The sequence below is a fragment of the Tuber melanosporum genome (assembly GCF_000151645.1).
Source record: "Tuber melanosporum whole genome shotgun sequence assembly, scaffold_16, strain Mel28".
Taxonomy (NCBI): Eukaryota; Fungi; Ascomycota; class Pezizomycetes; order Pezizales; family Tuberaceae; genus Tuber; species Tuber melanosporum.
The window spans coordinates 969,811-1,039,858 of NW_003298819.1; the positions used below are offsets into that span (position 1 = coordinate 969,811).

At 44.2% G+C, this 70,048-nt stretch overlaps 9 protein-coding genes; 4 read left to right on the forward strand and 5 right to left on the reverse strand.

The window, feature by feature from the left end:
• Positions 1–16,630: 16,630 nt before the first annotated feature.
• Positions 16,631–18,500, reverse strand: GSTUM_00004939001 (uncharacterized protein). XM_002836767.2 has 5 exons: positions 18,131–18,500; positions 17,729–18,034; positions 17,321–17,659; positions 16,869–17,258; positions 16,631–16,757 (listed from the first exon to the last, which is right to left on the reverse strand). Exons 1-5 carry the CDS (start codon positions 18,219–18,221, stop codon positions 16,687–16,689), a joined length of 1,197 nt encoding a protein of 398 aa, XP_002836813.1. The 5' UTR covers positions 18,222–18,500; the 3' UTR covers positions 16,631–16,686.
• Positions 18,501–21,152: 2,652 nt separating this feature from the next.
• GSTUM_00004940001 (uncharacterized protein) lies at positions 21,153–25,267 on the reverse strand. XM_002836768.2 has 5 exons: positions 24,478–25,267; positions 24,183–24,294; positions 24,031–24,123; positions 23,707–23,933; positions 21,153–23,603 (listed from the first exon to the last, which is right to left on the reverse strand). Exons 1-5 carry the CDS (start codon positions 24,843–24,845, stop codon positions 22,025–22,027), a joined length of 2,379 nt encoding a protein of 792 aa, XP_002836814.1. The 5' UTR covers positions 24,846–25,267; the 3' UTR covers positions 21,153–22,024.
• A 993-nt stretch (positions 25,268–26,260) lies between these two features.
• GSTUM_00004941001 (mitochondrial 37S ribosomal protein RSM25) lies at positions 26,261–27,118 on the reverse strand (the record flags this gene model as incomplete). Its single annotated transcript, XM_002836769.1, has 2 exons — positions 26,261–26,654; positions 26,742–27,118. 2 exons carry the CDS (start codon positions 27,116–27,118, stop codon positions 26,261–26,263), a joined length of 771 nt encoding a protein of 256 aa, XP_002836815.1.
• A 420-nt stretch (positions 27,119–27,538) lies between these two features.
• Positions 27,539–29,485, forward strand: GSTUM_00004942001 (uncharacterized protein; the record flags this gene model as incomplete). XM_002836770.2 has 1 exon in its annotated part: positions 27,539–29,485. The coding sequence occupies exon 1, from the start codon at positions 27,650–27,652 to the stop codon at positions 29,483–29,485; it is 1,836 nt and encodes a 611-aa protein (XP_002836816.1). The 5' UTR covers positions 27,539–27,649.
• A 23-nt stretch (positions 29,486–29,508) lies between these two features.
• On the reverse strand, positions 29,509–30,146 carry GSTUM_00004943001 (uncharacterized protein). XM_002836771.2 has 2 exons: positions 30,051–30,146; positions 29,509–29,992 (listed from the first exon to the last, which is right to left on the reverse strand). Exons 1-2 carry the CDS (start codon positions 30,112–30,114, stop codon positions 29,694–29,696), a joined length of 363 nt encoding a protein of 120 aa, XP_002836817.1. The 5' UTR covers positions 30,115–30,146; the 3' UTR covers positions 29,509–29,693.
• A 287-nt stretch (positions 30,147–30,433) lies between these two features.
• GSTUM_00004944001 (uncharacterized protein) lies at positions 30,434–31,207 on the forward strand. XM_002836772.2 has 5 exons: positions 30,434–30,531; positions 30,570–30,577; positions 30,671–30,786; positions 30,836–30,917; positions 31,007–31,207. Exons 1-5 carry the CDS (start codon positions 30,471–30,473, stop codon positions 31,025–31,027), a joined length of 288 nt encoding a protein of 95 aa, XP_002836818.1. The 5' UTR covers positions 30,434–30,470; the 3' UTR covers positions 31,028–31,207.
• A 123-nt stretch (positions 31,208–31,330) lies between these two features.
• GSTUM_00004945001 (uncharacterized protein) lies at positions 31,331–34,014 on the reverse strand (the record flags this gene model as incomplete). XM_002836773.2 has 6 exons in its annotated part: positions 33,868–34,014; positions 33,549–33,794; positions 32,770–33,462; positions 32,545–32,719; positions 31,932–32,492; positions 31,331–31,867 (listed from the first exon to the last, which is right to left on the reverse strand). Exons 2-6 carry the CDS (start codon positions 33,572–33,574, stop codon positions 31,331–31,333), a joined length of 1,992 nt encoding a protein of 663 aa, XP_002836819.1. The 5' UTR covers positions 33,575–33,794; positions 33,868–34,014.
• An 8-nt stretch (positions 34,015–34,022) lies between these two features.
• GSTUM_00004946001 (uncharacterized protein) lies at positions 34,023–35,481 on the forward strand (the record flags this gene model as incomplete). XM_002836774.2 has 4 exons in its annotated part: positions 34,023–34,280; positions 34,339–34,418; positions 34,487–34,871; positions 34,925–35,481. The coding sequence occupies 4 exons, from the start codon at positions 34,023–34,025 to the stop codon at positions 35,198–35,200; spliced, it is 999 nt and encodes a 332-aa protein (XP_002836820.1). The 3' UTR covers positions 35,201–35,481.
• A 243-nt stretch (positions 35,482–35,724) lies between these two features.
• On the forward strand, positions 35,725–38,360 carry GSTUM_00004947001 (uncharacterized protein). XM_002836775.2 has 8 exons: positions 35,725–36,063; positions 36,124–36,210; positions 36,267–36,360; positions 36,420–36,479; positions 36,531–36,660; positions 36,778–36,910; positions 36,969–37,069; positions 37,121–38,360. Exons 1-8 carry the CDS (start codon positions 35,822–35,824, stop codon positions 37,975–37,977), a joined length of 1,704 nt encoding a protein of 567 aa, XP_002836821.1. The 5' UTR covers positions 35,725–35,821; the 3' UTR covers positions 37,978–38,360.
• Positions 38,361–70,048: the final 31,688 nt, after the last annotated feature.

Sequence of the window (70,048 nt, forward strand, 5' to 3'; positions counted from 1 at the left end):
CATCCTACCAGGTGATATGGTCATGGTATATGGTAACATGTTCATTACCAAGGTCAGACGCAGCAAGAAATTGCAACCCCGGTGGCGAGGACCCTTCAAAGTCTTATCTTTTGATGAGCATACAGAAAACTACACAGTCCAGATAGATGGACGCATGTACCGCCGCAATACCGCGGTCTTCCATGCCTCTGCTGTCAAGCGATTCCACCCAAATGAGGACTCCAAGTTCCCTGGAAGAACCCACTCTCAACCTGCACCTATCATCATTGAGAAGAAAGATGAATGGGAATTTGAAGAAATCCGAGACCACCGCCTTTGGCATGGAAATGATCAGTTCTTAGTCAAATGGAATGGATACCCGACATATGAGAACAGCTGGGAACCACTAGAAGGACTAGAATACGCTATGGATATGGTAAACGAATGGTGGAAGGACACCATGCCAAACAAATCTCTCCCCCCAACAATCAATTATCTCACCATGTGCTGGGCACCTACAGTGCCAGAAACTGAGCATTGGCATGCAGAACTCGAAGCTAGAGATGGATTTTGGACACTATACTTTGAATCGGAATTCGAAAGTAGCGATGATGAAAATCATGCTATGGAACAGGTTCTCGACAACCTTATCTGATCCCGATCACCATCTGAATACCATAACGATGTCAAACTATGTGGAACTCAATGTGAGGCTGCGACAACAGATAGTTGGACTGTTGTTGAACCGCAATGTTATCCAACTTAAAGACTACTTCGAAATCCTCTGGATAGACTACTGTCCTGATTGCGATCACGCTTGGATTGATGTACAGCGTGAATCTGATATTTGTGACTACTGTGATCTACCTTTCTTTAAGTCTAAATGTTTTCTTAGCATTTCTTCTTGCCCCTGGTGCGACACCTATGATGAAGAGTTTTTAGCGGAAACTGAAGCCTTTAGTTTCTCAGACTCCGCTTTTGATGATTATTAGGTTTTGTTTATTTAAATAGTTGTTTTGTTTTAGGGAATGTAACCGGTACGGGTACTCGGTTATTGGTTTTGTTTTATGTTTTGTTTTAAGTATCGCTTTGATAGTTGGTTTGTTTTAAGTATCGTTTGATACTTGGTTTTGTTTCATGTTTTGTTTTAAGTATCACTTTGATACTTGGTTTGTTTTAAGTATCATTTGATACTTGGTTTTGTTTTATGTTTTGTTTTAAGTATCGCTTTGATACTTGGTTTGTTTTAAGTATCGTTTGATACTTGGTTTTGTTTTATGTTTTGTTTTAAGTATCTCTTTGATACTTGGTTTGTTTTAAGTATCCTTTGATACTTGGCTTTGTTTTATGTTTTGTTTTAAGTATCACTTTGATACTTAAGGAGTTTTACCAAAGTGTATCGATTGATACCTTTGATTAGTTTCGTTCAAGCTAGACATGAACAGATTTGTGTATTTAAAGACCGCCTGTTTCTACGATAGAAAAGGCAGACTTCGACAGACAGTATTTCAATATACTTGGTTGAACGGTTACTTCTTTGTTCCCCAGTACACCCTCGAAGCCTCCTTTAGTTCTCAGCTCTCGCCTCGTCTCTACTAGACCAGGCCACCTGCCAATTATTGTATCTATTACCGATAACGTGATTAGCACCCTGCGAACACGTTACATTTGAGGTCTTTTCTTTCTCCCCTAAACTTTGCTGGGAGGTGGGGTTTAAACTTTGGAGGTTCAAATACTGCATGTACTTCCTCTTCTTCAGGCTGAGCCCGAGATTTTCCTCCTCCAGAGGTCCCTCCTCCTGTACTAGCCATGTCTGATTTGCTAATGGATTTGGAGTTGATTGGAGGTTCAAAGGAAGGCTTCTTTGATGGAATAGAAGGGAATTCTCCTGGAGGTTGTGTGTCTTCCATGTTTGCAGGTTCTCCTGGCTCCTTAGCAGAGCGCCGGGGTTGTTTCTTTCTTGTAAGGTCTTGTCGTGGGCTTTGCTTCCCACTCCTGGTCATCAAAGACTCTATGTTGCATTTATGACAAAGCCGAATGTGCCATGATTCTGCCGCTTCTCTCTGCTAGCGTTCTGAGGTGAATATAGATAGGTTGATCAGGCCTCAATCCAGGGACAGGTTCTTAACCACTTGCTGAAGTTAAAAAAATGTAACGTGTTTGCAAGGTGCTAATCACGTTATCAGTAATAGGTACGATAGTTGGCAGGTGGCCTGCTCTACCAGAGAGGAGGCGAGAGCTGAGAACTAAAGGAGGCTTCAAAGGCATACTAAGGAACAAAGAAGTAACCGTTCAACCAAGTATATTGAAATACTTTCTGTCGAAGTCTGCCTTTTCTATCATAGAAACAGGCGGTCTTTAAATACACAAATCTGTTCATGTCTAGCATGAACGAAACTAATCCAAGGTATCAATTGATACACTGTGGTAAAACTAATAAAGTATCAAAGCGATACTTGAAACAAAACATAAAGCAAAACTAAGTATCAAAGTGATACTTAAAATATAACACAAAACAAAACTAAGTATCAAACGATACTTAAAACAAACCAAGTTTCAAAGCGATACTTAAAACATAACACAAAACAAAACTAGTAACCGAGTACCCATACCCGTTACAATAGACCTTCTGGCAACATCTACCTAGCAGCAGACAATGCCTCCTGGCATGGTGGTGAGGAAAACAGAACATTGCTGTTTTCCTCTCTGTGGTTATCAAAAATTGCCTTGGCCACCCAACTCACCAGATCTCAATCCTATTGAAAACACTTGGGCTCTGCTCAAAAGAGCCCTCAGAAATCGATTCTCTAGGTTGGATAGGAGGCCTCACAGTGCTGCTGAATTATTTCAGGCAGCAAAGGAGGAATTGGATTTAATTTCCCAAGAGAAGTTGGATGAGTAGATAGATAGGAGGCCTGAGAGAATACAGGCTGTACTAGATGCAGAGGGTGGTCATACAAAGTGGTAATAATATTTTCTTAAGACTTATTAGTTCTATTCATATACTTTTCTTAACTGAGTTGTTTGAATTTTTTTTCAATTTTCCATAGAAAGGTGTTGTGGTTGTGTGGTTACACCGCCAGGGTATGAAGATTTTACGGACACAACTGTACATGCGTCCATCCATCTGGACAGTATAGTTTTCTGTATGCTTGTCAAACGATCAGACCGTGAAGGGTCCTCGCCATCGGGGTTGTAGTTTTTTGCTACGTCCAACATTGGTAATAAACATATTTCTATGTACCATGAGCATATCACCTAGTGGAATAGGAACATACTTATACTGTCGCTTTGGAGCAGTAGTGGTGCTCGGGAATTGGGCAGCTTTAACAGCTTAGAAGGTATCATTCCGAATAGCTTGATGGCGATTTAGCTGGTCATCGGAGGTGGAGACTAACAAATTCTTGAATAGGGTTGTAGGTAGGAGAGGGTATTGGTGACCGAAGATTACCTTATATGGAAACATTCCCAAGATGTCTGAATATCGGGCGTTAATATATGTGGCGAGCTCAATGAGGACTGGTTCTTAGTTGGTCTGTCATTCATTGATCATGTTCCTAATTCTGGTCTTAACTTCGCGGATCTTCTGTTCTGCTTGGCCATTAGTCTTATGATGTCCAGCAGCAGCCATGATATGGTCGATTCCAATGGAAGTTAAGGTTTGTTTCCAGAATCTGGTAGTGAAGCATGGATAAACATCACAGAGAGATAAAGGGTATCCATAGGGGGTAAATAGATATCGCTGAATATTATTCCAGGTGTCTTTAGAGGAATCGGTGATCTTCATTGGTATGAGCCATGTGTATCCAGATTTTTTATTTACCGCTACTAGGATAGCATCATATTGGATGAACTTGTTGAATGGTTCTGCTAAATCGATAGTATAGGATTCGAATATTTTGCAAGGTAACTGAAGGGTCTATGCTTTCCCTTCAGGGAGTTGTCCTCATTCCTTATTTGCCTGACAGAGTTCATATTGTTTGACGAAATTGTGTAAGTGCTTTCATATTTCAGGCCAATAAACATATTCTGAGGCATATTGGAGGTTGCGGTCCGCACTATAGTGTCCTTTCTTGTAGATTTCGGTAATGACATTCCCTAATGGTCATTCCATTGAACCTATGGCCTCTCAGGATATATAGGTAATGTTCACGATAACGGGTGCTAGTATAGACCATTCTATTAGATATATTGTAGGGGGTGTGATTTTCATGTCTGGAGCTATCCATATCTTTGAAGTAGATCAGGTCATGGCAATATCCTGCTATCATTTGGCTTCGGAAAGAGGAGGTTAATTCTTCTGTAGTTGATCTAATATCTCGTCCATCCTCAATGAGAGATCCTCTTGTTGGTTCCATATGGGCTTCCTCTTCTTCAAAGGTTTCATAGAGCTGTCGGCCATCCTCGGGAATTGTGAGAGGCAGGACAGAAACAATGGTTTCATTGTTGTATACTCGTAAAGGTCTACCATACAGCAGTCATGAATCGATTATGGGAGGAGAGGATAGTGGTGCTGACTACGGATGGTATAGGTAAGATATTGCATCTACATAGGCTACTGCTTGTTCGAGTTCTTCCAGACCTTGGTGTTGCCTTGGGGCAGGGTTAAGATTAAGGAGAGGTTGGGTTGATCCATTATTAACTTCATCCATCACCTCTTCTGCTCCTTCTGCAGTGTTGAAACTGGTGTTTTTGGAATCATCAGCAGACATATAGTATGGCCGGTGGTATCTGTTGCCGAATTTAATTTCAGGCTAGTGAAAGGGGCAGGTATCGAGACAACAGTGGGACCAGTAGAGTCTGCTTTGTTCAAGCTCATGAGGAGGTGTACTGCGCAGGGTGCAATCATCTTTCCACTCATCATCAATGTCTTTTCCTTATTCTGTTCCGGCAGCTCTGTACAAAGTATAAGAGAAAGGATTGAAGGAAGGGGCAGTACTGGCAGTAGCCAACGATGGTTCTTGTTCATAGGAGGTGTCATCAGGACTATCTTCGCTTTGTCTTATATGGTCATAAACAAGAGAAGGGTCTGTGAGTTCTTGGTTCTCGTATAGGCAGAAGAGAGCAACAGCTAAATAGTTCGTTCTTCCAGGGGTGTAGATGATTTTTGCATCATATTTGCTGATTTCTCCTATCTATAGTGATCTTCTCCTTCCAGGAACCTTTTCCATTTTAAGGTTAGTGAGAGGTTGGTGGTCGGTAATAATGGTGAAGGTATTGCCCATCAGGATGTGGTTGAAAGCAGCAAGAGCATCAATCACTACAAGGGCTTCTTTGTCTGTGGTACCATAGTTCATCTGTGAATTAGTGAACTTTCTGCTGTGTAATGCCGCCGGTCTTGCCATTTCATAACAGGCTCCTTGTCCAACCCATGCTCCAACTCCAATATCCGATGGGTCAGTAATCAGCCATATCGGGTCTAGTTTACTGTAGTCCATTGGTCATATGATATTGGCATTCTTAATCAATTCCTTGATATTGGTAAAGGCTTGGTCATGAGTGTGGGTCCAGACAAATTCCGCATTGCAAGTAAGGTCTGTAAGCGGTGCTGTTATAGTGGCGTGGTGTGGTAGGAACTGGGAAATATAGTTGACTAGTCCTAAGAATCGCATGAGTTCCTTTTGATTTTGGGGTATTGTCTATTCTGTTAAACAGAATATTTTTCTGGTGGCCACATGTATTCCTTCATTATCTATCACATGTCCCAGGATAGTGAGCTTATCAGCAAACAGGATTGATTTGTTTCTGCTAGCGTAGAACTTAGCTTCCCTTAACCTGGTACAAACCAAACCTATATGATCGGCATGTTCCGTTTCAGAGTTTGAGAAAATGAGGATATCGTCAATGTAAAGCTATACAAAATGGTGGAGGTATTCGCTTAGGAGGTTTTCCATAATTCACATAAAGGTGGTGGGGGCATTCATATCACCTTGTAACATAACTTGGCTGATAAAACTTCCGAAGGGTATTTTGAAACTGTTATAACGTTCACTTTCTAGATCTAACCATGTCTGGAAGTAGGCATCGCTTAGGTCAATCTTGCTTCGGAATCTAACCCGTCCAACTGTATTCAGGATTTGAGTTTAGTTTGGAATAGCAGAGCTGTCCATAACTGTGTTGTCATTTCGTAGTTTAAGGTCAACCAGGGGGTGAATGCTTTTTCTGTCTACTTTGGGTTGGACAAACATAGGTGTGGCACCTGGTACTTCTACTTGGTAGATGACTCCTCTTCTTTGTTGTTGGTTTATTCAGTCACATAGTGGGTTTTTGTATGCGTCAGGGATTGAGTAGGTAGGTTGGTTCTTAAGATTAGAAGGCTCTCGAAGGTGGATGAGGTGGTTTACTTCCCTTATAGGCGGTAGTTCTTCGAGAATCTGATCAGGGAAAACATCAGAGTACCCATCCAATAGTTGTTGGGCAGTTGCTTTACAGACTGCGGCTCAGTACTCTCCGCTTATTAGTTTGCATGAGACTCTAATCTTCTAATCCGGAAAATCGATTGTTAATTGCCCACATCTGATTATAGCTTTGTGGCGATTCAGGAATGGCATCCCTATCAAGGTATTGTATTTGACTAGGTTTCCAACTAGCATCTCCTGGGGGGGTCGGATGGCAGAACCTAGTCGGATAGTTGTGCTACAGGTTTTATGGCTTGTGGATCATGATCTCTTTACAGCTATATTGACTGGTATGGGCTGGTTCAGGTCTCGAGTTGGGAGTCCATAGACAGAGACAAAAGCATTGCTGATCATGTCTCTTCCAATTGCGCCAGTGTTGAATAAAACTCTAGCCTTCTTGCCATTGATAAGAATAGTACCTTCTAGGGTGGTGTGTACTTTGAACATAGCAGGAGGTTGGATACTGTTACATTCCACATTGATATACCCAATATGGATTTCCTCATATGCGCTAGGTTAGGCATCATCACTATCACTTTCAATGTTATTGGCCGATGCCTCTTGTTTAATCACCTTTCCTTTTCCCTTCTTCATAGAGCAGTTCTTTGCTATGTGTCCTGCTTTTCTGCGTTCAAAGCATTCTCCTTTCTGTCATCTCGATTCTTTGGAGGACTTGGTTTTCTTCTTGAAAGCCCGTGGGGTATCTTCTTCAGAATTGTTGGAGGACTTATGTCATAGTTGCCTATTACTGCTAGAGGATGTCTGTATCTTGTATGCCTTAGTTTTATGGAGGATGGCGTCCTTTCATTCTGTCCTTGCAATTATTATTGCAATATCATCATCATCTTCCTTGAGTGGTTCTACCTCTCGCCAGAGGGTAGGAAGCATGTCATCATAGAATCGTCACTTAAGGATATAGTTAGAGATGCTTCCTTTCTTCCTTCGGTCCTTATACATCATCAGATCTGTAGCTACATTGTGATTCTCTTTACATGTGTTCCATTGACTTAGTAGAGCTGGTTGAATTTGTTGTATAGGAGGTCGTTGGTGATAGAAGATTGGAATCAGGCTTTCAGGTAATTGAGAACAGTTGATCCTCTTAATCTTACATTTCCGCCATATTCTTTGTAGCATTGGTGGTATGCGTCGATTGCCTTGCCTTCGTAGAATGATCCAATGAATAGCCCGGTTGTAGGGTATTCCACATCTTTTCCTTGCAAGAGAAGATAGTGTGTGAGTTCAGTCGCCCATTGATCAAAAGCTTCAGGTTTGAGGTCTTTTTCTTCTCCTGTAAACTTCACTGGGAGGTGGAGTTTGAACTTAGGGGGTTTAAATACTGCGGGCACTTCCTCTTCTTCAGGTCAAGCCCAAGATTTTCCTCCTCCAGAAGGCCCTCCTCCTGTACTAGCCATATCTGATTTGCTACTAGATTCTGGGTCAATAAGAGGTTCAAAGTAAGACTTCTTTGCTGGAGTGAAAGTGAATTCTCCTGCATGTTGTGTGTCTTCCATGTTTGCAGGTTCTCCCAGCTTCTTAGCAGAGTGCCGGGATTGTTTCTTTCTCGTAAGATCTTGCCATAAGATTTGCTTCCCACTCCTGGTCGTTAATGACTCTATGTTGGTTTTGAGACAAAGCCGAATTTGCCCTGATTCTGCCGCTTCTCTCCACTAGCATTCTGAGGTGGATATCGATAGGTTGATCAGGCCTAAATCTGGGAACAGGTTCTTAACCACTTGCTGAGGTTAAAAAAATGTAACGTGTTTAAAAGATACTAGTCACATTATCAGTAAATGGTATAATAGTTGGCAGGTAGCCTGCTCTACCAGAGAGAAGGTAAGAGCTGAAAACTAAAGAAGATTTCGAAGGTGTACTGAGGAACAAAGATGTAACAGTTCATCCAAGTATATTGAAATACTCTCTGTCGAAGTCTGCCTTTTCTATCGTGGAATCAGGCAGTCTTTAAATACAAAAATCTGTTCATGTCTATTATGAATGAAACTAATCAAAGGTATCAATCGATACACTTTGGTAAAACTAATTAAGTATCAAAACGATACTTAAAACAAAACATAAAACAAAAACCAAGTATCAAATGATACTTAAAATAAACCAAGTATCAAAGCGATACTTAAAACAAAACATAAAACAAAACCAAGTATCAAAGCGATACTTAAAACAAAACATAAAACAAAACCAATAACAGAGTACCTGTACCGGTTACAATAGAAGACAAAAGGTCTTGTACTATCGGCAATGTAGGCATAGTCCTAGAGCTATCATGAGACCAAGAAGAAGAAGAGTGTCACGAATATGGCTTGGTGAGGAAAACGTTTTCACATGACACATGGTTACAAGTCACAGGTATGTTATTGTTTCACACATATGACTCATTCGAGTCATATGATTTGTTATGTGCGGGATTTGTGATCCTTTCACACTTGGCTCAAATATGAGTCATGGGAGTGCACCTAGCGAGTATGCCTTGTGAGTGTGCCTTAAGGGTAGGCCTGATGCATACAATTTATGTTTTGCACATGACCTCGTTATGAGGTCATGGGTTTTGAGCATGTGACAATTTTGGTCACATGATTAGTTTATTATAATTTGATTTTGCACATATGACCACTTTGGGTCACATGACTATGGGCGGGAAGAACACTAAATAAGGAGGCCGATGCGGCTGAGGAGGATAAGTTCTTCACGCTTTGTTCTAAGTACTTTTCCTACTTATTATTTTAATGAATATAAAATACCTTTACGATCTTTATCTTTATTGCAACATTATCGTTACGCCAAGAAAAGTTCTTTACGAAGAAGAGTTAGAGAAAGCTTACGATAGGCATTCCCGATAGAAGACAGAGGTCTTGTACTATCGGTAACGTAGGCAAAGGCCTAGCACTATTGTAAGACAAAGAAGAGAAGAAAAAAAGAGAAGTATCATTCCCCATCGCCAAGACCTAACCATCCAAGGAGGGATCGTTACAATGAGGGGAAGTATCGTTCCCTGTCGCCAAGAACTGACTATCCGAAGAGGGATCATTACAATGAAGAGCATATGGAAGTATTAAAGAAAGTAGTACAAAAGTAGATATGTTTAGTTAATTCAGAATTTAACCTTGTTTTACAATATAATTAGTTAATTATAACTTAATAATATCATAACAGTATACTAAAATTAGTTTAATACTACTATAATTTCATTTTTAAGTAATATCAAGACATATATTTTTCCCTTTACAAGAGCTTTTATAGCTCATATTCAAATAATCAACCTAAAGTAAAATGATTTAAAGTTCTACAACTTCTTCAACTATTTAACTAATTCAAAAAATGTTTCTAGAAGTACTTCTGCTATTTATCCTTTATAGTATCTAGATTTTTATTTTCAATATCGTATTTTACTTATTAAGGCTACACAATTTTCAATAATATTATTATTTCATCATAGTTCCTTCCACGTTAGAATATTGAATTCGTGCTAGATAAGGGGCTCTGGGCTTTATGTGTGGACTAACAATACAAGGGACCCGCGAGTGTTTGATTCCAGTCTGCGATATCTACATCCTCGCCTACCCACTCAGTGCACCTTTCGCGAAAACTATATCCGCTTTTGCCGTGAGAGACCTAGCACAGAACGCACGTCCGGGCCGGCCTGAAACGCGCTCGGCGCTGAAGAAAACTCACCCCGAGCACCTGTTCGCCTACCTTGAATCATGGTTGAGTGGGAGGTTGTGTTCACAGTAAGCCCATCCCATTACACCACCCGCCAGTTATCGTACATCCCTCCTATCGGAACATGGTTCGCAGAACATATGCTAGAAAAAACCCCGGCGACACGTGCCACTGGCTGCTGCCGAAAGCTGTTACCACATATCGAAATATCACAGAACAAAAAGCTTCAGGGCCATATCAGGGGGTTGGGAGAATAAATTCCTTGACCCCGTGTGAAGCTGCATACAGCCTGGTGGAAGTTATGCCAAGAGGATTTTCCTACCCTGTCCACTTCTTTAGAAAACTGCGAAAGAAAAAAGCAGGGAGAATAAGATCGCCGCAGATCAAGCGCAAAATATGAGGCTAGTGATAAAAGAGTTATAAGAAAGACAGATAATGAGGATACCGGTACTAGAAAAGAGACCAGGAGATATGTAATCTACATCGCCTAGAACTAACACTAGTGACGGAGCAAAATTCGGTAAAGTATACAAAACGAACCGAATTCAAGGAAACGCTCGAAAAACGGAAAGAAGTCAGCAGCACCACCAAGAAAGTAATCGAACAATTCACAATCACTCAAAAATCCACAACCCTCTGACCAACCAGTACTCTGCGGCAAGGTATAAAATTGGAAGTCAAATGCCCGACACTCTAGGCCCCAAAGCCTTCTCCATAGCCCCCAAGGCATGACGCTACATAACCTCCGCCTCTGCCCACTTTTCCACAATTGGGCTATCGACACCTAGTAGGATGTCTGCGTAAGGTGACTCCAGCGCCATATCTCTACCCGCGAGTGCAACTTGATGTTTCGTGTCACCTCCCTCTTGCTTCGTTTGGCTATCCAGCCTGCCACGCGCAGTTGCAATGTCCGGTGAGGTACCTGAATCACCCGGCAAGAGTGTCATCTCACTCGCTTCCGTTGTATGTCGATGCGTAATTTCTACTCCATCGCTCGTTCTCTAATTCCGCAGAAACAGGACCAAATCACTGATACTCTGTAAGGTACCCGGATGGTCTCCCCCAAGAGCCTTTTCTCCACCGCCAATGCACGCCGATGCATAATCCCCGCTTCGTTGTGCTTTCTCTGGCAATTCAGTGTGTTGCCCAGATTACTGACACTTCGTAAGGTATCTGGATGGTCTCCCCAAAGAACCTTTTCTCTGCCCGCCAATGCACGTCGAAACATAATCTCCGCTTAGTCGTACTTTCTCTGCCCATACAGCGCCCCTCCCAGCTCATTGACACTAAACAAGGTATCCGGATGGTCCCCCCCAAGAGCCTTCTCTCTACCCGCCAATGCACGCCGATGTATAATCTCCGCTTCGTTGTACTTTCTCTGGCAATTCAGTGTGTCGCCCAGATCACCGACACTCCGTAAGGTATCTGGATGGTCTCCCCCGAGAGCCTTTTCTCTACCCGCCAAAGCACGTCGAAACATAATCTCCGCTTTGTCGTACTTTCCCTGCCCATACAGCACCCCTCCCAGCTCATTGATACTAAGTAAGGTATCCGGATGGTCTTCGCCCAGAGCCTTCTCTCTATCCGCTAATATATGCCAATGCATAATCTCCCCTTCATCGTACTTTTTCTGATCATGCAGCGCCACGCCCAATCCAGTGACCTTCTGTAATTTATCCTGATTGTCTCCCCCAAGCATCTTTTTTCCGGCGGCCAATGCACGCCGATACATAACTTCTAATTTATTGTGAATCCCCTTGCCTATTTGGATGTGCGGGTGCTCAGGCCCCAGTCCTCCCCTATTCCTATGATTGAACAGAACTCGTGACTTGAGATGAACTCGTCGAAGCGGAAGTCAATTTCCCAGTCTATTTTTTGGGTCACCGTTGACCCGTACCGCTCAAGCACAGCAGACCTTGGGCGCGATTGGAAGGTACCCTCGTCTCAATTTCAATCTGGGGCAAATCTTTACCCCCGGTGACTGCACGTGGGGCACTAGCTGTTAACATCAGACTCCCAAACAATCCCTATAAGGGCTGTACTTACTCGGTTCCTCCACCTGATCTACCCCTCGTCTTGTTCTATCCGCCCTCTTGCTCTTTTCCTCGCGGCAGCCTCTTCGGTCCCCGTTGATATACTTTCACTTGACCTGCAGGTCTTGTCGGGCTAAATCCACCAAATGTCAAATCTTGGCGGGATATTCCTTAACAGCGAGGACCAAACCTGCGGTATGATAATTAAATAAAAATTCGCGATACGCCGAATATAGCTGATAGCTAGTGTTAGAGTTCTAGGACGGAGCTCAATGGACATGCAATCGGCAGCGCTCGACACGCCAGAGTGAGGCTGAGAGTTGAGAAGTGGTTTGAGACAACAAGGGGCACCTAAATTTATCCTCCCGATAGGGTAACTTGTTGGCAACCGACTTCTGGTCATCTGTCTTCTGACGAACGAGAAGACATAAGTCAGACTAAAGCATACTGAAGTACGATAATGAATAATCGAATACTTCACAATTGCAGACAAGAAAGTTTGAACTGTCCCCCCGGCATTCTCATGCGACGAAGGAGTCTTAGAGTTTAGAATTTCAACGCACTCCGTCACGATGTAACGCACAAACCAGTATGATATGCCTATCCTACCGCCCGTCACATTTCTAGAGGGCGGACTCGCAAAATATCAGGTAACTTAATCTTGTCTACCGGTAGTATCTCCCATTCGGATTGGTTCCAACGCAAGCTGCGGCACTCTTGGTATAGTCGAACAAAATGCCCCGACTCATGATGCCCGGCCGGCAAAACGTGGGGGGAGATGCCCTAGGCGTTCTGGAGAAATGGGTATCCACTGACCCTCGGTGCGCATACCGTATTCCTGTTATTTTTGGGTGGGTGGTTCAGGAGATTTACCGTATGATACTACGAGTACAGTACTGTACGAGGGGGGGGAAGAAAGTAATGCGACACCCGTGCAACACAAATTCCCGTACTGAAACAATATCAACAACATATAGTACTACCATTTTCCACAACCACATTCAATAAATAAAATAAGTAAAGGAGATAAAATTAAAAAATGCTTAGTATTTCCTTAAAGTAAAATAAAAAGAAAATCATAAATCAATAATGAGTTTGGTGCCATTTTCTTCTAATAACCTCTCTGACCTGCTTTGGCATACTTCTGCAAAGATCCATAAACCTTCCATCAGGAATAGCTTTCCATGCTTCCTCCACAGCTCTGATTAGCTCTTCCTTGCTTGCAACTCTTCCATACCTTTTCCCCAAGTAAGTTTCCATATCTCTCCAAATATTTTCAATTAAGTTCAGGTCTGGTGACTGTGGTGGCCAGGGCAATATATCCACCCCATTCCTTTTTCTATACTTTGTAGAATATCTGTGATTAAACCAGTAGTTAGATTATATTCTTAAGTAAGTATTTCTATATCAAAAAACAGAAAATACAATAATGATAAGGAGGTAGAACCTACCCTTTATGCCCTGGTGCACTATCTTCAACAACCCTAGTCCAACCAAATCTCTCACAACACTCATGCCAGAAAGGAATTAAAACTGGATCCAGAATATACCCAGTATACTCATAAGAATCCACTTTAACCTTTCCTGGTACTACCACTAGCTTTAACCTTAAATCCTGTAATGATCCCTCCTTGGATGGTTAGTTCTTAGCGATAGGGAATGATACTTCTCTTCTCTTTCTTCTTCTTTCTTCGTCTTACGATAGCGCTAGGCCTCTGCCTATGTTACCGATAGTACAAGACCTCTGTCTTCTATCAGGAACGCCTATCATAAGCTTTCTCTAACTCTTCTTCGTGAAGAACTTTCCTTGGCATAACAATAATGCTACAGTAAAGATAAAGATCATAAAGGTATTTTATATTCGTTAAAGTAATAAGTAGGAAAAGTACTTAGAACAAAGCGTGAAGAACCTATCCTCCTCTGCCGCATTGGCCTCCTTATATAGTGTTCTTCCTGTCTGTAGTCATGTGACCCAAAGTGGTCACATGTGCGAAATCAAATCATAACAAACTAGTCATGTGACCGAAATTATCACATACTCAAAACCTATGACCTCATAACGAAGTCATGTGCAAAACTCATGAACCAATCATAATACAATAAACAAGTCATATGGCTCAACTGAGTCATATACATGAAATCCATGACCTCATAACGAGGTCATGTGCAAAACATAAATCATATGCGCCAGGCCTACCCGCAAGGCACACTCACAAGGTATACTCGCTAGGCACACTCCCATGACTCATATTTGAGCCATGTACGAAAGCATCACAAAAACCACACATAACAAATCATATGACTCGAATGAGTCATATGTGTGAAACAATAACATACCTGTAGCTCATAACTATGTGTCACATGAAAACCTTTTCCTCGCCAAGCCATATTCGTGACAAATCCCCACAAAAGGCTCCCCATACCATAACTGTCTCCCTTCCTGACTCCCAGACCTCATCAATGCAATCCTGATCATATTCCTCAAAAGGTTCTCTTATCACCCATCCTCTCTGCCCAAATCCAGCTGTAGAGAATGAGGTTTCATCAGTCCATATGATTCTGGACCAGTCTCTTAGTTTCCAAGCTCTTTTTCTCATACACCAACCAAATCTAATTGGTATATTTTTAGGGCGCAATCCCCATCTAAAATATCTTTTAATTATGTAAACACTTGAATCTTCATTAAAGTACTTACTTCTTGCGTGGTTTTCTTTTATTTAAATTAAGACTCTTAGCTGCCTTCCTAATTGTCCTGGATGATGCCTTTAATCCCTTCTCTTCTTTAATATCCTCCCAAGAGAATCTTCTATTTCTTTTATTTTCTTTAATAAATGACTTTAGATCAAGTAGATCAGACTCCTGGAAGATTGGAGGTCTTCCTGTTTGCTGGTAGCTGGAAGGACTACCAGTTTCCCGATACCGTTGATAGATGTGAGCACAGGTACTATGGTGAACTTTAAGGCCTATTTTTTCCTCCAATTCAGCAGCTATCTTTCTGAAAGACCACTCCGCTATTTCTCGGAGAGCAATAATACGGATCCAGTCATCACGCATGGTTTCCCACTCGACACGCTGTTGCTTCTTCATCAACAATCGCCGCCACTCAAGATTTTGTAGACTAATTGCTAAATCATTTAATTTTATTATTATTTCAACTTTATATACATATTCATTTAATTAAACTACTTACGCTCACTTCTGCGGGTTCCCTTTACCCTCATAGTGCTTTTCTGAAATGGTTTGGCAGGTGGTGGGGGATATAGTGAGTATTGTAGTGATGGGGGTTGGGAGTAGAGTTGCGATCTTGTGGGAAGTGGTTGCTACTGTGTCGCACTACTTTTCCCCCCCCCTCGTACAGTAGACTACTCGAGTACAGTATGACAACCACCACCCATCTCCAAGACAATAATGCGCGGACCACTCCCTGCAACCTGCGCGACAAAGCTTATTTCAAGCCTCACCCAAAAACTCCGGCACCCAACCCTCCCAACGCACACCCACAATCCACCATGCCATAGGGACATACTGTACTAGTACTCGAGTACGGTACTATACATCCCACCAATCACCACCACTCCTCTATCCGTCAAACGAACGAAGAGACGAAATGGCAGCTCCATCCACCACCCGCCCTCACTACCTCCACTCCCAACCCCGCCAACGAGTCTTCTCGATCCCCCGCCCGCCAGAACCCTCCTCAACAGTAACCGACACGCGATCAAGCCCGATACTGGTACAGTACACCGTTATTTAAAGCTAGCCGCGGAAAACTTCACATTCCTAAAAACATCCCTACTATGATACTCGTACCTCCTCCTCCTCCTCCACTGGCTATTACAACAAGTTACCAACACACACTCCACCCTCCGCCCCAGGACATTAATTTTTCTCACAGCGGAAATACCCCCTCGAAGCCGCCGCCCGCCCTCACAGAAGGGGCGACATAACCCGGAGCATGCAGGCCTCTGGCAAGTGGGAAACCATTGGGTTGCTATCAAAGTGCACGGGAGTACTCCACCCGACCGAGGCGAACTCGCCCGTTCTCATTGTTGGTGGCGGACGTGGGGCTTTTGTCGATGAGATGGAATTATACTTCTATTTTGTGGGTAGCGAGTTTCTACTTTCCCTTTTCTTTTCCCCCTACGAAAGCAGGGGGGTGAGTGGGCTAACTAATTCATTGGTAGTCGAAGTTTCGCGGTTAATCATGTTAAGTAAATCAACAGGGAGCTTATTGAGGTGGTGGATACCAAGCAAACTCGCGCTCCCGGGAGGATAGATTGGTCGTCGAGGGCCAAGAAGAAATGGAAGGAGAAGAGAGGTGGAGCGGCGGGCGCGGGAAGATACCGGATGTTATGAGGGCCCGAGACAGATACCATAATAGCATGCCGGTATAGCAGTGGAAAGGTTACTTTGCAGGGATATCCAAACGTTGGCTTTTCTAATTTACACAGCATGTGAATAACTAACGAATCACAATCCGCACAATGCCGGTACAAAAAAAGCTGCCTTGACCCATATCCCCTTCTTTCTTTTCCCTCTTGCACTCGCGATCAAATAACATACCAGTGCCCATACATCACAATATTATATAATCGAGTGAGAATTCATCTCTTTGCCCTCTTTGCCCTTGGGACATCTGGATTGACGTCTTCAAGCTCACTCCCCAATTCGTCTTCTAAATCAACGCTTCCCTCCTCGTCACTGCCCATATTCTCGTCATCATCGCCTCCTTCATCGTCGTCTTCATCGTCTTCATCGTCCTCCTCGCTGTCATTGCTCCCGCTACCACCATCGTCCTTACCCTTGCCCGGAACATAATCCTCTTCCGCTTCGTCCTCCAATTCCTCAAGAGCCTTCTGTAGATTGCCCGTATCTTCTCCGTCCTCCTCCTCCTTCCCATTGACGTTATGCTTTTTAGCCCGCCTTGCTTCAGCCATAGACGCATCGTTCAATCGATTCCTCTTGATATATGTGTCGATTCCGGTGTACTCCTCTTGGTCAATCATACTAAACTCGAACTCCGCATCGCCGCGCTCCTCCGCAACGTGGACAGACAAATTAAGTGTTCGCTTTGTAATTGAGGTATAAGACACCGACTCGATCGCTGCAAACGAGAAATATATAAGGGGCTTTTTGAATGCCCACATAATTCCATTCTTCAAGAAAAATAAATAACCTGATTCGCACAACCATTAGTCTGCATTATCTCTGGGGAATCAAGGATAGTGAGGTGTTTACCTTCTTTACTTCCAACATGCGCCTTGACATGAAAGGCCTTCTCCCCTTTCCTGTGGCTTTGCGGGACGGCGCTGTAAAATACCTTCTCATCCGGTTCCAAAACCATCATCCCCCTATCAAGAAGGCTATTAAAGACAGCAACGAGAAGGGATCTATAGGAACTTGTGTCGTGCCCTGCACCCATTCCATCCCCAGTCGCAGTCTTGGGCGCGCCGTCCGGGATAGTAAACACAAAGGCATCCGCGGACCCGTCTCCAAGCCCTTCCGCTCCCTTAGGAAAAACGCAGAAGTTCCATTGTCGCGCAGCTTTGTCTGGAACAGGGAGACATGCAACATATTCTAATCCGCGCGGCAGGGAATCAGCACACCTCTAAATAGAGTAAAAGGTTGATCGAAGGAAATACTCACGAATCTCGTTCCAGGGAACTCCGAACTCCACCGCTCCTGTGGCTGTATTAACAGCGCTCATGGAGCTATTCGTGAGCAGCAAAGTAAACCTCTTCCGCGCAGGAACCGAGAAACTAATCTCCTTAACCGTAATCACAATATCCCCTTTCCCCAAAGCCACATCGTCCCCACCCTTCACCTCCTTCTTGACGCCGTTCTTCCCACCCTCGATCTTCCGCTTCTTCGAGGGTGGCTCTTCCGCGCCTTTTAGTGAGAGTATGTATTTCCCGATGTTTTGGAAAACCGTAGAGTGCTTTGGCTCTTTCGCTGTATTTTGCCCATGGAATTAGCCAGCTGCCGGGTGAACCATGGCAGTGAAATAAATAAAAATAATATCAGAAACAAAAATAGGGGATTGGTCACCTATAATATCTCGCACCGATTTATTTAAACTGCGCTGAGAGGGTACCGGGAATGCTTCATCGATCCAAGATAAATCCGCCGATTTTGACATTTCGCGATATTACCGCTGTCTTTCACGTTTGCGATGGGTGTAGGTATACTCGAGTACTTTTAGGAGGCGTTAAGTAGGGTTGCCGATTATGTTGATGATGCAGCGGCGATGCCAGCAGTCCGAGCCGAAGGAGAATAGAAAGGCAAGAAGAAAACCCCCCCCCCTGAAACGAGTATGTAATAGAGCAGAGGAGAACAATCCACCGGCCCAGAAGAAGCCCGTGTTCAAGCAAAAGAAAAGTAGATGTCAAAAAAGGGTGTTTGCGTTTTCTGTGAATCGTGATTGCTCGTGTGGTCTGGGGAGTCCTTTCTTTCCCCCGAAGCGAAAGCGGCTCCTCCAACTGGTTCGGAGCCTTGTCTAAGTACCGCCGCCCCCTAAGTTTAGACGAAGAGATAGATGTCTGCACCGCCAGCAACTACTCTGGATTTAAGGACTTTCTCTTTTTTTTTTTCTACGATGCAGTTTCTTCTTCAAGTAGGATCTACACTTTGATAATTAAGACTTTAACTTTCCTGGGCATGCAAGGTAGTCTGCAATTTTTTGGGGGGGAACTTTTATGTAGGGCGGATAGGCACAAATACGACGGATTATTCTTTTTCCGGGGTTTCATCCGGTCTAGGAAATTGTGGCCTCGAGTGACTGTGCATGTCGTTGGAAGGCCACCATACCTCGCTATATGATTCTACGCCAATTCTACACCAATATATCGAGTTGTTCAGCCTGTCATCCAGGCATACGCCCAGACGCACTCAATACTCCAGGTATTATGATATTCATTTTACAGTAACCTGGAACAGCCGAGTTTTCTACAGTCCCACCATCAACAGGCGTGTCCAGTGCTCCATTACTGGGGGTAGAACCCTGTCAGCCTTTCCAGTATGTCAAATAATCGATAGATATAAATGTAAACCTTTTCCTGACAAATCCGTGGGCGAAAAACCATAAGCCACCTAAGCCCATGCACAGTTCCTAGCATCCAGGCGGCATCCAGCAATGTATATACACGATAGCTCCTCTGCCTTTACTTTAGATCTGTTTCCCAGTCATGGCTACCCTCGACACACAACCCCCCTTATCGAATACTCTTGTCCCAACCACCGTATGATACCCGAGACCCGTCATCCACTTGGAATCCTAACCCAATACCCAGAAACCAGATCAAACTTTGGTCCAACCCACCGCCGCCCTCAGACCTCGGCCGATGCTTCATGAGCGAGAAGGATACTCCGCAATGGCACAAGCAGCGGCCACAATGTTTACCCACCCTGAAAGAAAAAAAGGTTTCCGAGCATACTCAAGGCCGAGGCAGCGCTTCTGGTACGGATATAGGAGGGTTGTGGTGGGACGGTTTGTTCTGCAGCATGGTTAAGCTTTACTAAATTGCTGGTACTCGGGAGAGGAATCCTTTCGTCACAGCCCGCCATACGCATTCCGTGAGAAATTGGATGAGGAATTTGTTAGAAGAGAGGAGACTGAGGTCATGGGAAATCACTTGGGCGCAGTGTGGTATGATACTCACGCGGGGGGTGGGAAGTGGGATATCATTGGTAACCCGCAACAATTTCAACCAAGAGCAGTTTTACGGGTGCATCACACTCAGGATTAATCTTCAACTTCAACGCCCATCCATCAACTGCTCGGCTCAATTTGTCCAATTCAAGCACTGTTCACAAATCCCAGTAAAACTGCGACTACCCCTACTCTACCTGTGAGAAAAAACTACATCGCATAACCCGAGCGGGCAGACATGTACTGTACGCCAAAAGCGAATCCAAACTCCCATTCACAAAAAGTGAAAGCCCAGAATTAGGAATGGCCTCTTATCAATCTAGATCCCAAATCAAAAATTTGCGAAAGACGTCGAAGCACAGAATTCATCGCAAGGGTATGTTGAGGATCGTGTAAAAAAATATGTGAGGAACAGGAAGGGAGGGAGGGAGGATGCAATAAATATCATGAGGTTTAAATATCACTTTTTGGCAATCCGGGTAACCTAACCCTTAGCGCCGAGGGTGTCACCATGCTTTATCACCCAGTATGGCAGATAGTGATGTGTAGTATCTTGTCATCGCAACGCAAAGTACTGTACAGTACCTGTACCCGCCCACTGCAAAAAAAGAACCAAACTGGGGACAAAAAAGATGCAGTCAGATTCAACGACAAATCTAGTCGGTAGAATGTATGTTCCATCGGTTGCGTCACAGCAGGATCTCCCAGAATACTCGTACTCCCCGCCCGACCCATCACCCAGGTACAAATCCGCTATAGCGGGAGTACCTAAAACTCCTCCCAAGCGCCTGGGCGTTGCGCTGAAGAACGAGTTGGAAGAGATAAAAGCGCTACAGAGTATGATCAAGACGCAAAATCAGAAGATCATGGAAAGGCATGTTAAGAAGTAGGTTAGGTCTATGATATGCCATACCCCCAAAGAAAGGGGTGGGTGAGTGAGTAAGTGGGAAGGGGGATGTTGACGGGAGTTACGGGATGGACAGGCAAGACGAGAGGGAGAAAAGTATGCAAGAAAAGTATGGTGCTGTAGGCAGGATCGTGGCTAGAAGTATGATACCTGCTGGCTTGGGTGTCATTCAGTCATTGCTTCATATGAGTAATTTTAGTTTAAAGGTATGCTGTATAGCGTAAGGAAGAAAGTACACAGCAAACCCTGGAGTGGCATAATTGTGTAATGGGATGTTTATAAATTATCGAGTCTTGAGAAGACACTAACCTCCTTGTTCGGGGATCTCGAGAAGATCTATCCTCTCTATGATATTCGACGCGCCATTTCTATATGGCTCCCACAGCCTCAAACAATACATTAATCCCTAACGACTCCCCCCCCCCCGAGTGATTATTGATGAGCTATTTTCTCTAGTGGCATCTACGTAGTCCTCTTGTACGAGCACGCTATATAAAAAGCCACAAGTTTTAATATAGGTTTTGCTTATCCTCCTCGTTTCCCGGAGGAATATAGTATAATAAACATTGACAATTATTTTAACACCCCTATCGTCTTTGCACGTCCCAATCTAAAGATATCAATCGTCCTCCCACCCAAGCATTTTTAAGGTCAAACACGACGCCCGACGACCAGAGATATAGACGAGAAAAAGAGCAACTCCAACACTATGTAGGCATAAATAAACAAGATAAAGGAAAGAGGGGGATTCAACGGAAGCGCCCTATTGCTTAGTTGCGAAGTAATACAGTGATGAAGGATATCGGTCGGTGAGACTTGGCCAATTAGGAATGGGATATAAAAGTAAGGCAAACAGCTGTGCAGTGGGCTCAAAAGAGCTACTTGAGCGAGTGCTGGGGCTTGATTTCCCGGATTGCACCAGGACTCATTAAACCAGCTGGCATAATGCCATTCCCGAACTGCATCCCCATTTCTCCCACCGTGCTGGTCATTGTTGGGTGGTTTTGACTAAGAAGTGTGGCGCTTCTGCTGCCGAAACCGTTTGCACTGCCCATGCCCATTGGACCGTGGACGGGGTAGCCTTGTGGCATTGTTGCCTGCGCAGCATGCCCCAAGGCAGCAGAAAGTGGGGTAGCAGTCATAGGCTGGTAGGGAAAAGATACGGAATAGGGTGTTGGAGAAAGAGATCCACCGTTATGGGGGGAAAGCTGTTGAGATTCGGCCATGTGACGGAAAGAAGAGCTGTTCATGAGGATATAAAGGTCTTTCGTTGGTCGAACTACTGTGCCCACTGCGGCTAAAGTGGGCCTCGGAAAGGCATATTCTTGGGTCACTGACTTGATGAGTTCGGCGATGCTGATAACAAGCTAGATCAAACATAAATTTATCAGTACTTTGGTTTTAACGATTTAAGAAAGAGAGAGCCAACATTAGTAAACTTATTGGTATCTTCCCAAAATTTTCTCCGTTCAATAATGTCACCATCACGAATGGCATCCCACTTGGTTTTCGAGAGCCTCCTAGCTGCCTCCGCACCTGTAGCGCAAAGTGAAGAAACCTCTCGTAATTTCAACGTAGTGCTGGGTTGTAGATTCTGGGTTACAGCCGTTTTGATTTCCCTATCGATAATAGGAAGAGTTGAAAGCGCAGCAGCAGTGGCAGCCTGGAATTTGCCATATAACGGTTCGTCATGATCAAAACCTCCATCAGAGGAATGTGAAAGATTGGATTGAAATCCTGGGGTAGGGGGTACTGCGAATATGTCACCCCGAGGAGTCGGTAGCACTGGCGGAATTGCCGCTGACTGTGAGATTGAAACGACGGAAGTAGCAATAGAGGTTGTAGACGAGGCAGTTGATGCAGATTTAAGCCGAAGGTTGCCATTTGAATTAGGCGGATAACGGGCTATCAAATTGCCTGGGTTATAAGAACGTAAGGTACTATCAGAAGCTTGTCCCACAATCAATGGCTTGACAATATCATACGAGCTTTGAATCTCGACGTATGATCCATACACCATCAACAACAATGTCCTCATATATCTTGCATCAGCACCAACCATGCCAGCACCAATTTCTCTCGAGTCGGATTGAACCATATTCAGAACTTGTTTGAACGCAGCGAGGCAAGCGCAACACGCATCCACAACATTGTCCACTGCAGCCTCATCGTCTTTCTCCTCATAGGCCTCTAATGAACCAACAAGAGAGCCAATATGCAGGTTCCCGTTATAAAGCACACGTTCCACTTTGTGATGAGGGCCACCGTTAGGGTCTCCAGCTGATTGAACATACTGCTCAATTGGCCTCTGCAACGTTGACATGGCGTACAATATTCCCCGAGCAGCTTCACCGACTCGAGCGGAAGATAGAGATGCACGTTTATGTTCTGGTAGGGATGATAGTCTGCGAAAGTAGGGTCCTGGTTGCCTCTCTTTATCGGTGGGGCTACGTGAGCTTCCATCAATTGGTTTCCCCATTTGAGCAGAGCGTTGAGCAGAATCTATGACGGAATCGTGAGAATACCCTCGTTGATGTTTGAGGGTTTTTTGTTCTTCGACGGTTCTCAATCCCTCAGCAGCCGTAGCGTTAGAAGTTTTTCTTGGCCCTAGCATGCCCATGCGCCGATTACCGCGGTGGGCTTGAACAGTAGATTCACTGTTACTTCGCGACCTTTCCGTTTGTGAGGAACCGGCACCAGAGTTTATTAGTGATTGAGGTGGACTCGTTAAAGTAGATGTGGGTAATGCTGGTGATGGCGAAAGAGTAGGTTGCTTTTGTGGTGGTCTTCGAGGTAAGCTACCTTTTTGGGGACCATTAAACCCTGGCATAGTTGCTTCACCTGCTAGCTTCAACGGTCTGATTGTTGACAAACTGGATTCGGGCCTTTCCGATTCGAAGCTTGGGGTTCTTGCCACCGTGGAGTTGAGCGAAGAAAAGTCATTGTCACCCCCACCCTCGTCGCTACTGGAGTTGCACCCAATCACATGTCATTTGTCAGTCACAATTTTGTGCTTGGCGTCAAATTTTAATAGTGTTATTGCCCCTTGCTGACAAAGGAGTGGCCTACCTGGATCCAGACTCCGTATCCAGCGCTGGGTTGGACCTCTCAGCATGATTCTTCAAAAACCGTTTAACAGTTTCTAACCATGTATCCCGGTCCGCTTCCCCATTTTCCAGAACATCCTTTGCTGGAAATAGTATGGGGTTGTGATCTAGCTTTAGTATCTTGAGCTCGTTCATGTCCCCTATATATGTTGGCAGCACATTGATCTTGTTCTTCGACATTGACAGGACCTTGATCACTCAATCAGCTTGAAAAACGTTTCAACCTATCTCCGAAACCTTATAGCTGTGTTCGGAGGACAACATATGAACAAAAGGTTCTTCTTACCTTTAAAGACATCAGCTTCCCAAAATCCTGCGGCAGCGATCGTAGCCGATTTCGGCTAACATCTAGTATCTCAAGTGAAGGCAGTTTGGTGAGCTACACACGAATATCAGCTGTTGGTTTTGAGCGCGCAAGCCAAGCGAGAGCAATCGTACTGGCAACGGGAACTCTCTGAGAAAATTGGATCGGAGGTTTAAATATCGAAGGCGAGGTAAACTTGAGAATTCCTCCGAGAATGAAGTCAATTGATTATGAGCTAAGGCCAATCTGCAAGGAGGGCACACACAGAAAGCAGGACGTTAGCGAATCCTCATTATCTGAGCAATATGTTTCTCCGGCAGGAACATTCTCCACCACTGGACTTCATAGCATAGATGTGGTGAAAAAGGTAGGGAATATATCTTGTGTGAACTGTGGATTGGGGTTATCGGAGCCTTTCTGTTTTCTGACCTTTCAATCTCATCCTTAATAAGCTCAATCACATCCAGTGGAATGTTTGAGATTTTTTGATGGCTCAAATCAATTGTCACTCCTGATCGCTGGTAGAATTGTTGCTGTGCACTTAAGTCGGGTGAGTTGTTGCCCCTCCCCCTCAGCTCAGCTTCCCGGTTCTTTTCTCGTGCTTCTTTAAGAGCGTTTGTGACAAGAGCAATACAAGTTGTTTTGTCTATTGGGACCGGTGGTGATTGGCGATATCCAGGGGTGTTGCCGGAGGAGACATTGCCTGCCAGCGACGAGGTAGGGGAGGGACGATAAATGGTGGAAATGTCGCTACGCATAGTCGATGTCTTGTAGGAAGAGAATTCGAAACCGTTCATCGCGGGAGAATTGTTCCGGTGGGCTACGGTACTGTATCGAGGATAAACGGACGCCCAGGTCAAGGGGGATGCTTGTTTGAATGAGAAGTCGGATAGAGGCGATGGGATACAAGAGGAACAATAGAATGCCACAAATGATCCGACAACCACAAAAAACTCCCAACACCTTTTTGTTTTTTCCTCAGAATTTTTTCTTCTTCTTTCTCTTTTATTTTGTATTCTGGTAATCCTTTGGCACCCTCTTGTCTCAACTTAACTTGTAACAGCACCCGGAGCCTGCCCAGCTATGGGAGCTTATGAATGGCTGAACACACTAGGCTCTTTGATGGAACTTTTTTTTTCCCCCTCCTTCCTTGTTATCCTCTTCCTCATTCGTATCTTTTTTTGTTTGGGGGCAAAAGTTGAAGTTGAAGAAGAGGAAGGAGGTGGTGAGAGTCGTAGCGGGTGAAGAGCAATGGAGCGACGGGCTTTCTGACTGCCGGTACTCTGCAGCAGGGCCCTTTTCTTTCTTCGTTCCTGGGGTTCGGTGTCACCGCTAGGCAGTGTATGGGACAGCCGGAGAACTGCGGCACTTGCAGCCTTTAGTGGAAGGAAAGAAGCACCAACATGGATCAACGCCCAGCAATGATATTTTGCCGTCGCCTTTCCCACTTCCCTTTCTCCTCACTCTGTGCTATTATATGATCCCGGTTGGCTCTCTGCACTTCTGTCTATCCAGTGACTGTCCGTCGATTGGCCCACCTGCTGTCTTATATGTAAAACTGCTGGTGTAGAAAAGTTGTTGCACCGAGCGTCAGGGGCCGTACACGCAATCCAATACCGTGCCAATAGTGTACCGGTATCAATATCATCATTCATTTCTCTCAACACCATTTGTAGCGCCTCATCCTCTAACTAACATCGTGGTCATGCAGCGTCTCATCCAATAACGGTGAGGAATAAGACGCCAGTGTCCATTTACTCGTATAACGATCGTGATGACCTCTTTCTGTCCGTTCAAAATATTAACTACGTATTTGTACTGTACTGTACCGGTACTCGCACACTGTCTGCACACTATTATACTTGAGTAGAATACGGTACTGGCTGCCGGTGTAAGAGAGCAGCATAATACTGCTTGTATCCCGCACCGCAGCCATTTCTATTTCCATTAAGACTATTACCAGTATGATCGCACTCTCAGCGGACACCGATATGAGCAGCATTCTAAGCCTCGCTCCCACCCCTAAGCTAGTATGATAGCCTAAGCTAACAATGACTGCGTCGAAACATTTTTCGCTTTGCTCCTCGCAACCCCCAGGGGAGAGTGGCACAAAGAGTGATTTGAAATATATTCACAAACTCGGATATAGTATTTACAAGAGCAATAATAGATCGGATTTGTGCTTTCCAGGGCAGCATTCAGTAAACAAGGGTTATGGGGTAGCAACTGCTACCTTTTCTGCCTCGACGGCTTCCCCTCCTTCTCCCTCCTCTGCCTCACTTGCTGGTATAAAACCCTCTTCGGCAGCGGCCGAAGCGAACTCGATAACCTTGAAAGTAGACTGCCTCTGTCGTCTCCTGAGAATAAAGGCAATTGTATCCTTCCTCCATTGCTCCAGATATTTCTCTTCCATCTCGATTCCGAGCTCCAGATAGGATTTTCCGAATGTGGCTCCGCACGCTCTAGCCTCCTCAATAGCGGTACGACGTTCAATATCCTCCTGCAAACGGAGATCGTAAAACTCCTTTCGGGCCATGTCGTATGCTCTTTCCGCGGTAATCTCGTCCGGATCATTTTCCATTAACCATAACTGCCGCTGCACCACACTGTTAACAAGTTAGCAAACTCGGGAGGGGAATGCAGAGGAGGGAAGGAGAAAACAAAAACAAAGAGGAAATATGCTCCATGCAGACCTTTCACCGTCTAGCGGCTTTCCCTTCTGCAGCATCTTGCTCCAATCGCATTTTAGATAATCTTTCCCATCATTTTCCACCAAAATCCTTGGCCTTGCCAATTCCCATGGATGATCTCTGTAGAACTGAGTACGTAGCTTGTCTTCAGGATATTCAATTTTTTGAGGCATATACATTCGGCTTGGTTTGTGATTCTTTGTCCATGGGTTTTTCCGTTCCTTCAGCCGTGGTGGAATTGTTCGAACGAGAGATGTAGTCGGGGGAATCGATCCAACGACACGGTACCAGGCAGGTTCTTCCTGGAGGCGACCGGCTTCGAGCATTTGTGAGGCATTCTGGTGGACTCGTAAAGACCGGAAGCGCCGTAAATTAATCATGGTGGTAGTGTGAGGGGATGAAGAGGAGCAGGCGCGGGGTTGAAACGGCACTCCCGAGTGAGACTGCGCTTTCTCTGGATACTGTATCAGGGATTCCTCAGGCTTTCTCGATAACAGAGCCCCACCGCGACGCGACTTGATTTTCGAGAAGGCGATAGACCTAACGAATTGGAATCAAGGTGTAATTGAAATTCTCAAAAGTGTTTTTCCAGGATCCAGGACTCGCAGATTAGCGAGTGCCAAATCGTTCCTGGTGTTGGTAGCCCTTATGTATATTTGGGATTGGGGTCTAGTAGTTTGTTTTGAGGCTCTGCCAACTCTAAATTGATTATTATTAGTATTTCCAATGGAAAAAAGCAATCGAGCCCCACTATCGTACCCTCTCTTCAAGATAACCTCTACTCTCTCCTTCTGGGTCACCCTCACCAAAAAAAATTCTGGGGACAGATTTCTCAATGCGAGCAATTGTTTGATTAATCTGCCATAATTTGTCTAAGAAACATACACAATGCATCTCTTTCTTGTGCCTCCATGTTCCCCTTGTACCTAGTGGGTCTCTCGACAAACGGTACAATTGCTGTTTTAGGTGGGGGTATTCGAAAGCCCTATATCTCCATTCACAATATCTGCTTTTCCATCCACATCGGTCGTTTCAGTCGTTCTCTGTCGAAATTCCACAATATCTGTTTGCGCCCCACCCCACCACCTACCAAAAAAACTTCAGTCTTTCCTTTCCCTCAACGAGTTCCTGCATCTCGGACCAAGTATCACTCTATGGATACCTTTTTTGCCAATGCCCTGGTAAGGGCAAGTCTATGCAAGAACCATTCCAACACGTACCCGTTAGTTGGTCGTACTGGCTTTTATTTTCCACCAAGGAGATCATTGATCCTCTCCGGTGGAAGTTCTGACGCTTACAAGTGTGGGCCTAATGATAGACCAATATCATGGAAAGAGACTAGAGATGAATTACGCTCAATTGCCGACCCTTACTGGCGTCGCCGCCTGGAATTTCCTCCACCCGTGCCGCCATATCTACGAAGAGCCAGAGCAGCTCAAGGCCGAATACTACCTGCACGATATCTTGACGATCCGCGGGAGCAGAAGTGCTTGGAGGAGTTTCTCGAATACCTCATCGACCCCGAGACCCCACATACCGTACTCTACGAACTCTATAACAAACTCCCTCCCCCTCGACCTATCCTCTTAAATCAGGAGGAGTTGGACATGTTGGTAGCAAGGTTTATGTCAGTCCCTGAACGAAATATGGAAGCTACAACCCGATATCTTGCTATCCTGGACCAGATGAAGGCCTGCGATCTGCCCATATCTCGAAATGAGTGGAATGCAGCCATCTCTTTCATCTCCCGTTCTTTTAATGATGTCACAACCACAGAAACCCAGTCAGCAATAGCTTTGTGGGACGAATCTGAGAAGTACCAAGGAGGAATCCGAGCCAATACCACCACGTTCAATGTCCTTCTCGATGTGGCGTCGAGATCCCCAACACCGCTGCTTACAGATATGATTCTTAAAGAGATGCAAAATCGCGAACTAAAGCCCGACAGGTTTACCTACACCACATTGATAACCTACCATGGGATTTGCGGCGACGGGGAAAAGGTCAGAGAGACATATCGAGAGTTGGTGGACTCAGGGGAAGTAGTAGACACAGTTGTCCTAAATGCGGTAATGACAGCCATGATCAGAGTGAAGGAGCACGGGTCCGCCGAGTACATATACCAGAGAATGAGACAAACATTGTTTGATTCTGGGACGACCGAGAAACCGCCGGGTCAAGATGATATCCTAGGCCAGAGAAGGTGGGCAAGAAATCTAAAGCAGGTGGCGATGAATAGGAGGGTTGTGGAGGACTACATGAAGACGTTCAACGTCTCCCTTGCGCCGGATATCATCACCTTCAACATGCTTATACACCTTCAATGTCAAGTGGGAAACTACGACCGGGCAATGGAATTAGTGAAAGAGATGGAGGAGTGCAAAGTCGGTTATGACGAGACAATTTCGGTGGCTCTGCTCAAGGGGTTCTTTTGGCACGGTGGGACAAGCTATTCCAACTGGAGTGTTCCAAGATTGGAAGAACTTCTACGACTGATATTCGATAAAGAGAAGGGGCATAAGTTGGGGCCAAATCTATCGGGGTGGATATTAAAAACAGTGGCAAGGGTGTGTAATAGTCGGGCAAGGGTATTCATGATCTTGGAGGCTATTGTGGCGAAGCGAGAGTTAGACGGTGAAGAGCTGGATGAACACATTGCGGGTATAGCCAGGGAGATAGTGGGGGGAACTGCATGGAATACATGGTTAGAGGTGCAAAAGCAAAAAACTGGTGATGGAATGAAATAAAAAGAATTAGATTTGAGAGAGTATTGTATCTGTATCATAATAGCATGTATGGTATGTTGTACATAGGGTCAAAAAAAACAAACCGGTCATCCCACAAAAGAAAACCCCTTTCATGTAAGGAAATCACGATGAAATAACCCGCAAAACACCTCATCATAATAATACACCCATAATTTTTGTACCATTCTCGTCCTCCGCCCTCTCCTCACTACTTCCCAGTACCCGCAATATCATTAACCTCCTGCTTATCATCAAACTGCTTCCTGGCATCGGCGATAACCTTAGACATAATCAACAGCTCCTCCACCCTTCCCAACTTCCTCTGATCCTTCCTGAGCGCAAACTTGAAGTCGTCCACCTTGATCTTATTCCTCCCACCCCTGGAAGCCATCCTTGCCGCGTCATGGCACATATCGATAATGTAATCGGTGACAATCTCATCGAGGACCTGAACCGATTCCGGAAGTGGGTCTGGGTCGTCACCGAAGGCGTACATTAAGGACTTGACTGTCCCACGGCCAGATTAGCTTAAGCTGGGAGTAAAGAAGGGTGGGAGTAAGCTGACGCTCTTTAACGAAGAGATGTTGACGCCGGGTACGCGGGCGACGAATTCCTGCGTCGGTGGCCATCTTTTTCGTTGCGTTGTGTGCTGGTGTTGAACGTTTGGGTGTGTGATGATGGGAGGATAAGGGGGTGGTTGGTATTCTAGCCATGGCTGGGAATTTCGTGGTGTGGTTAGACATTGTGGCGCTGGAGGAGGAACTGTCGCTGTCAGGATCCCTTGTGGCGGTGTAATTGTGGTTAGTTGTTATCATAAGAGGGAAGGAGAGGAAAGAAAGCTAGGTGCAACATCTTCTTTCTGATCTAACCACACAAATACGGTAAGCTTTCAACCCTTTGTGTGATAGCTCGGGGGGTAGGATCTTCCCTACTCTCACCTTTGCCCTCGTTCGACCTCTTACGTTTCTCAAGCTTAAGTTATCATATGATACCTACCTATTACCTGCCTCTACCTCGACGTAAACCCCCCGCTCTTCACGCTACCAGTACTTACTATCCCGTTCCCACATTAGTATTGTCATAGCTACGATGGTATCAATCCCCCCTTCCCTTCCGCTCCTCCCATCACTACACATCACCGCCTCGCCAAACTTAAAGCAAAGAGGGAGCTAAATGAAAATGCAGTCCGCCCTTTTCCACTTTGATGCCCTGCTCCTGGTCATTCTCCTATTAATCTGTACATGCACATACGTCCGCCAGACAGTCCCGGGAATGGTTGATTCGAGGAAGGATAAGAACATGTCTGTTTTCCCTTCCCTCTCCTCCGACTTGTCTCACCTTGTCTACTAGCTTCTTCGGCATGTTCTGGAAGTTTGCGCGTATCGGGGAGCGATTGTCGCCGTATGTTAGTATTTGCTGTATTATCATGGCTGTGAGTAGCTTAATTCCCGTTTTGCGGAGGAGGGTAGTAGTGGGTTGATGAATTAGTGGGGGCTAATCGGGGTGAGATGGTGGTTCTAGGTTGTCACTTTCGTTTCTTGAGAGTGATGGGGGAACCATTTTTTTTTTTTGGCGGTTTGATTCACCGGGGGAAGGTACGGCTGGAATTACAGTATGGTAGTAAATAATTATGGTTGAGGATTGCGAGATGGGAAAGTGGGCCTAAGGCTCGCGGATGTATTTTTTTCTTGCACAGATTATACAATACACAAGATTGCGAGGGTTTCTTCTCCACAGTATATCCCGACACCCCCGACCCAACTGAACTCTATCAACAAGTTACAATGTTATATACAGTGCTTTTAAATCGTACTATTATTATACAACTACTGTAGTCCAAGTCCATCAGACAAACTCAAACGTGTCACCCTTGTCCATACACATAACCCTAACCCTCTTGCTACCAACAATTCTCTCCAGTTTCATAGCATCCCACCTGGAGAATATCACACGCACCTTCGGCTGCTCCTTGGCTCTCCCTTCACCAACGCTCCGCCCTATAAAGCCACCCGCAACCTCGCGGTAGAAAAGGGGGTTATCCGGCAGTCCGTAGAATACCACGCTCGTGACCCCGCGGATGTCGTAGCGCCGGAAATGGTGCGCTCTCTCGCTATAGAGTAGAACCGAGTGACGGCCCGTGAAGAAATGTGACCGCGCGCGCGCGACGGAGGAGACAGGGGTTTCTTCCGATATAGCGCCGATGGGTATGGGGGCGTTGGAGAGGTAGTTCCGCATTCGAACGAAGTCAAAATAACTCGGTATGAAGATCAATGTGCTTGTGGAGGTGTTTCGGAGGAGGGAGGGTAGGATTGCCTTTGTGAAGTAGTCGAAACGAGTATCTGGGTCTGCAGCTGGGGTTGGGGGGTCTATTCTTGTGAATATCTGTATTATAATAGTTAGTAAGAGAAACTATTGGATCGGGAGCGGGAGGCATTGCCTGTCGAACTTGAACCCCCAAATCAATCATGGACCCTATATACTCCGCTTGAGTTTTCACCTTCCCGGCAACATTTAACATATTATGATTAAACAACTTCATTATCTCTGGTGTCACAAACCCGCCGAATACCAACGTCTGCCTGAAGTATTTTGCATTAGTATCTAAATACCATTGCCGCACACGCCCAAAGTCACAGCCGTGCGGGTCTTTGGGTATCAAATTAAGGTGTTTAAAAATATGCTCTAGGTGATCCCAATTTTGCATTAGCAGTGCGTCGGCCTGATCCACCACCACTAATTCTATGCTAGAGAGGAAATCGTAGTCGCGCCTTTTGTCAGATTCATCACCGATGGCCATACGCAGCCCAAGCGGCGATGCGAGAATTATATCGGAGTTGTAGAATTGACTAAAATACTTTAGAGTTTTCCGAGTTAATTTTAAGCCTAACCTGAAGAGGTCATCATGGTTTCCGCTAAAGAGGGCGCGGAAGTCTTCAGGCTTATTGGGGCTAATCCGCTCAGTATCTAGGGGTGAGTAGTATGTATTTTGAAAGCGTTTTTTGTTTTCCTAGATAGAATAGTTGGTGATGTGCTATCTAATCGGGAGAGGATGAGCTTACTTGTTGCTCTGGCTGTAGAATGTCAACTAGTGCATTTATTACTTCCACGCAAGCGTTTCGTGTTGGCAGTATGAAAAGGACTTTGGGCCTTGTGAAGCCTTGATCTCTGAGCTCTATTTCCTTATCTGTAGCTTTTGCTAGGTGGGCATTGTTCTTTAGGACTCGGTCTCGGGTCCTAAGCTTCGATTAGTGTGAAGCTAATGTAATACACAGATGGGAACATACTTTAAGACATGATTCAACGCATGTAAAGAATACATCCTCCGTAATTCTTCAGCATTGCCTAGTGTTCGTTCACCATATAAAACATCCACATAATCGAAGACAAGCTGCCCTAATGACTTTTGTAGCGGCGTCAGCTCCTCAGCGACCAGCCTCTTCTTCAGGTTTAGGTCTTTTATGCTTTCGATCCTTCTTCCACCAGTAGTTTGTTTCGGGCCTCTGGGAGTGGATAAGTAGACATTTCCAGGTAGTCCGGAATTAGGTAACTTAGTATCCTTCCATTCACCCTTTGAAGCAGAGGAGATGGAAGCCAGTAGAGCGGGGGAGGGACTTGTAAAGTGTGATTCAAATGGGTCTGATTGATCCTCGTTGTCTGAGCCCACATCCACGATCTCTTCTTCGGGCTCTCCCTCCTGCTTAGGCTCATCTGCCATATCCTTACCGTCTAACAAGATGACCCCATCCTCCTGGTCTTGTGTGAAATCAAGTTTTTGGCGTTTAGGATTGTGTCGGTTAAACTCATTGCTCGCGACTAGAGATTGGAGTAGGAGGTTATAAGGTTTTGCTGCTGCAGCATCATCTTCCGATTCCGATTCAGGGTCGCTACTACCCAAGTCTTCAGAATCTTCTCCATTGCGCAGTTCGAGATCCTCGGAGGTTTCGGAATTAGAATCGGGCTCCTCGGTTTGAGTAATTCTATTGCACAATTGTCAAAACGGTTCCCAATAATCAAGAGGGGCCATGCTATTATATATTGGAGCCGTTTGATAGGAAAAACGTACTCCTTTGGTCGATTCTCAGTTCTCATTGAGGTTCTTCCTTGATCTCTTCCGCCTCGACCACCTCTACCGCCTCTACCGCCTCTACCGCCTTTGACTCTTCGGTTTCCTCCTCTTCCTCTGAACCCCCCTCCACCTCTGTCACGCCCTCTGGGTCCAGGTGGCATTTAGAAACTTTGTTGAATTTGTAATTTGTTACAGGATTTCTGTCGGTGATTTCGTAGGAATCGTATGTACAAGGAATAATTTCTGCCAGGCTCCAATATCAAAGTTAGGTTCTTGCATGTGATGTAAGAGCGGGTAACTGCTGAGTAGGGCTTACCCTGCCAAGCCAATTTAACTGCCCCACAACAGGAATGGAAAAAAGTTGAAGCTCTGGCTGGGGATTGTCCCGCCATCGGTCAATTTCGTCAAAGCCAGCCAACCTACCTCACTGCCAACTCCCCACAACCACTACCCGCTAGCCAGTTGCCCAGCATGGCCGACAAAGATTCTTACATCCATCTTGCTCGACCGCTTCCTGTCGTTAGCGTTCCGCCAGCTCAGGCCACCACCTCGCCGTTAAGTGTTGTTATTAGTGCCCAGGCTCTCTTCTCCATCTTAGATCATTCGTTAAGGAGGAATACTGACCAGGAGAGAGTTATTGGAACGCTTTTGGGTGTGAGGAACGAAGATGGAGCTGAGGTTGAGATCAGAAATTGTTTTGCTGTTGGTCACAACGAGAGCCAAGAACAGGTGGGTCTCCATAGGCTGATAATCTGTGGAAATTACACTAGTTGATATTGTCGTGAAGGTCGAGGTAGATATGGACTACCACAAGACTATGTTAGGGCTCCACCTGAAGGCGAATCCCAAGGAGGTTCTTATTGGATGGTATGTTTGCTCGGGACGGATGCTCCTGGATGTCAGGTGCCCTTGAATATAGCTAATTATATACTTAGGTATGCTACCTCACCAGAGCTCAACACCTTCAGCGCTCTTATCCAGAACTTTTATGCCTCCAATGGCGATGGCACCTTCCCCCACCCTGCCGTTCATCTTACTATGTCTACCGCCCCCGGACAGGATATTTCTATTAGGACTTATATATCGTCCGCTGTCGGTGTTCACCCGGATCGTCTTGCCGACAGCTGTTTATTTGTTCCGGTTCCGTACGAAATTAAGTATGCTGATGCTGAAAGGAGCGGATTGGAGTTGATATCAAGTGCAAAGAACAGCGAAAATCGAAGTGCCGAGGTGACTACGGATATTCATGCACTCGAGAAGGCACTCGAAGAGGTTCTAGAAATGCTGGATCGAGTTAGTGAATATGTGGCTAGAGTCGTCGTATGTTTCCCGCCCTTAGGGCTGAAGTGAGAGGGTGCTGAAATCCGCACTAGGCCGGAAATACCCAGGCCTCTGTTGCTATTGGGAAGTTCTTGATGAACACGCTTAGTTTGGCACCTAAAGTCTCACCCGCAGACGTCGAGAGAATGTTCAATACCCACATTCAAGATGTCCTCCTTGTGGCATACTTGGCAAATACTATCAGGACCCAGATCGATTTATCAAACAGGTTGGCGAGCGCTAACCTCGGAACCGCTACCCCTACTCCAGCTGCGGCTGCTACAAACCCTACTGCCACGGGCACCACTACTACAGCTGGCGGAAAATAGTAAATAAATTAATATCCAAATGTGTTTCTTTACCGTGAGAAAAGGGAGATATCTTCCTCTCGTTTGTAGGGTCATACAGTTTCTTGGGTTCACTCCCTTTCTGTTTCCACCCATCTCTGAAAATGGGGGGTTGGATGGCGGGGGAGGACGGCTGGTTGGTACTGGGGAACATGGGAGAGGGGTAATTTCTGTTTTTGTATGTATACACTGGTGCTGGCTTTAGCATTTGCTTGGTGGTTTATGGGCTTCATGTCAATTTTCAAATTATTATTCTAGTGGGACCGATTGATGTGGTGTGATTGAATTGGGGACCGCCCGCGAATAAGGGTCGCGCAATGAGGCTCTTTTTATCGCTGGTTCACGTCAAACCTGACAGGATAGCGCCACCCCGGGAAACCGAAGAACCCAAACGAAAAAAAAAAGTCGTAAATTTCCCCTAACCCTAAGGTTCTGGCCTCTTCAACCTATTCTCTTTCTATCCCTTTCAGATCGGGATTATCTCCCACAAGCTTTCTGCTGTCATACCTCCTCCTTCGCTCGGTCCCTCTGTATTTGGCACTGTTTCCTAAGCTGTATGATAGCTTCTGCAACCTCCTTCATTCATTCAATTGCTAAACGGACATGCGTGCCTTGAGCTTCCCGGGAATCCCCCGGAATAATGTTTTATGGACATGCCGTCGGTGTCTATCAATCCCGAAGGTGTATTCTCGAAGGTCAGGAAGGGGAGGGAAGATGCTGATGGGCGCGGCAGCTGGGACGGCGCTGGGTGCTGTAACCTTTGGGACACCGGATGTGGGACATAGTGTTGCGGCTGTAGAAAGAGCTACTAGGGTCGCAAGCACACTGGCGTTGTGTATTAATGAGTGAGTAGAGTATGGGATAGATGTTAGGTTTTGGGCCTTAGTTTCTGATTAGCTCTATAGTTACCGCGTTACTCTAAAATCCTTGGAGCTCGATCCGAGCGACGGTGACGGGCTGTTGGCGAAATGTCATAAAAGATGCGCTGAGAGGTTGGTTAGGAATTGTTTTGGTGGTGGAGTGTCTAAGCTGATATTGAGTGCTCTAGGACTTATAAGGTTCTCGAGAAGAACGGTTCAATATTCATTAAGCTCGGACAACATCTTGCAGCCATGGGCTACTTATTACCCGCTGAGTGGACGGTACTGGACCTCGGAATCTTATTATATATCTGGCTTATGGCTGATTTACCGTTGTTCAGGATACCTTCATCCCCCTACAAGACCGGTGCCCAGTCTCAAGTTTCGAGAGTATCGAAAAGGTGCGATTCCGAGCGTTACCTACCCTACCCATGTCTGACCGGAATTCATAGATGATATTGGACGATACTGGACAGTCCATCACAGATTTGTTCTCTGAATTTGATCCAAATCCTATTGGAGCTGGTGCGGTTGAGTCCTTTTCATCCCGGTTATCGGTTGTACGTAGACAGAAGCTGAGTGGTTATTAGCTTCGCTGGCCCAAGTACATCGGGCCAAGTTGAAAGATAGCGATCAAGAGTATGTTTATTTTTGGTGCGTCTTGGGGAGGGGGGCTAATTAAATTTTTTAGGGTCGCAGTGAAACTACAACACCCGGCATTGGCAGAATGGATTCCCTTGGATATGGCATTAACGAGGTTTACTTTTACAAATATTAAATACTTCTTCCCGGAATATCCTATGACCTGGTTAAGTGATGAGATGGAAGCATCGTATGTCCCGATTTGAAAATATTTTTACTTTTGTGGGGAAACGATTAATAGGGTTTAGTCTCCCACAGGAACTCAATTTTGAGATGGAAGCAAAGAACATATTCCGGATCAGAGAATATTTTGAGGGTGTCAAAAACACGCCCCTTGTTATCCCAAACGGTAGTTCTAAAAGCATGCCACTTTTCGGGTGCGTGAGCTAATATTGACCAGTTATATGGGCCAAGCCACGGATCTTGGTAATGGAATATCTCCCCGGACGCCGTTTAGATGACCTTGCCTTCCTCGACTCAAATGGTGTTTCTCGCGAGGAGGTTTCTGTTGCCCTCGCCCGGATATTCAATGAGATGGTTTTTGGGAAGGACGCACCGCTTCATTGCGATCCACACGGCGGTAACCTCGCTATCCGCCTAGCGGACCCAAATATCAACAGCAGAAGCTGGATTAGGAGAATCTTTGGTCGCCGGAGAAAAACCAACTTTGAAATCATCCTGTATGACCACGGCCTTTACCGGGACATTCCAATGCAAATGCGTCGCTCCTACGCGAAGCTTTGGCTCGCCGTAATCGATGGTGATGAAGCCCGAATGAGACAGTACGCCAGCGAAGTCGCTGGGATAACGGACGAGCAATTCCCGTTATTCGCTTCTGCGATCACTGGGCGAGACTATACGGCGCTACAAAAAGGCATAGCAAGTCCACGAGACGAGAATGAAAAAGAAATTATCACTGAAGCTCTTGGCGAGGGACTCCTAGCACAGCTTGTCCAGCTTCTCGCCAATGTCCCCAGCGTTATCCTCCTCATCCTGAAGACCAACGACCTAACCCGCAGTCTTGACGAGAACCTACAAGCAGGCACCGGTCCGGAACGTCAATTCTTAATCCTAGCGAGATATTGTGCAAGAGTAGTATACGAGGAAGCTGTGGAACTGGGCGGCTGGAACATCGTAATTGCAACTGTGGAGTACTGGCGCATCAGCTTGAAGCTACGAATCTTCGAGTGGGGTGTTTGGTGGAGGGGTGTATTTCTTGCCACTGCCTTTGGTGGGGTAAGGCTGTTAGAGGGGTGAATACTGTTATTACTAACCGAGGCCTGGTGGGCTATGGAATGTGGTAGTTTCCGCGATCGCATATTTAGATTAGGGGTTGGAGACGCATATCATATCTTAGAGTGAAGGGGTGTTGGGAGGGGGGATGGAGATTGGAATCTGATACGATAGATATCGGTTTACTGCAGTGTTGTGGAAATGTAATATTTTGCTGCTGTGTGCTGTGGACTATAGCGTGGGTCCTGTTCAACATTGGACAAAATCTATTAGATTAGGTTGGGCAAAGGAGAGGGGTTCTGGGTTGCTACATTGCTAGAGCATGGGAGTTTGGGCGCCCACATGTAGACACTATGTATCATATCCTATCAAGCAAGACAATGACATTTTGGATACATTTTCGGAAACGAGCATCCTCTGGGGCGCTATAATTTAATGCAGTTCTTGAAAAGGTTGTTACTCATGAGTTGTCACTCGCTTTGTCATATCCACATGTCAGGGTATGAATTCAATCCTCACAATTATAAATACCGCTTGTGATATGGGGGAATTAGGAGTGGCCAGTCTTCTACTTGGATATACTACCTTTCAAAGTATTCAGGGCGTTGTAATTCGGCCTAGAAATTCATATCCTGCGAATAACCGAGGCCTCTGGATTGAAGGAGACCAGCTTTGCCAACAGAGGAACTTGTTCTTTTTCTAGTACGGCACAGACTATCCTCTGTGTGAGCAGTATTATATAGTACAATACTAAGCCAGTTAGATACTTAAAGCTCTCCTACAAACCAAAATGATGGGTACACTAGAAGTGAATAATGACAAAAACAAACTCTCAAGTTTAGCCACACCCCCCAGTCTCAGAGCGCGCCCAGCCCCCAAGGCTATGGATTTCTAGGGTTGTGCGTATTCACAAAATACTCCTTGTAGTGTGCAAGTCCTGAGAACTTCGAACATGCTAGCTTAGTGATCTGGAAGTAAACCATAATGTAGTGGGCCCTCAAAATTTCTGTGACCATGATACTCCCCTTGGCCATAAACACTCTGACAATCTTGTGGTTGGTGTACGCAGGGGTAGCATGCATGAGCGTCGTTCCCATCCAGCCAATGTATTTAGAACATGGTCGCCACGCCACGGACGAGGAGGGTATGGACGTGCTCTGTCTGCTGCTGCACAACGGCAGGATACAAGGAGAGTTTCTAGTATTGTTCGCAAGTATCAATGTCGGCGTCGTTGATGCCTGCGCTGTGCGGGGTGATGATATTCAGGCAAGTGACGTTCTCCCAGCGGATTTCGTACCCAGCCGGCGTGCACTTGGGCAGGCCGAAGTGGTTGTCCAGCTCATCGTATTAGCGGGGCGCCAGCTTCAGAATCAGGTACGGACTTCTCAGCTTCCCGGTGGCACAAGCCTGGTGCGGCGGCGGGAGCCTACTGCGCTGGAAGGAAGGAAATTTGTAGGCTGTGGCTAGTGGGTGCGGGGGTGATGGTATGGATCCTTTTGAGGTTCACGAGGACTTTTGGTGAAGATGCGGAGTGAGAGGTGGTCCGGTGGTGTCAGTGACTGCGTGGAGGGGTTGGTTGGTGAAGGAGGGCAGCTGGGAGGAAATAATAATAATAATAATAATAATAATAATAATAATAATAATAAGTGGTAGGGGTTGTGAACTTTGGTGAAAGCACAAGAGTGGTGCAAGAGGATGAAGCCTTGGAGGAACTCAGAGAAGGGCGTATCCTATGGGGAGGGTTTCGGCTATTAGCTACTCGTGGACATATCATATCATACGTAGCCTTTCCCATCCTATCTTATGGACCTTGTCGAGAGTAACATAGATCGCAATCACAAATGATCACTCACCAAAAACCAAAAACTGGATGCCAAGGTTTTCGTTAGGACAGTGCTTCCTCGTACTAGATTGATTGGGTGACGGATAAAGAAGCATGACTCTTACCCTGGAAGAGTAAGGTTTCGGTTAATAGCCACTCTGGCTGTATTTGGACTTCGTGATGTTCGGAAGTCTTCCGTATTCTTTTTCTGTTTGTGGCTCTTGCATTGGCTATTTCCTTAACTATGAATTGAGTCGCACTTTTATCGCCCCTCTGGTCCGGTGGCCATACTACACTATAATTAAAGATGGAAAACTGGATGATATAACCTGCTTACCGCCAACTTCATACATGCTAGAGTACATCACGAAACCGCTGTACAACTCATTAACTCTACCAGAATGCTCTATAGCGACCCCTAAGGATAATCTCAAGAACACACCCGCACCTCTGCAGCCTTCACTATAGAACCAATCTCTCCCCAACAGCCCCCCCTTTTCTCGCACTCCAAAGCAACGGCGTCCGACCCACACACTCCGCCATCCCCGACGCTACCGCCGGCAAGAACTCTCCAACTCCATCTCCTCCCCTCTCCCCTACGCCAAGTCCTATTATTGACATCAACCCCATACTTCAGCAGCAATCCCAGGTATGATATCTCCGCCGCGGGGGAGGCTCTTCACATACCGTACCTCCCTTCATTCTGCGCCCAGGTGAACCTGTGATATCATCGATAAACTGACCGGGAAAATTTCGGAATTCTGTATACCAGAGCATACCGGTACCGTTCAGCACCATGCGCGAGTTCCGGTATCAGAACCTGAAGTAATTTGTAGGTGCCGGGTGCGTTGGGTAGACCCCTACCGGTATAGTTGTTACACCTTGCTATAAGTGGGTGTTGCAATGGCAAATCCCTGGATAGCAAATGGTGGGAGCAAGGAGATCTGGATCCCGCCAAGTTTTGTTCATTGTAGTGAAAATAACCTCCATAGTTCACTGAACGGGTGACAGTGAATGGGTAGGGGTAGTAAAAATCATGTTACGTACAAACAACTTTGGCTATAATAAACAAGAAGATAAGGAAGAGAAATGTTTCTTATTCAAGCTGGCGGGGAGTTATTACCAGCTATGCCAGACTCTTGTTCATCCTTAGAACCCCACCCTACTAGTTAGTCCCCATGCTAAATCTCTTTCTTTTCATATTCTCACATGCTACTGCTGAGTTTTGGTTGCGGGGGGGTCTCATTTGAGTAATTTATGCTACCGGTAGTATCATAGTGAGTCCAAGGCCGGAATTTCTAAAAAACCACAATGGGAATTGACGGCGAGGGAAGGAAGCTTAGAGCCGCACAATTAAATCCAATCAGATCCTAAGCAATGCAAGAAAAGTGAGGAAGCCGAGAAGGATTTTCTAGTGGTGGAGGAGGGTAAATGATCGCCACGGTTTCCTTCCCCCCCTTTCCGGATCCAATCGAGAGCGAATTGGTAATTATAACTTGCTTCCTCTTCTTTGAGATTTCATAGTGACAGCAAGATATCAGAAGACCCTAGTATTCATCTTTACTATAATAGATACCTGGCTGCAATGAACGCTGGACAGGTACAACTGTTCGGCACTTGACCTAACCGAAGCAATGGTTTGTGGGAGTAATGTGCGCGATCCGGGTACTAGACCAGAACTGGAAGGATCATCCTGAGAAACAGTCACTCCTTTGACGTCAACTCGATAATAGTCGAACTATCATACTGTAATTGGAAAGTTATGGATAGATACCATACATCGTCATAAAGGATCACTCGCATGAGCGATTGATCGCTGGTGTGAATTGGTCACGTAATTGTGCATTCTGTAGATATAAGTTATCTTGTCCCATCAGAGCGTCAAGAAATTGGAGAACCTACTCTAGTTTATAGTGTGGCTAGAAATTTATTTCCACGGAGTTGGCGGACAAATATCACTACTGCAAAAACTTGAATAATTAGACATCACACAAAGCGGTCAATTTAAAGTTTGTATTGCCAAGGTATCTCCATGTGAATCAGTAATATAGGTTTCATTATTGCTTGCCAGTTAATCATATCATAGTGAAAATTCAGCTCCTCCAGCTCCCTCTTCTAATCCCTTCAACCCTTCTACAAGATTTCCATCAGTTAACTCTTTTATAGATAATTCACTATCCTTGCTACCATTGATAGGTAATGAGAGACCAACCACTCAGAATGTCTATCAGACAACTTCTACTTACTGAGTAGAAAACTGCTGTCATGCCCACTCCCTCCACCCAGGTAATAGCTATCCACATTTGACTAACAATACTACCAGTCAATACTTTTAATAGTTATTTTCTCTATTCTACTATTTTCTTTTATTATTTGAGTTATTAACATTTAAAAAAATAATAAAAATGTTCAAAGGTGTCACGAATGTGGCTTAGCAAGAAAAGGGTTTTCACGTGACGCATAGTGATGAGTCACAGGTACGTTATAGTTTCACACATATGACTCATTAGGGTCATATGATTTGTTATGTGTGGGATTTGTGATGCTTTTGCACATGGCTCAAGTATGAGTCATGGGACGTGCACCTGACAAGTACGGCTTGCAAGTATGCCTTGCGGGTAAGCCTTGCGCATATGATTTATGTTTTGCACATGACCTCATTATGAGGTCATGGGTTTCGCGCATATGACTCAGTTGAGTCATATGACTTGTTTATTGCGTTATGATTGGTTTATGAGTTTTGTACATGACCTCGCTATAAGGTCATGGGTTTTGAGTATGTGATCACTTTGGTCACATGACTAGTTTGTTATGATTTGGTTTCGCACATGTGACCACTTTAGGTCACATGACTACAGGCGGGAAGAACACTATATAAGGAGGCCGATGCGGCCGAGGAAGATAGGTTCTTCACGCTTTGTTCTAAGTACTTTTCCTAATTATTACTTTAACGAATATAAAACACCTTTACGATCTTTATCTTTATTGCAACGTTATCATTACGCCAAGAAGTGCTCGTCACGAAGACGAGTTAGAGAAAGCTTACGATAGGCGTTTCCGATAGAAGACAAAGGTCTTGTACTATCGGTAACGTAAGCAGAGGACTAGAGCTATCGTAAGACAAAGAAAGAAGGAGACAGAAAAGATAAGTATCGTTCCCTATCGCCAAGAACTAACTATCTAAAAGGGGATCGTTACATTACAAAGCGTCATCTAGTGCGACGCCAAACAATACAAGACGGCATCCTTCAACCCAGACAGGGAAGGAGATATTGACATCGACAATCAAAATCTTGAATCTATGGAGGACTTCAGCGATGCCCTAGATCACGTCTCAGCAGAACCCTCGAGAGCAGCAAGCCCAGTAACACCAGAGAAAGGATCACCAGTCGATAGCTCTCGTGCTGGAACTCCACGACCTGAGAGAATGTCAGGATCCGCAGTACCTGGGCCTCAAGCCCCAGCCGCTCCGGCACCAGGAACCAGCATACTTGGAATGACTGAAAATCAGTTTCAGGCATTTCTTGCAGCCACGCGAAATACAGGGCAAGGAAATGTCCAACGACTGAAAGCAAAGGAGCCCGACATATACGAAGGAGCCGAAGATAAGCTATGAATATTCTTAGCACAATGTGAAGGATATTTTGCTGTTAAAGGGTATGGAGATCAACACGATGAGATCAAGATTCCATATGTGGAATCTCTGCTCAGAGGACTCGCGGGGCAATGGATCATGCCTTTCCAAGATGGAAGGAAGCAGAGGGAATGGGTCACATACGAAGAGTTCAAGGTGACACTCGTCGAACAATTTGGAGATCCCAACGCTAAAGAAACAGCAAGACGAAAGCTAGAGAAACTCCAGCAAGGAAAACAAACATTTTCAGCATACTGGAACGAATGCCGACTATTGGAATACGAGGCTGAGTTTGATGATGCTACTCTCTACATCATCCTCCTGAGAAACTGCAGTGAGAGACTACGAGAGGCATGGGGAATCTTGGACCTGCGCTATACGACAGCCGAATGATTTGCAAGATGGGCAATATATAAAGAAAGCAAATTGAACATGGTTCGAAGCAACTCGGAAAACACTATAGTGCACAGAGTCGTCCAATCATCCAGGAATGTGGATGGGACCTTCAAACCACAAGCACCTCGAGGAGAAAGCAGAGCATTACCACCAGGCGAGCCAATGGAGTTAGACAAATTAAGAGCAGGACCGGCTCTGAATCTGTCTAAGGAAGAGTACGCCAGAAGAATGAATGGGAAACTCTGCCTAAGGTGCGGAAAAGCAGGACATCGGATAAGAGAATGCAGAAGCCGACCGGATAACGGATATCAAGGAAACAGAGCTGCTGGAAATAATCGTTTCCAAAATCAAAAAAGAAGCAACATCCGCGAAATGATAGCAGAAGATTCACCGGCGGAAAACGATGAGGGTCCCCAGTAAACGGTGGTCTGGGAGACCCAAGATGTGGACCTCGAAAATCCATCAAATTAGCAAACTACTACACGGCACTACACACACAAAGAGGAGAAGAAGATGGAGATCACGTGATGATCAAAACGAAGATATACAACGAAGAAAACAAAGAAACAACAATATATGCAATGCTCGACTCTGGGGCCACCGAAGACTTCATCAATACAGAAATATGCGACAAATACGGCCTCCACACTAAACAAGCGAAGAAAGTAAGACAAGTCTACTTAGCGGATGGAAAACCCAGCGCTATGGGTCCTATAACCCATACGGCGACAGTACCTATGGACATTGACAGCCATAGGGAAACGGCAACCTTTCAAGTAGCAGATCTGAAAAACCATGAGATAGTCCTAGGGATGCCATGGTTACAAAAACATAATCCGACGATCGATTGGAACGAGAACAAGATGACCTTTACAAGCGAAATATGTGCGACACGATGTCTCAACAGTTCGCCTGTGGTCTACTCAACACCGATACGGGAAGCGGAAGAAGAAACTTTGCATGCAAAGTTCGCCGAGATGCGGCAAGATAAGAGAGTCCGGATACAAAGGCTGGACCAAGGGGCAAAAGTGCCTACCAAGGGTTCCAAAGGGGCAGCAGGGCGCAACATATACACCAACGATGGAATCAAGATACCGGCCAACGGGCAGGCAATTATAACGACGGGAATAGCCATTGGACTCCCAGAAGGCACCTCTGGACGAATAGCACCCCATAGTGGTCTAGTGGTCAAGCATCGGCTCATGACCATGGCAGGGGTGATCGACGTCAGCTATACAGGTGAAATCAAAGTAGTCCTGGTCAACCTATCTCAAGAGGACTAGCAAGTCCAGAAAGGCGATCGAATCGCACAGTTGATAATTGAGAAAATCAACCAAAAGGATCTGCATGAAGTAGATCAACTGGAAGAAACCACAAGAGGAAAAAAGGGATTTGGAAGCACAGACCAAAACCAGCTTGATACAACAAAAAGAATTGAGATCAAAGAGATCACAGCACAAGCCTTTGGACGGTACTATCGAAGAGGAGATACCACAGGAATTCTCAAATGGACATACGAAGACGATAAAGCAGTTCTAGTAAAAATCAACATCAGCACAGAGCTAGCAATCCAGGACAAGAAATACCAGAGCAAAAAAGGATGGAAAGAATTGGTTCCAAAAGAATATCACCAATTCACAAATCTATTCCAAGAAGAGGAAGCTACGGAGCTACCACCTCGAAGACCAGGAATCGATCATGAAATTCAGCTGGACAAAGATGAAAAAACGGGAAAGACAAAAGAGATTCCCTACAAGAAGTTATACCCCCTAGGAGAAGCAGAGCTTGAAGAACTTAGGAAGTACATTGATACACGTGCCAACCCCTCTTCCTCGAGGATGGATCAGAGACTCTTTCGTGTCAGGAGAATCCCCAGTACTATTCGTCAAAAAGAAAGACGGAAAAATGAGACTTTGCGTGGACTACAGAGCCCTCAATTCGGTTACCAAGAAAGACTGATATCCGCTACCCTTGATTGGAGAAGCACTGGACAGACTATGGTCAGTAAAATACTTCACCAAACTCGACATCAAAGATGCATACCACAATATACGCATCAAGGCAGGAGACGAATGGAAGACTACATTCACCTCAAGATACGGAATGTTCGAATACTTGGTTATGCCCTTCGGGCTAACCAATGCACCGGCTTCATTCCAGAGATGGATCAACAAAGTACTTAATAAGTACCTCGACATATGTTGCATCGTATACTTGGACGATGTACTCATATACTCGGAAAACATACAACAACACCAAAAAGATATCAGCAATATCATGGCCGCAATACAAGGATTGGGAATAAAGATCAAACTGACAAAATGTGAATTCCATAAGGAAGAAACAGAATACCTTGGATTTATCATCAATCGAAATGGGGTCAAGGTTGACCCTGTTAAAACAGCAGCCATATGGGATTGGGCCAAACCAAACAACAAGACAGATGTTCAATGCTTTATAGGATTCTGCAACTTTTATTGAAGGTTCATAGAGGGATTTAGCAGGCTTGCAAAACCACTCTATAACCTAACCAAGAAAGACAAAAAGTGGGAATGGGGAGAAACTGAACAAAAAGCATATGATGCAATACGAACGCATCTAACATCGGCACCAATACTGGTTCATTTCAACCCGAACAGAAGGACAATGATCGAAACGGATGCCTCAAAATATGTATGCTCAGGCATACTATCACAACAATACAATGATGGAAAATGGAGGCAAGTGTCCTATCGATCCGAGACAATGACCCCCACAGAGTGCAACTACGATGTTGCAAACAAAGAACTATTATCAATAGTTCAAGCATTAAAAGAATGGAGATGTTACGTTTCGAACAACGACCATCCAGTCCGAGTTCTAACCGACCACAAGAACCTGGTGCCGTTCATGATTACGAAAGAACTGAATGACCGCCAGATAAGATGGATTGAACACCTCAGCAAATACAACTTCAAAATCGAATACCGACCAGGCAAAGAGAATGGAAAACCAGATGCTCTCACAAGGATTGCAAGCGACAAACCACAAACAAAAGAAGACGAAAGAATCAAACAAAAAACACGAACACTATTACCAAAAACCTACTTTGAGGCAATGGAGGTTATCCAATTCACATCAAAGGAGGAAAGAGGAATCGAGAACGCAAACAAGAAAGACAAAACAATTCAGACAATAAGAGAAGCCTTGGAGGAAGGAAAAAAAGAAGATGAAAGGAATTGCTCTGGGTTTATGCCAATGGAAGGACGGAAATATGTGGTACGACAGAAAACAATGGATCCTGGAAGAAGAGGAGATAAGGACAAACATCATATGACAACACCTCGATATCCAAACGGCAGGACACGGAGGAACGGCTAAAACTACTGAATTCATTACGAGTTCATTCTATTGGCCAGGACTGTACGAAGACGTCAAACGATATGTCAAAAACTGCGACATATGCCAAAGGACGAAAACGGCTAAACACGCACCATATGGATTACTAAAATCAAACGAAGTTCACAAACAACCATGGGAAACAATTACTATGGATTTCATCACGGACCTACCAGCATCGGAGAATTGTGATAGCATCCTGGTTGTCGTGGATCGTCTGACCAAAATGAGCCATTTCATTCCGGTTAGAAAAGATATCAACACGAGGGATTTTATACAAACCTTCTTTAGAGAGGTTTTCTGACTTCATAGCCTACCTAAGTAATATCATCACCGATTGAGGAACACTATTCACATCGGGACTATGGAAAAAAGTAACTGGAGAAATGGGAATACAAAACAGAATGAACACAGCATTCCACCCACAACCTAATGGACAAATGGAACGAGTAAATGCGATACTCGAACAATATTTAAGGGCTTACGTCAACTATCAACAAGATGATTGGTACAATCTGTTATCAATGGCCGAATTCGCATACAATAATGGAAAGCAAGTAACGATCGGCACCATACCATTCTTCGCGAATTACGGACAACATCCACAAAGTCAGACCACATATCATATGATTAATGATGTGATACCGGAGAAAGCGGATATGGGAAAACTACACGAAACCTTACAATACGAAATGAGTCAAGCACAACAACGGCAAAAAGAACAATACAATAAGCACCGAAGACTGGATCTGAACATACAACCGGGAGATATGGTATGGCTAATACCACGCAATATCCATACAACACGACCATCAAAGAAATTGGACTATAAGAAAATCGGACCCTTCAGGATATTGGAAAAAGTGGGCAGCTGAGCTTATAAACTCGACCTTCCCCCCTCAATGCGAATACACAATACATTCCACATCTCACTCCTCGAATTACACAACGACAATAAGTTTCCTTCCCAAACACTTATTCCTCACCCTCTGTTTGAACTCGACGAAGAACCAGAATACGAGCTCGACGAAATAGTCGATTCCCACTTCTTCTGCGGTCACCTTCAATACCGAGCCAAGTGGACAGGATATTCTCCTGAACACGATAAAACTTGGTACTTCGCACACAACTTCGAAAACGCACAAGTTGCCATCTCAACCTTCCACCAGTGACACCCAGGCAAGTCCGGCCCAGGTGACGATCACGTTCAACCAAGACAAAGGCGAGGGAAAGACTCCCACGCCATTGCAGCAACACGAGGGCTGGGGCGATAGCCCCCGCCAAACTGCACCCACCAGCCCTGAATACTCATTCATGGGGCCATGTAACGATTCCTCTCTGGATAGTTAGTGCTTGGCGATGGGGAACGATACTTCTCTTCCTGTCTTCTTCTTCCTTTGTCTTACGATAGCTCTAGGCCCCTGCCTTCATTACCGATAGTACAAGACCCTTGTCTTCTACCGGGAATGCCTATCGTAAGCTTTCTCTAACTCTTCTTCATAAAGCGCCCTCCTTGGCGTAACGATAATGTTGCAATAAGGATAAAGATTGTAAAGGTGTTTTATATTTGTTAAAGTAATAAGTAGGAAAAGTACTTAGAACAAAGTGTAAAGAACCTATCTTCCTCGGCTGCATCTGCCTCCTTATATAGTGTTCTTCCCGCCTTTAGTCATGTGACCTAAAGTGGTCACATGTCCAAAACCAAATCATAACAAACTAGTCATATGACCAAAATGATCACATGCTCAAAACCCATGACCTCATAGCAAGGTGATGTGCAAAACTCATAAACCAATCATAATACAATAAACAAGTCATATGACTCAACTGAGTCATATGCACGAAACGCATGCCCTTATAATGAGGTCATGTGCGAAACATAGATCATATGTGCAAGGCTTACCCGTAAGGCACACTCGTCAGGCGCATGTCCCATGACTCAGACTTGAGCCATGTGTGAAAGCATCACAAATCCCACACATAACAAATCATATAACCTGAATAAGTCATATGCGCGAAACAATAACATACCTGTGACTCATAACTATGCGTCACATGAAAACCCTTTCCTCGTTGAGCCATGTTCGTGACATTAGCTCCCCTCCTCCTAAGCCTGAGTCCCATCAGGCTTTTTCTCCCAGTTTCAATAGTTCCCGTCCTGCCGAGCGCATGGTCCTTCTCAGCTTGTGGAACTTTTCATCTGCCGTCCTCCATCTGACCCTTACCGATTCCAGAGTCAGATTCGCCATCTCGATCGTGTGCCGCTGATTGTTGTTCAGCTGTCTAAGCTCCATGATCGTTTTGTCATTTGCCGAAATTGTGGCCTTGGCTGGGCCCAGTTGTTCTCGGACTCCCCGGATCTGCCTGTGTAGGCTCCTGACATCCGGTTCCATGTCTGCGGAGGAGTGTTGGGCCCCTCCCTCCCTGGACCGCGTCCTTGCAGCCCATGCCTTTCTGGCATCTTCTCCTTCTAACTCTTTCCTGCTTCCATCTTTCTGCGGGTAGAATCCCGCAGATATTTTCTGTGCCCTGTGCATTCTGCACCCATTTCTGAAGCATTGTTGCCAATGCTTTAGAACGTGGTCCGGACGGGGGCCACGCTTTCGACATTCCCTGGGAACCATCCCGAGCCTTCTTTGTCGCCAAAGTATGCTTGGCAACTGTCATCGTAGCATACCGTCCATGACATGGCGTTATGCTGTGCCTGTTGTTCCCTTTCCTTGAGCTCTTTGTCGGTTGGCACCATGAATGAGTATTCGGGGCTAGTAGGTGTGGTTTGGCGGGGGTTATCGCCCCAGCCCTCGCGTGGTTGCAATGGTACGGGAGCCTTTCCCTCGCCTTTGTCTTGGTTGAACGTGATCGTCACCTGGGCCGGGCTTGCCTAGGTATCGTTGGTGGAAGGTTGAGATGGCAACCTGTGCATTTTTGAAGTTGTGTGCGAAGTACCAAGTTTTATCGTGTTCAGGAGAATATCCTGTCCACTTGGCTCGGTATTGCAGGTGACTGTGGAAGAAGCGGGAATCGACAATTTCATCGAGCACGTATTCTGGTTTTCTGTCGAGTTCGATTGGAGGGGGAGGAATCAGTGTTTGGGAAGGAAACCTATTGTCATTGTGTAATTCAAGGAGTGAGATGTGGAATGTATTGTGTATTCGCATTGAGGGGGGAAGGTCGAGTTTATAAGCTCGGCTGCTCACTTTTTCCAATATCCTGAAGGGTCCGATTTTCTCGTAGTCTAATTTCTTTGATGGTCGTGTCGTATGGATATTGCGTGGTATTAGCCATACTATATCTCCCGGTTGTATGTTCGGATCCAGTCTTCGGTGCTTATTGTATTGTTCTTTTTGCCGTTGTTGTGCTTGACTCATTTCGTATTGTAAGGTTTCGTGTAGTTTTCCCATATCTGTTTTCTCCGGTATCACATCATTAATCGTATGATATGTGGTCTGACTTTGTGGATGCTCTCTGTAATTCGCGAAGAATGGTGTTGTGCCGATCGTTTCTTGCTTTCCATTATTGTATGCGAATTCGGCCATTGATAACAGATTGTACCAATTATCTTGTTGATAATTGACCTTAGCCCTTAAATATTGTTCGAGTATCGCATTTACCCATTCCGTTTGTCCATCCGTTTGTGGGTTGAACGCTGTGCTCATTCTGTTTTGTATTCACATTTCTCCAGTTACCTTTTACCATAGTCCCGATGTGAATAGTGTTCCTCGATCGGTGATGATATTCTTGGGTAGGCCATGAAGTTGGAAGACCTCTCTAAAGAAGGTTTGTATAAAATCCCTCGTGTTGCTATCTTTTCTAACCGGAATGAAATAGCTCATTTTGGTCAGATGATCCACCACAACCAGGATGCTATCGCAATTTTCCGATGTTGGTAGGTCCGTGATGAAATCAATAGTAATTGTTTCCCATGGTTGTTCGGGAATTTAGCTTGATTTTAGTAATCCATATGGTGCGTGTTTAGCCGTTTTCGTCCTTTGGCATATGTCGCAGTTTTTGACATATCGTTTGACATCTTCACGCAGTCCTGGCCATTAGAATGACCTTGTGATGAATTCCGTAGTTTTAGCCGTTCCCCCGTGTCCTGCCATTCGGATATCATGGTATTGTCGTATGATGTCTGTCCTTATCTCCTCTTCTTCCGGGATCCATTGTTTTCCATCATACCACATATTTCCATCTTTCCATTGGCATAACCCTAGTGCGATTCCTTTCATCTCCTTTCTTCCTTCTTCCAAGGCTTCTCATATCGCCTGGATTGTTTTGTCTTTCTCGTTTGCGTTCTCAATTCCTGTTTCCTTCTTTGATGTGAATTGGATAACCTCCATTGCCTCAAAGTAGGTTTTTGGTAATAGGGTCCGTGTTTTTTGTTTGATTCTTTCATCTTCTTTTGTTTGTGGTTTGTCGCTTGCAATCCTTGTGAGAGCATCTGGCTTGCCACTTTCTTTGCCTGGTCAGTATTCGATTTTGAAGTTGTATTGGCTGAGGTGTTCCATCCATCTGATCTGGCGATCGTTTAGTTCTTTCGTAGTCATGAACGGCACCAGGTTCTTGTGGTCGGTTAGAACTCGGACTGGATGGTCGTTGTTCGAAACGTATCTTCTCCATTCTTTTAATGCTTGAACTATTGATAATAGTTCTTTGTTTGCAACATCGTAGTTGCACTCTGCGGGGGTCATTGTCTTGGATCGATAGGACACTGGCCTCCATTTTCCATCGTCGCATTGTTGCGATAGTATACCTTAGCATACATATTTCGAGGCGTCTGTCTCGATCATTGTCCTTCGGTTTAGGTTGAAATGGACCAATATGGGTGCCGATGTTAGATGCGTTCGTATTGCATCATATGCTTTTTGTTCCATTTCTTCCCATTCCCATTTCTTGTCTTTTTTCGTTAGGTTATGGAGTGGTTTTGCAAGCCTGCTAAACCCCTCTATGAACCTTCGATAAAAGTTACAGAATCCTATAAAGCATTGAACCTCTGTCTTGTTGTTTGGTTTGGTCCAATCCTATATGGCTGCTGTTTTAACAGGGTCGACCTTGACCCCACTTCGATTGATGATAAATCCAAGGTATTCTGTTTCTTCCTTATGGAATTCACATTTTATTCGTTTAATCTTCATTCCTGATCCTTGTATTGCCGCCATGATATTGCTGATATCTTTTTAGTGCTGTATGTTTTCCGAGGATATGAGTACATCGTCCAAGTATACGATATAACATATGTTGAGGTACTTATGAAGTACCTTGTTGATCCATCTCTGGAATGAAGCCGGTGCGTTGGTTAGCCTGAAGGGCATAACCAAGTATTCGAATATTCCGTATCTTGAGGTGAATGTAGTCTTCTATTCGTCTCCTGCCTTGATGCGTATATTGTGGTATGCGTCTTTGATGTCGAGTTTAGTGAAGTATTTTGCTGATCGTAGTCTGTCCAGTGCTTCCCCAATCAAGGGTAGTGGATATCGGTCCTTCTTGGTAACCAAATTGAGGGCTCTGTAGTCCACGCAAAGTCTCATTTTTCCGTCTTTCTTTTTGACGAATAGTATTGGGGATCCTCCTGACGTGAAAGAGTCTCGGATCCATTCTCTCGTTAGGTTTTGCTAGATGTACTTCCTAAGTTCTTCGAGCTCTGCTTCCCCTAGGGGGTATAACTTCTTATAGGGAATCTCTTTTGTCTTTCCCCTTTTTTCGTCTTTGTCCAGCTGAATTTTGTGGTCCATTCCAGATCTTCGATGTGGTAGCTCCGTAGCTTCCTCTTCTTCCAATAGATTTGTGAATTGGTGATATTCTTTTGGAACCAATTTTTTCCATCCTTTTTTGCTTTGGTATTTCTTGTCCTGGATTGCTAGCTCTGTGCTGATGTTGATTTTTGCTAGAACAGCTTTTTCGTCTTCGTATGTCCATTTGAGAATTCCTGTTGTATTTCCTCTTGAATAATGTCGTCCAAAGGCTTGTGCTGTGATCTCTTTGATCTCAATTCTTTTTGTTGTATTGAGCTGGTTTTGGTCCGTACTTCCAAATCCCTTGTTTCCTCTTATGGTTTCTTCCAGTTGATCTACTTCATGCAGATCCTCTTTGTTGATTTTTTCGATTATCAACTGTGCGATTTGATCGCCTTTCTGGACTTGGTAGTCCTCTTAAACTTGGTTGGCCAGGACCACTTTGATTTCACCGGTATAGTCGACGTCGATCACCCCTGCCATGGTCATAAGTCGGTGTTTGACTGCTAGACCACTGCGGGGTGCAATTCGTCTATAGGTACCTTCTGGGAGTCCAATGGCTATTCCTGTTGCTATCATTGCCTGCCCGTTGGCAGGTATCTTGATTCCTTCGATGGCATATAGGTCGTGTCCTGCTGCCCCTTTGGAACCCTTGGTAGGCACTTTTGCCTCTTGGTCCAGTCTTCGTATCCGGACTCTCTTGTCTTGCCGCATCTCGGTAAACTTTGCATGCAAACCTTCTTCCTCTGCGTCTCGTATCGGTGTTGAGTAGACCACAGGTAAACTGTTGAGACATTGTGTCGCACATAGTTCACTTGTAAAGGTCATCTTGTTCTCGTTCCAATCGATCGTCGGATTATGCTTTTGTAACCATGTTATCCCTAGGACTATCTCATGGTTCTTCAGATTTGCCACTTGAAAGGTTGCCGTTTCCCTATGGCTGTCAATGTCCATAGGTACTGTTGCCGTATGGGTTATAGGACCCATAGCGCTTGGTTTTCCATCCGCTAAGTAGACTTGTCTTACTTTCTTCGCTTGTTTGGTGTGGAGGCCATATTTGTTGCATATTTCTTTGTCAAGGAAGTCTTCAGTGGCCCCCGAGTCGAGCATTGCATATATTGTTGTTTCTTCGCTTTCTCTGGTGTATATCTTCGTTTTGATTATCATATGATCTCCATCTTCTTCTCCTATTTGCGTGTGTAGTGCCGTGTAGTAGTTCGCTAATTTGATGGGTTTTCCAGGTCCACATCTTGGGTCTCCCAGACCACCGTTTACTGGGGACCCTCGTCGTTTTTCACCGGTGAATCCCCGGCTATCATTTCGTGGAGGTTGCTTCTTTTCTGATTTTGGAAACAATTATTTCCAGCAGCCCCGTTTCCCTGGTATCCATTGTCCGGCCAGCTTCTGCATTCTCATATGCGATGCCCTGCTTTTCCACACCTTAGTCATCATTTCCCATTCATCCATCTCGCGTATTCTTCCTTAGACAGATTCAGAGCAGGCCCTGCTCTTGACTTGTCTAATTCCATTGGTTCGCCTGGTGGTAATGCTCGACTTTCTCCTCGAGGTGCTTGCGGTTTGAAGGTCCTGTCCACGTTCCTGGCTGATTGGACCACTCTATATGCTATAGTGTTTTCCGAGTTGCTTGGAACCATGTTTAATTTGCTTTCTTTGTCGATTGCCCATCTTGCAAATCGTTCGGCTGTCGTATAGTGCAGGTCAGAGATTCCCCATGCCTCTCGGAGTCTCTCACTGCAGTTTCTCAGGAGCATGATGTTGAGAGTCGCATCATCAAACTCGGCCTCGTATTCCAACAGTCGACATTCGTTCCAATATGCTGAGAACGTTTGTTTTCCTTGCTGGAGTTTCTCTAGCTTTCATCTTGCTGTTTCTTTGGCGTTGGGATCTCCAAATTGTTCAAATAGTGTCGCCTTGAACTCTTCATATGTGACCCATTCCCTCTGCTTCCTTCCATCTTGGAAGAGCATGATCTATTGTCCTGCGAGTCCCCTTAGTAGAGATTCCACATATGGAATCTTAATTTCATCATGGTGATCTCCGTATCCCTTGACGGCAAAATATTCCTCGCATTGCGCTAAGAATATTCGTAGCTTATCTTCGGCTCCTTGGTATTTGTTGAGCTCTTTTGCTTTTGGTCGTTGGACATTTCCTTACCCTGTATTTCGCGTGGCTGTAAGAAATGCCTGAAACTGATTTTCAGTCATTCCAAGTATGCTAGTTCCTGGTGCCAGAGCGGCTGGGGCCGATGGCCCAGGTACTGCGGATCCCGACATTCTCTCAGGTCGTGGAGTTCCAGCACAAGAGCTATCGACTGGTGATCCTTTCTCTGGTGTTACTGGGCTTGCTGCTCTCGAGGGTTCTGCTGAGACATGATCTAGGGCATCCCTGAATCCTCCTAGATTAAGATTTTGATCGTTGATGTCAATATCTCCTTCCCTGTCTGGGTTGAAGGATGCCATCTTGTATGGTTTGGCATCGCACTAGGTGACGCTTTGTAATGTAACGATCCCTCTCTGGATAGTTAGTGCTTGGCGACAGGGAACAATACTTCTCTTCCTGTCTTCTTCTTCCTTTGTCTTATGATAGCTCCAGGCCCCTGCCTTCGTTACCGATAGTACAAGACCCTTGTCTTCTACCGGGAACGCCTATCATAAGCTTTCTCTAACTCTTCTTCATAAAGCGTCCTCCTTGGCGTAACAATAATGTTGCAATAAGGATAAAGATTGTAAAGGTGTTTTATATTTGTTAAAGTAATAAGTAGGAAAAGTACTTAGAACAAAGCGTGAAGAACCTATCTTCCTCGGCTGCATCCGCCTCCTTATATAGTGTTCTTCCTGCCTTTAGTCATGTGACCTAAAGTGGTCACATGTGCGAAACCAAATCATAACAAACTAGTCATATGACCAAAATGATCACATGCTCAAAACCCATGACAACATAGCGAGGTGATGTGCAAAACTTATAAACCAATCATAATACAATAAACAAGTCATATGACTCGACTGAGTCATATGCACGAAGCCCATGACCTTATAATGAGGTCATGTGCGAAACATAAATCATATGCGTAAGGCTTACCCGTAAGGCACACTCGTCAGGCGCATGTCCCATGACTCAGACTTGAGCCATGTTCGAAAGCATCACAAATCCCACACATAACAAATCATATAACCTGAATAGGTCATATGCGCGAAACAATAACATACCTGTGACTTATAACTATGCGTCACATGAAAACCCTTGCCTTGTTGAGCCACGTTCGTGACAGGCCAACTGACGAAGAACTCAAGGAAAGGGAAAGACAAGCACAGCATAACGCCATGTCATAGACGGTATGCTACGATGATGGTTGCCAAACACACTTTGGCGACAAAGAAGGCTCAGGATGGTTCCCGAGGGAATGTCGAAAGCGTGGCCCACGCCCGGACCACATTCTGAAGCATTGGCAACAATGCTTCAGAAACGGATGCAGGATGCACAGGGCACCGAAAATATCTGCGGGATACTACCCGCAGAAGGATGGAAGCAGAAAAGAGTTAGAAGGAGAAGATGCCAGAAAGACATGGGCCGCGAGGACGCGGTCCAGGGAAGGAGGGGCCCAAAACTCCTCCGCAGACATGGAACCGGATGTCAGGAGCCTACACAGGCAGATCCGGGGACTCCGAGAACAACTGGGCCACGCCAAGGCTACAATTTCAGCAAATGACAAAACGATCGCGGAGCTAAGACAGCGGAATGACAATCAGCGACACACGATTGAAATGGCGAACCTGACTCTGGAATCGGTGAGGGTCAGATGGAGGACGGCCGATGAAAAGTTCCACAAGCCAAGAAGGACCATGTGCTTGGCAGGACGGGAACTATTGAAACTGGGAGAAAAGACCTGATCGGACTCAGGCTTAGGAGGAGGGGAGCTAATGTCACGAATGTGGCTTAGCGAGAAAAGGGTTTTCACGTGACGCATAGTTATGAGTTACAGGTACGTTATGGTTTCACACATATGACTCATTAGGGTCATATGATTTATTATGTGTGGGATTTGTGATACTTTCGTACATGGCTCAAGTATGAGTCATGGGACGTGCGCCTGACAAGTACGCCTTGCGAGTGTGCCTTGCGGGTAAGCCTTGCGTATATGATTTATGTTTTGCACATGACCTCATTATGAGGTCATAGGTTTTGCGCATATGACTCAGTCAAGTCATATGACTTGTTTATTGCGTTATGATTGGTTTATGAGTTTTGTACATGACCTCGCTATAAGGTCATGGGTTTTGAGTATGTGATCACTTTGGTCACATGACTAGTTTGTTATGATTTGGTTTCGCACATGTGACCACTTTAGGTCACATGACTACAGGCGGGAAGAATACTATATATGGAGGCCGATGCGGCCGAGGACGATAGGTTCTTCACGCTTTGTTCTAAGTTCTTTTCCTACTTGTTACTTTAATGAATATAAAACACCTTTACAATCTTTATCTTTATTGTAACGTTATCATTACGCCAAGAAGTGCTCGTCACGAAGACGAGTTAGAGAAAGCTTACGATAGGCGTTTCCGATAGAAGACAAAGGTCTTGTACTATCGGTAACGTAAGCAGAGGCCTAGAGCTATCGCAAGACAAAGAAAGAAGGAGACAGAAAAGATAAGCATCGTTCCCCGTCGCCAAGAACTAACTTTCTAAAAGGGGATCGTTACAAAAGGTATATAAGATTGACACAAGTGTGTATTATTACACTTAGTATAATATCATATACATAGAAAATATCAAGCATCTCTTCCATTTTGTAACTAGAGAATAGGTCTATAGTAAGAAGGGTACTTTTAGGCTGACTATTAAGAATAGGAAGTTCTTCCTTATTGAGCTATTCTACTAGATTATGGAGTTAGCATATGAAGTTAAGTTAAGCTTAACAACAACACAACTGTTATATTACTACTATTTTGCTAGTACCTCAATGGTAAATCTGACTCCTTAGGCTGTACCTTGAATGAAAATAGGTGATTTCATCGGTAGAATCTTATTAGCAAAACTAGTAAACTAAATAGTCTTTCACAGTTTATCTAACCCTGTGTCACAAACTAGATTGTGATAAAATAGATTGGAGTGGATGAACAAGGCTTTTACATAACTTATGGTTATGAGTCATAGGTATTTATTGCTTATAATAACTCACATTTGTAAATCATATGATGTTATGACTTTTACATCTGACTTACAAGTATGAGTTATGAGTATCATACATGTGATGTATTTAGTACACAGGACTTATCATGAGGTTAATAATTGGCTTAGGTATATTGCGTGGTTGACTCATAGAAGTCAGCTGAGGGATCTTAGATGACTCATACTTGTGAGTCATAGGATATGGTAATGCGAAGGTATGAGTTATATCAGGATTAAGATTAGATGAATTATCTTTATATAAGGTAAGTCTGGAGACCTCTTGAGAAGACCCTCCTCCCTTCTGCAGAATCCCCTTCCCTATAAGAAGAAGTGATAGACATACAGGAAATTGCTGGAGAGGGTCCTTCCTCTACACCTGCACAGCCCCAATGCCTTGCTCCTCTCATAGCCCTGGAAGATGGCCTCACCCACTGAGCTCCACCTGAGCTGATATTCTTCACACCTTTCTGTCTCTCCAGTACTATCTTTCCCCAAACCCCTGCATATCTCCAAAGAGTCAACCTATCCCAGTCCCTGGAGGGAATCACTCCAACCCCCATCCTTACATTACTAGCGGGTCCTTCTCACCAATGAACGCCACCCACTCTACTCCCAATTCTTCCCTAGTTTCTACTACTCATCATCAGGGTATTAGCTTCTTCACCCTCATTCAACACAACTACTTGAGAAGCTGGAATGTGTTTCTTCTCTTCAAAATACTTTGGTTGCTTTATCCTCTCCTCCATTAGTTGTTACATTACAAGATGTTCATTTTCATGGCAAGCTCCTGCATTTTTCAGGGTTTAAGTCTTTCACTTCTCTCTGTTTAATGTAGATGAAACCATACGTCGTGGTTTTTACACTATATTTCTCTCTTAATTATATTTCTATTGTTCATGCTTTTTTGACAACTCTGGCATTATGGCACTTGATATTTATACTCCTTTTAGTTTATACTCCTCCTCTCACTCGAGGTTCAGAATCATGAATCTCTACTCTCTTTGGACCTCTTCCTCTCTCTGTTGCACAGTCTCTCTTGAGGAGGCTTTCACCCTTCTCTACTTTCCCGCTCCTGTATTGAGAGACTTTAACCTCTACTACCTAATATGAGACTCTCTCTACACTATGAGAGAGAATGACCTCCGCTCCTCTACTTCTTATACATACTTAGCTTTGGAATGCTCCTTCTTTCTCATCAACACCATCAGAGTCTACAGGTACTTTTCTCTAGGGTGGGATGATACTCCATCAGCTTTAGACGTATTATCTTCCAATCATCCTCTTGCCCTTTTTGTGGAGTCTTGGGACTCTACCTTGCCATCTACTGGCTTCGATCACATGTTAGGCAGAGATGATTAGTATAGACTCAGAATTGTCAAAACCAATCAAGATTTGTTTTGTAGACAAAGATTTGTCTAGGAAGGCTTGAAGGGTTATTCATTTCGTTTATGACTACTAAGAGTAAGGTAATGTAGAATAAAATTGTAAAAATAATATTATATTATCAAGGTCTCTGCTCTATCGCTTGATGATGTCTAAGAGCTTGAGAGGAACCTCGATATTTATATTCTACATCTGAGTATCCGCAGACTATATTTATTTCTCATACAAATTATGTATTTCTCTAACTGTTACTTGTAATGTCAGGTATTCTTCAAAAGTGTGAACACTGTGAGATCCTGAAAACCACACCTTTTTTGGTAGTTTACTATCATACCAGTTGGGGAAATGTTCTGTTTTCAATAGTAATTATCTGATCTTTAAAGTTCTTAGACTCATGGCCTAGTTCTCAAGTTGATCAGTGTTGGCCCCAACTGTCTCCCTTAATGATGAAATGATCAGTCTCATCCACAGGTCATGTCTGCAGGAGTAGTCGTAGATGTAACTTTCCTAAGCTGCTGACTTTAAGCCACTATAATTCCTTATCTGACCAACAGATATCATGTGGATAACTTTCTACTAATTTGTAAGAATCCATTTTACCAGATTGGCAGATAATTCCTCAGTTGGCAACTCCTGGTTGTCCTAAGTAATAGGGCTTTAGTTGTTATCTGATATTGGTAATAATTCCCAAAACTATGATGTATGCATTCACTGAGTTGTAACACTCTGAGAGGTCTATTGGCCTCTTTAGTATTGCTTCCTTGGAGCTCTAAACTCTTGTAATTCTTGTAGGGTAGATGAGAATGTATTGGCTCTTGGTAGAGATCCTCTAACATTCAATATTATATCTTTATGCAAAAATGTCTCGTTACTTACAGCCTATACCAAAGGTGTCCTATATTTGAAGCCTAGTAACTCTCTAGATAGTTGATGGATTTACTCACTGGCATTTCTACTTCTAGACCTAGCTAAAGGTCCCCATTCAAATATCATATGAACTGGGTCCGGTTGGATAGAGAGTAATGATGTATATGGTATTATTCTGTTACCTTCAATCCTGTAGCATCATAGTCACAAGACTCAACTAAGATAAATATGTATGATTTGTACGCCTCATAAGGGGGCTGGAGGGGGGTGTTGGTGACTAGGGATTCTAATTCCGAGTGGAGTTACCCTACTTAGGATAGTTTCTCGGTGTTGGATCCTGGTACTCCTAATATTACATTCTTATTTCTATTATGCTCTTTTTCCTCAGGTTGTCTCCCCCCCACTTCACTTCTTACTGAGAGGCCACCCTCTGGCCCGAAGTCTATGAAAGTCTCTGCTCTTTTACCCTGACTCTGCCTTCCACTCTTCCAACCTAATATGCCCTAGGATCCTAACTAGATGCTAACCTGAACTGGGTACAGGTTATACTCGTGTTGTATATTCTCGTAGAAAGCCTCTCTCTCCACTCTAAGCCCTAGTGGTCTGACGTCTAGTCAGACATGAGAAGGCTACACTACTCTAATATATAGGAGGTGTGTACCTTATTTAGTATAGATACTAGAAATACTACTCGGATGGCCAAGAATGTCTGGTTTAAGGCAATCAAGAAGGCCTAAAGAGTCCACTGGTCTAAACTCCTAGAAGGAGCAACACCCTAAATGGTATGAACTGTATCAAGATTTAGATTTGGTGAACTCCCAGAATACCTCCCCTCTCTGCCTAATACCTCCTCTCTAGAAGAGTTAAACAATGCACTTTTCTCAGACATTTTTCCACCTAAACCTCCTGCTTTTTGCCCTCCTATCCTCCACATACTTAAAAACTACCACCTCTATGTTACCAGCCAAGATAACCTCTGATTTTTGCAAGACCTTATCCTTTTCAGTATCTGGCCTAAATTAAAACCCATATGGAGTCTGGAAAAGGGTTAATACTGCCTGTCCATCCCTTCTGGTCAACCTCCTCTTCCACCTAGTAACCTTCAGCTACTACCCTGCCTCTCTGCAGATGGCTAATAGGGTTATCCTTGACAAACTGGGCAAACCATTCTATGATATTCTGGTTTTATTCTGAATTCTTGTTCTTTTTGATACAGTCTCCCAAATACTGGAGCAGGTTATAGTCAACTATCTCTCCCCCATTACACGATTTTTTGGCCCCTTAACTGTCACTAATGCAGTTTGCTTCTAGGCCTCAGCATAGTTGATACATGTACAACTCTTACCCATGAGATTCAGACCCTTCACTACCATAGGCTTGCAGTCTCTACCCGTTTCCTTGGTATTAAAGAGAGCTTTGACAATGTCTCCTCCACTGATGTCTTCTATATGCTACACTCTAAAGGCATCTTCCCCTACCTGTACTCTGGGATTAGCTTCTTTCTTAAGAGAAGATAATGTAGGTTAATCTCTCAAGGTTTGACCAGGTTCTTTAAACCAGTCCTTAAATCTTATAGAATATCTTACTTCCAAGGATGGGTAACTTGAAATTATGACTGGTTACTAGGTTGCCCAGGGTAGGATAAAGGGTAGGATAACTGTTACTCAAAAGTAGAGTAGTAGTAGCCTGAGTTATCCTACCCAGTATGTGAAGAGCCTGTTCAACAATGACCATTTCGTTTAGTTTTCAACTGTTTCTTATATATAAATCATCATTGTTTCTTCTTGAAATGGTTGTTTTGTATGTGTGAATGGAACAGTTGACCTGCCTTCTGTTCCCGCCAAATAGGCCCTCATTCTATGTACTATTATTATCACATAAATATAGTAACTCTCTTAATAGTGGACTTAGATTACACTACTCAACTAGGTAACTAGCGTCTAGTAAGTGTACTGCCACATGGTATACTTTATTTAGCTAGGGTACCTAACTATTACCATCCTCTGTATCATAGTATGATGTACTCAGCTATTCTAACCAGTAGTTCTTTGACTCTTGTGTGCATCTAGGTATAGTGTTCCTGTAACACTACTTCTTAGAGTATTGATATGAGTAGTGATTAGTGTATATGAATAATATATATAACAAGGACTAGATTTTGTCGATTGTAACAGCATAACTCCTAAAGAACTCGGACTGAGTGCTGAAAAGAATATGGGAGAGAATTTGTATAAGAGATGGACTTGTAGTCTTAGATGAAACAGAACATGTAATGTGTTCGCAATGTGCTATTTACGTTATTGGTAATGGGTACAATAGTTGGTAGGAGGCCTGCTCTACCAGAGAGGAGGCAAGAGCTGAGAACTAAAGGAGGTTTTGAGGGTTTATTGAGAATACAAAGAAGTAATGTTCAAGCAAGTATATTAAAATACTGTCTGTCGAAGTCTGCTATTATGAGGCGGAGACAACTTAATAGACTTCAAAGTTGTCTAGGCCAATCGAGATTCGTTTCTATAGACAGAGATTGTCTAGGAAGGCTCGGACTTTGCTCATTTCGTTTATGACTACTAGGAGCGAAGTAAAATAGGTAAAGTAGGGTAGAATCGTAAAAACAATATTATATTGTTAAGGTCTCTTCTCTATTGCTTGATGATGTCTAAAGCTTGGGAGGCACTTCGATATTTATATTCTGCATCTGAGTGTTCGCAGACTACATCTATTTATCATACAACTATATACTTCTTTAATCGTAATTCACAACGTTGAGTTTTCTTCCAAGGTGCAAATACCTGTGGACCCTGAAAACCATCACATTCTTTTCAGTAATTACGATATTTCTTCTTAGGAAATGTACTGTCTCCAATAGTAATATCCCGATTAGCAGAGTCTTTAGACTTATGGCCTAGTTCTTAAGTCGAACTGAGTTGACTCCAATTGTCTTCGCCATTGATAAAATGATCAATTTTATCCACGGCTATATCTGCAAAGGTGGTCGTCATTACAACTATCGTAGGTCGTCTGACTCCGATCGTTTGTAACTCCATACTCAACCGATAGATTTTCTTTAGATAACTTCCTATTAACTCGCAGGAAGCCACTCCACTAGACTGGTAATTAATCCCTTGGTCGGCAACCCTTGGTTGCTTTCTGGGTAGTAGGTTTCAGTAACCATTGTAGTATTGATAGAGATCACACAGTGGCTATGACATGTTCCGAAACCCAGTTGCAACACTCCGTGAAGTTCGTTGGCTTCTTTGGTAGTGTCTTTTGGAGTTCTAGGCTCTTCTGGTGTATGTAAATGTATTGGTCTCTAGTAGAGATCCTTTACCATTTGAGACCATCTCTTTGTGCGAAATCGTTCCGTTACTTATGGCCCATGCCAAAGGTGTCATGTCTTCGAAGTCAAGTAACTCTCTGAGTAGTCAACAGAATTACTCTGTTCTACTTCCCAGGCCTAGCCGAAGGTCCCCTCTCATATATCCTGCGAACAGGATCCAGTTGGATAGACGGCGATGATGTATATGGTGTTATTCTAATACCTTCAATTCTGTAGTAATATAGTCACAGGACACAACTGAGATTGAGATATATAATGACGCGCGGGCCCCATAAGAGAGCCGGAGGGGGGTGTTGGAGACCAGAAATTCCGATTCCGAGTGGGGTTACCCTACTTAGGGTGGTTCCTAGGTATCGGGTTCTGGTATTCCTAACAGCTGTTTCCATCGTGGAATCAGGTAGTCTTTAAATTCACAAATTTGTTCATGTCTAGCATGAATGAAACTAATCAAAGATATCAAGCAATACACTTTGGTAAAACAACTTAAGTATCAAAACGATACTTAAAACAAAACATAAAACAAAATCTAGCATCAAACGAAACTTAAAACAAACTAATTATCAAAGTGATACTTAAAACAAAACATAAAACAAAACCAATAACTGAGTACCCATACTGGTTACTTATCCTGTGAGAACATGTACCACTGAAGTATTTTCTATCACAACAGGATTTTGCTTCTTCAACCTGCCATCTGAGAAGCACATCACTGACATAGAGCCAACAACATGCAGGACAAATATTGTACAACAACAACAAGGTAAGTTTGATTAATGTTACCTAATCTCTCTCACTAGCTAGGTCATTAGAGAGTGACTTTCACGGAATTGACAAGAAAGTATAGCTGAGAATTATGCTCAAGCTTATCATCAACAAGCAAGTAATCAAGGCTTTGACCATTTCCTCTTACCATCCATATAGACCGATCAGTACTACTCCGGAAAGCTTGGAGTTTCAGTAGTATACAAACTGCATACCAACAGGGTATCTCAGAGATATAACATTGACAGTAACAGCCACCTTGATGCCGGTCACCTGCATGATAGCAGTAGTGAGTTTGCAGCCTCAGAGTCATCACACATCACTTGGAAAGACTCTTCACAACTAGATAAGGTCTGCTTGGAAACTAGAATTCTGATACAGGATATTGTGCCAAATCTTTCTAGGACATTTCTAACATTAAACTGAAGTCCAACTACATTAAAGATAGACAGAGCGAAATGAGGGCTGAGATCAAAGACCTTGGCAACAAGACAGAAATGAAATTTGATAAAATCGATATAAAATTTGATAAAATTGATACCAAGTTTGATAAAACCGATAGCAAGATTGACCCCATATTCTATAGTGTCATCATCAATCTTGTTGGATTTATCCTCAAAGGTGGATTTGACTATTATTAGTCTGTAAAGAAATAGAGTTTTGTGTAGGTAATAATAGTGGAGTCCATTTATTTGAAATGATTGATGACTGATTAGTATAATATAGGTGCTGCTCATTCCTTGCTTTGGGGTTAGTTGGTTGGTCAACAACAGCGCTCAATAGACGTCATTTATTTTTTTCCCACCAATTGGGAGATCGAATAAGGTGTTATGGGAATAGAATAAACAATTCATTTTAATTGATTTCCTTTCCACCTGTCTCTTCTTCTCAATTGATTATCGTGCTTAATTCATGTATTTCCTATCAAAGGTATAGGTTCACTTATAGAAAGCTGATCCAGCAAATTGATATACTAGGGTGTATGCAAAAGTCTGTCGAAATTTGGTCTGGTTGGCCTAAATTATGTGTGTGTAATGCGAATTATACATCTGGGTTGGCCATTTACCCTAATTTTTGGTGAAGGAAAAAAGTCTGTTGTTTGATGAATGGTCCAGAAGGCAGGGAGCCTACCAGAGGATGTTTGACAGACTTACCCTTGATACTCAGGTACCATACTCAAGTTGCCGGCATTCCCTTGAACAGCATAGGGAGTTTTGGTGTGGTAATCGTTGCTTCGTAAGCAGAATTTGAAGTACCAAATACAAGTCTCATAAAGGACAATGAAGATGTTATGGGCACTAGAGATGGGTCGCGTGTATGGAAAAGATCTAAAATAACGGTTATCCCTGATGCCCATATTCCCCACTGTCCAATCTGCCTATATGAAAGACTCCCATGTCAATGAAGTCCCCTATCGAGCAAGCGCTAATATTTCTTTAGGCTGTTTATCAGAGCATTCTATTGTTTACATATATTGGCAAACTCTTGAATACTTTGAAGCGGCTTTTTGTTACCCTGTATGAAGAACAGCTCATGAAATCACACACTTTGACAATTGGGTGCTATTTTGATGACTATTGTGAGGACAGGACACGAGAGTTTGCGCAACAAGCAGCTGGATCTCCCATGATTACATCTAATGCAGACAGTTACTCAATCACACCGATGATCATTAAGGAGAAGTCGCATGTGCCTACACCACAGCTGCTAATACCATGTATCATGAAGTGTGCTTTTGTCTTTCTGCCACCCCAGGGGTTTCTTTTCTGTTCACTTCTAATATTGAAATTGCCAATTCTAAGCCCATGAAGTCAATCCACATGTGATATCTTGTTGCACCTGCGAGTCCTGAAATTACGCTTTCTGTTTCACCAGGGCCTGATAGTGCATCCCACCTGGTGACTGTTAGAAAACGTCCTATTCACAGGAGCAGGGGCCGTTGAGGGAATGAGTCCGCAACTTGTTCATCAAGTGGCGACGAGATATTCCCTTCTTGTAATGGGAAGTGTAAAAAGTCTGGGAAGAAGACAATGAAGAGATACTGGTAGGGTAATGACTAGAACCCTGGTGAAGAGGATCCAGATATTGCATTGGGCTATTTGGCTTCCTATCCAAATTCTATTAATAAGGCAGCAGAACATGAACGTGATAGTACAAGAATAGTTGATTAAATTAATCAGAAAAAATGGAACAGCAAGACCTCCAAGTAGGAGTTTGTGTTGAAGGACCCGGATACGGAGGCTACCATTATATTCCTGGAGTCTACACTACTTTTGTGTTCAAGGGTCCAATACGAGGATCGCCAAGACCCTGCCCACATGCTCAACACTGCCAAAGCCTACGCCACCACCACCCTAACTACTATTAACCCTGGCCCTGATCCTGCTTGTCCAGTCAAGTGTTGGGGCATCGGGCTCAACCATCAAACCATCTCCTACAACCACATCATACCACTCTGCTCAGACTCCGAAAAACACACTACACAACTCTATCCCTCTCACCACGATCCATCCCGAAATTTTATCCTCTATAGCACGCTTTATCGTATACTTCCTCGTCTTCTCAATGGCAAGCATTTTTGGTGACGTCAGATATACTTCTGAGCCACGGTTCACCTCTTTTAGTAGATCTCCAACACCAGCGAGCCAAAGGCAAAGTCAGCCAAAGGATGAGGAAAGTGCATCCGCATCGACCTTACCCACCACCCCATTACCGATTGCGGCGGTTACTCTGGAGCAGCATGCAGCTAGCGAAGATATTCCCTACACTATTCCTTTTACCCGACTATCTCAACTTATCCCTGCCAAGGACAGGATCTTGTTTGTTAATGCCAATAGCCTTGCCTCCTACATTAACCAAAGAATTCAAGATTGCCTACACTCAGCGGTAGGTCCCGCAGTGGGCTGTTACGTGCTGGTTCAAAATGTGGCACAAGCGGAGGTACAAGAAGTCGATAAGATGCTGGTAGAACGAGGGATTCGTGCCAGTACAAGGTTTACATATGAGAATTCGTTGGAAGCTCTAATAATCCGGGTGATGCCGGGGCCACAGCATGAACATACCTCCGTTGACTTCTACGATACTCTTGTTACGAAAGTCGCAGAGCTACGGGGACATGCTAGGCGCTCAGTTAGGGGTGTGGGTACTACCCAATTTGATGTTCCCAATGTTCGCAGCAAGCAAGGCGATCAAGGTTTACGACCCGCAACACGGACGGCAATGCACTCTTGGCCATCGGTAGTTATAGAGGTTGGATATTCGGAAAGCCTACGTGAACTGCGGGAAGATGCAGCATGGTGGCTGGAGCACTCTGACCGCCAAACCAGGATGGCAATAATCATCAAGATTGGGACCTATCCTAATTCGATGAAATTTGAGTGTTGGGAGATGCGTGCAGGTCCAAACCGTCCTGTTACCAGAAGTTGGCATGGAGTTGTGCCAACGCTAACACAGTTTTTCGATGTTGAGCACGATGGAACAGTCACGCCTGCGGGCACCGATATGGTCATACCCTACCTAACAATATTTGACTCACACCACATGCATGCTGCCGACATTGTACTATCATCCAACGAGCTTTCTACCTTCGCCACATTTGTCTTTGATGGACTACAGTAGAGACAGATTTTGTGTTGATAAATAATTCAATCGGTGGTAGAGTATGTATCAAATCTTAATACACAATTCCCTTTCTATATTTCTTACAAGTTTTACCCATTTGCATATGAATACAAGCTGACCACACTTGCTTCCAGATTATTCCCTTGTTTCGAAATTTCAAATTTTTTTTTCTTTTTTTCTTTTTTTCTTTCTTTTTTGCTCTTCCTGTGCTTCGGATATTTTGTCCTGCACTGCGGCAGGATCATGAAATAGTTGAGAGAGAGAATGAGCATGCCTGGAGCCTTATGAATAATTTACACTAGTCTTTTGAGGATTTTGCAATGTCAGTACTAATGTCAGATATCATGATTGATGACCTAAATTCCCTATTGAACCTGGATTTCTATCAAGGTTGTACTTATAACTTGTAATAAATTATAATTGCAGGAAGTGGATGTGTACATCTGCGACCTACAGTGATGTCATCCCTGTGTTGTTTGAAGTATACAATTCTAAACTGAATCCTGGTTAGATTAGTCTTATAAATCAAGCTTTTTAGCAAAGCACTCATGTAGAAAGAAGTACGGGATGCCTCCTCCCATTTACTAACTTTACTTGATACCTTGCCAAAAGTCCATTTGATCCCTTTTGCCAATAACAAATAGTACGATTTATATATCTAGCAATCGTGCAAAGATATATAAACCACCAGAGTAGCAACTTATTCAGCCAAGATGCTAGGATTTCCAGCTGGCAGTGTTGTTCTGAATTGTGACAATAATTATATTATCAGAGTGATAGAATCTGATGTATTAATATACAGCTATAATAATATTCTGTGAGGGCCAGATACATTTAAATTCCATGATGACTGTTGTCACAGAAATGACGAGAGAGTACTAAGACACTCAATCTCACATGGTCCAATATCTGAGGCAGGACAATCCAGCTGCCTGTAATGATCCCCCTTCGGATGGTTAATTCTTAGTGATGGGGAATAATACTTCTCTTCTTCTTTTGCTGTACGATAGTTCTTAGGCCTATACCTATATTACTGAAAGTACAAGACCAATTATTTCTATCTTGTAACGCCTATTGTAAGCATTATCTAACTTTACTTCATGTAAACTCTTTTCATCGTAATAGCAATAAAGGTCGTGATAGTAGTAAAGAATGTAAAAATGTTTTATATTGGTAAAGACATAAGTTATAAGTAGGAAAAGTACTTAGAATTCAATGTAATTTTAATTAAACTTGTACTGCCAACGCTGGCATACAATGAGCCCCAGGGACAGGCCTACAGGTTAGCATAACCAGGATGCCACTAACTACAAACTAACTAAACCTCCGATCCTGAATCTTAAATATGCCCGCACCATGCCCCAGTATGAATACTAAATACAAAAACCATTACTGGTAAAGAAAGTCCTCCTCAGCTCAGCCTTCCCACCACCCAAGTAACCAATACAAAATACCAAAATCCCCTACCATCACATGAATGTAATCCTAAGATAACCTCCTACATAGTAAATGCCTACCCGAGCATCCCTACTCAATAATTCTGGGACACTCCCACCAACTACCTTGGCAATCCACTACTATCCCAAAATAAAAGAAACACCAAAATACCCAAACACGTTAACTCGAAGAAAAGCCGACATAGAGGGCGAGGAGTTACTAGCCGAGGGGGTATGAATGATCATAGAGAATTTAGGGAGCACCATAGTGGCACCACAGTCTGAACACCTTGGTGGTAGTTGCCAAGATGATGGTGTCTCTCAGCCATCAACACTTGGCCAAACATATTTAGATATTCAAGTCCTCTCCAAACTCCTCAGCTCCCTCTATAGACAGCAGCCCTACCATGGACTCTATAGTAGCTTGTTTGCGAACGTGAACTAACAAGGGCAATGACACTTCTGAGTTGGGGACATGTAGTACAAATAAGGATTAATCACTCTTGAACCAGTACTTTTTCCCTTTATTTCTCTTCC

Bases quoted from the DNA above. Each gene is read 5' to 3' on its own strand.
- GSTUM_00004940001 (XM_002836768.2), bottom strand. From the start codon at position 24,845: ATGAACGGTTTCGAATTCTCTTCCTACAAGACATCGACTATGCGTAGC. The intron at 24,295-24,477 runs GTCAGAAAACAG...CCCTCCTTGCAG, and splicing joins ATTAAGGATGAGATTGAAAG to ATTGGCCTTAGCTCATAATC. The intron at 23,604-23,706 runs GTAGGCCACTCC...GTGCAACTCCAG, and splicing joins GATACGGAGTCTGGATCCAG to TAGCGACGAGGGTGGGGGTG.
- GSTUM_00004943001 (XM_002836771.2), bottom strand. From the start codon at position 30,114: ATGGCCACCGACGCAGGAATTCGTCGCCCGCGTACCCGGCGTCAACAT. The intron at 29,993-30,050 runs GTCAGCTTACTC...GCCGTGGGACAG, and splicing joins ACATCTCTTCGTTAAAGAGC to TCAAGTCCTTAATGTACGCC.
- GSTUM_00004947001 (XM_002836775.2), top strand. From the start codon at position 35,822: ATGCGTGCCTTGAGCTTCCCGGGAATCCCCCGGAATAATGTTTTATGG. The intron at 36,064-36,123 runs GTGAGTAGAGTA...TTAGCTCTATAG, and splicing joins CTGGCGTTGTGTATTAATGA to TTACCGCGTTACTCTAAAAT. The intron at 37,070-37,120 runs GTAGTTCTAAAA...AATATTGACCAG, and splicing joins GCCCCTTGTTATCCCAAACG to TTATATGGGCCAAGCCACGG.
- GSTUM_00004939001 (XM_002836767.2), bottom strand. From the start codon at position 18,221: ATGTCAAAATCGGCGGATTTATCTTGGATCGATGAAGCATTCCCGGTA. The intron at 18,035-18,130 runs GTGACCAATCCC...GGCAAAATACAG, and splicing joins ATCGGTGCGAGATATTATAG to CGAAAGAGCCAAAGCACTCT. The intron at 16,758-16,868 runs GTAGCGGGAGCA...GCGTTGATTTAG, and splicing joins CAAGGGTAAGGACGATGGTG to AAGACGAATTGGGGAGTGAG.
- GSTUM_00004944001 (XM_002836772.2), top strand. From the start codon at position 30,471: ATGATACCTACCTATTACCTGCCTCTACCTCGACGTAAACCCCCCGCT. The intron at 30,787-30,835 runs GTCTGTTTTCCC...CTTGTCTACTAG, and splicing joins TCGAGGAAGGATAAGAACAT to CTTCTTCGGCATGTTCTGGA. The intron at 30,918-31,006 runs GTGAGTAGCTTA...TGGTGGTTCTAG, and splicing joins TTTGCTGTATTATCATGGCT to GTTGTCACTTTCGTTTCTTG.